Genomic DNA, 72089 nt, shown 5'->3' on the forward strand with positions numbered 1-72089 from the left:
ATTCGTATATCCAGCGATGCTATGAAGCTTGAATGTATGTATGTGACTCAAATATTTAATTTTACTATTTTTGATAAAGACTCTTCAGAAGCTGCTTAGCGTTCTATGCAGCGAACTCACGGTAACTTCGGGTAACACGGGAACACGGTAAAATTCGGTTAATTACATACAAGTGAAGCTGCTTAGCAAACTATATGTCTATAGACATAAAGCGTGTTAACCGTCCTTAGACACCATTATCCGAACTCTTGGTTGAACTCTCAAGCTGCATGTTGAACTTTCAAGTTGCCAGAAATATTAAAGATACTTTATTAAGACGGTCGAACAATCTGAGCCCCCGTACAAAGTGCACACTGTACAAAACGCTAATTAGACCGGTTGTCCTCTACGGGCACGAAACGTGGACATTGCTAGAAGAGGACCTACGAGCACTCGGAGTTTTCGAACGGCGGGTGCTAAGAACCATCTTTGACGGAGTGCAAGAGAACGGTGTATGCAGGCGAAGAATGAACCACGAGCTCGCGCGTCTCTACGGCGAACCAAGTATTCAGAAAGTGGTTAAAGCTGGACGGATACGTTGGGCAGGACATGTTGCTAGAATGCCGGACAACTATCCTGCAAAAATGGTTTTCGCATCAAATCCGGTAGAAACAAGACGAAAAGGGGCACAGCGAGCGAGGTGGCAAGACCAGGTGGAGTGAGATCTGGCGAGCACTGGGTGCCCGCGGAACTGAAGATCAGTTGCCATGGACCGAAACAGATGGAGAAATTATACTGCGCAGGCCTTGTCATAAGACGTTAGGCCAATTAAGTAAGTAAGTAAGTACTTTATTAAGAATGAAGTTCGGCTTAAAAATATAGTATTTTGTTGTTCAGCAAGAAAGATCTACGGAACTCAATTTGAACCAAATATGAACTTCCAAGTTCGTTCCTTAAATAAAAATTGAACTTTTGGTTGCTTGGGCAGAGATCCCAAATATACGAACTCAGCAACCACTTTGAGTTTCTCGTCATCAATAGCTAGTCACTGTCCGTTGCTTTCTCATGAGCCTCTGCCTTTCATATATTTGGATTTTAGGTGCATTGATTTTTAACCCAATTTCCCTATCATTTGCTTTTAGCCCTGACTTAAATCGCATCTGCCGTCTCAGTTTTCTATTAAAAAAAGCAAACCCTTTAGTATAAACATCTTTAACTAGACCCTTCTTTATCGACAGACTTCGCCACCTGATTTACGAAGACTCGAATATACGACGACCAACTTGTTAAACCAGCATCGTACTTCGAAGCTAATTGGGCAGACTAAGTTTCTGATAATAAAAACTAAGTCGTCTACGAAGTGAATTTTTTACCTACTGGGGATAGACGACGTTACAAAATTTGGGAACGCACTTTGTAGGCGGCGTAGACCAGCGCAACGCTACGGTAAGAACAGCAGTCAAAGCGATTGTTCGTTTTATGCATGAGTCAAACCACTTCGTCTTCTTCTTCTACTGCTTTTTCTTCTTCTTCTTCTATCAGCTTATAGTCAGGGTGACTCGTGCTACATCAAGAACTTCTCTGCTCTGCACTCGGTCAATTTGTTGACCATCTGGATACACGCAAAATGGCTTCAAGCTGATCGAGCCATCTATCATGTTGAACCCCTCTATTTCTGGAACCGGTTGGATTACTGAACAGTACAGAGTTCACTGCACAGTCGTCCGGCTTCCTTGCGACGAAGGTCGGCCCTCCATAACCTCCCAAGCCAAGTGTATGGTGGTAGTTTCTCCAAGTAGTGCCAGCGGCTTGTGATTCATACGCCTCCACCACTCTCCGCTTTCCATTTATACTCCACCAAAACACCTCCGCAACACGTTTCGTTTAAATACGTCAAGTGCACTAATATCTTCCGTAAACAAGGTAACAGTTTCGTGCCCATAATGGGCTACAGACTGGTCTGATCAGCGTTTTGTACATCGTCACCTTTGTGCCGCAGCGTATGCTCCTTGATCACAACGTCTTTCGGAGGAAAAGTAGACCCGACTTCTAGCTTGAATACGACGATTTAACGACTGGTATCGGCGGTGAGCAGAGAACCCAAATATGTGAACTCATCAAGAAACTGGAGGAGTCCAGTTCATCGCTATCAATAGTCACTGTCTATCATTTTCTTTGGAACATCACCCTATCTTTACCTCAGGTTTTAGTCTGGCATACATTTTCTTCGCCCGCCGTCGCAAGATTCCTAGTAATGATGTCAAAGTCGTCTGGCTGCTTTTGCTCTAGATCGTTTGTCTTGTTTCAATGCCGGCTCGCCGGATTACACCGATGTTGTATACAGGACAATGTTGTGATACAGGACAGCCACGTCAGTTTGTTTGAAAAACCAACCACTCCTTTCACTAATTCTCCCGGTAGTTTCTTCGGTAGTTTGAAGTCTGTCGATAAAGAAGGGTCAAGTCTTACTTACTTAATCAGCTCCAGGTCGTAGTTTCCTATGCTGTACGAAGAATCTTAAGTCGTCTCTTCGGTCCATGGCCGCAATTCGCCAGCCACGTAGTCTGCGTAGGGTCCGCAGGTCGCCTTCCACTTGATCGATTCAGCTTGCTCGCTGCGCGCCCCGCCGTCTCGTCATAGTCGGGTTATTATTTAGAACTTTTTTGACCGGGCTGTCGTCCGATATCCTCACGACGTGCCCAGCCCATCGCAGGTGACCGATTTTTGCGGTGTAAGCAATGGGTGGTTCCCTAAGCAGCTGATGCAATTCATGGTTCGTTCGCCTCCTCCACGTTCCGTCTTCCATCTGCGCTCCGCCGTAGATGGTGCGCAACACCTTCCGTTCGAAAACACTAAGGGTGCGTTGGTCCTCCACGAGCATAGTCCATGTCTCATCGCCGTATAGGACTACCGGAACCGGTCTAATCAGCGTCTTGTGGATTGTTAACTTCGTACGGTGGCGAATTTTGTTCGATCGCAGCGTCCTACGGAGTCCAAAGTAGGCACGATTTCTTGCCATAAAGCGTCTTTGTATTTCTCTGCTGGTGTCGTTGTCTGCGGTAACCAGTGAGCCCAGATACACCAACTCTTCTACCACCTCGATTTCATCACTGTCTAAATGAATCCAGGGAGGAAGGTCAGCATTCACTTCTCTAGAACCTCTTCGTTTCATTTGTTTTCGATACATTAATGACAAGTCCAATCCGTTTGGCTTCAGCTCAGGGTCAAGTCTTAGAAAGACGTTTAAGTCCAAGGCTAAGGCTAAGTCCGATTTGTTGCTGGTTCTCCTCGAGGTCGGCAGCCGGAATGCTGCAATCGTCCGTGGGCACTCTCAAGTTAAGTTCCGTTCCACCTCCTTTTTTTATAACGCCATTGAAATGCTCATCGAATAATTGCTTCCACCAGCCTACTACCTCGCGCTAGTTTGTGATCAAATTTCTCTACCCGTGCCCTCACATATCTGGTTTCGGTGATTACGAGATTGGTTCACATCTGCATGTAACTAACTCGTGTCATTAGCGGGGAATGATTGTTCTAATTCTTCACGATCTCTGTCCTCCTTCTTACAATATTTCCTCTTCAGGTTGATGATCAGCTTGTTCCACGTTTGTTGATATTTGGTCAAGTTTTCCTACGTAGCAATGCCTAAATATATTTTACAAAATCTTTTATTCCTCTTCATACTGTTGACAATTCCAGTGAAACCAGTCATTTCGTGAAATCGGGTTATCTTCACCTAGCGTCAACATTACGGCTTCTCTTACGACCGAGTGTACCCCAAGTGTACATTTTCTGTTGTATAATAGCTTATTAAACTATCGTACAGCTAATTCCCGTGGAACAAGTGCTTGATAAGCTATTATACAACCAAAATGTTACCTGGGATCCTGCCTCACCCGTTATCGAGGATCGAAGTATGGTGAGGTTTGAGAAAAACTGGCCATCGAGAACGTGGCCAATTAGCATTGTGGCATTGTGGATTTCTTTGCCGGAAAGAAAGTTTTTCTGACTCTCAGACCTCGGAAAACTGCGAAGCTGATGACCAATGCCAGTTATCATTTGTATCGGTGTGTAGGCGGTGTCGAGCATTTATATAACGCTTTACTACCGACCTCGATGACGACCATGATGTCTCTTAGCGTTCCTGCAATTGGACATACAACTCTTTCTTCTTATTGTGTCAACCTTCATGTGGGCAGCGTCCGTTGACGATTGAAGAAACGGTTCAATTCTATCAAGCGAATCAGCATTTTGCACAGCACAAAGAAGCCTGCTCCCAGCTCGTTGGAGGTTCCAGCGCTCTGGTAACATTGGGTCTTACTGTTACGCATCTTTCACAGCTTCTTGTCTTTGCGAAAAATCTCAAGCAGTGCCGAACTTTCGGAGTTTCAGGAATACCCTTTCACCACCCGAGAAATTCACCGATCTGTCGTTATAGGAACCAGACATCCACTCCATGTCCTGATTTTGTTGCCTAGGTCCATGTCGAACGTTCAGCGATAAATTTTATTTGGTTTTTCATAACCGTCTTATTTAGGTAGGTTACTTAATTAGGGCAACGCTGCCTAGTGTCTTGATGAAACTGCCATCTAGACTAGCATTTGACACAACACCCCGAATGAACCAAAGAGATTCGAACATAATCGCTGGGGCTCCGCGCATGGGAATCGTGTGGAGGAATCCTGCGTTAGATTCATACAGAATGCCTTGCATATGATATAGAACTAGGATTCTTCCAACGGGAGACGTTTCTTCTCTACCGAGAAGTAATCTGCACAGTAAAAGGAAAGTAAAAAGTGAAGTGCCTATCAGACGTTGGATTCGTATAGGTTGACCTCAAATAACTAACGCATATTCTAATTATTTATTTTCCAAAGCATTTTCGTCACAAAATGGCATATAAATATTGTCCACCTAGGGGATTTATTTTCGCAGTTGCAATGAACCAACAAAAGATTTCTAAAGTGGTGCAACCCTTCTACGGCGCATAACAATTGCAGTGAATCAATCTATTCCGCAATGTTATTTCATATGCTCAATCACAAAATACGCTACCTTTATTCTTTATCTCCAGCATTTTGCCCTACGACGAGCATATGCAACAGTTAGCATAAAGTGCATATGGAAATGACTGGCTTTGACTGACCACTGAACAGTTTGCGTTTCATCCAGCATAAATCCTCCATCATTCGGCCTGCTAACAGCTTTACATCCGTAGAAACAAAAGAAAAATCATATCCAATAATAGATATAATAAAATTTTATGACCATTGTCATCTCGTCATCCCTTGCTCGATAACTGCGAAGATCCAGGAGAAAGATTAGCGCCTACCGACCCACGCCACATAAAATTTCAAGTTCGTCCACTCTTAATGTGCGGTACATTTAGGCACCCCCTCGGGACAGTTCAGTCAGTTGCATCGAGCGCAGCATCCTGAACGGACTTATTGATTTTGAAAAAAAGTTTTACGACTGTTCGATAGGCTGGACATTTGATCGTTGCAAGGCAGTCGGGTTCGCAAGCAATAAAATTAATTTTACTGTTTGTACCCGGAATTCTGTCCTCCTTTGTTTGTAATGTATGCAGAAGGTACCAACATTCCGTATTGAACTGGAGAACGAACCAGAATGCATTAGGATTTTGCTGATTTACGATAAAATTATACGGGGCAACCAGGACTAGTAATTCACTCGACTTTGGCTTTTGACAGCTCTTTGAATGGGAACACCACGTGCTCCCTTCCAGTTGGACTAGGCATTGTTTGTGAACGGATTTTGGGCTCAGCTTCAGAATCGGCAGGCAGGTGATGGCTAAATAAAAGTTTTCATTCATTCCCTTTCGCAGCATCAGCATCAGCACCAGACTTACTGCGGGGTGACGTAGTGAACCAAATTGTCCTTGCCCTCGTTTTTTTTTCTTGTTCTGTCGGGCGAGATTCTCATCAAGGTTGCATAGGGGTGAAATTCCAGTTTGTGCAGAAGTCATACATCAAGCAGTATTTAAATGCTTGTTAGAGACGAAAAAAGTGCTTCTAAGCTCCCAATTCCTATTGCACCGTTGCAGCATCAATGATTTATGGTACAGACGTTCTAAAACCGGTGCCTTACCGAAAGTAGAGTTCGTTTTACGAATAAAATATATCTCTGACGTTTACCAACAGAATCTCAAATAACACACAAGCTAGTGGCAAGCACTTTTTTCAAAAAAGAGACGACAATTTAGTGATAAGTAAGAAGTAACATATAACCACAGACAAACAGACATAACTCTTGGAAGAAAAATCAACAAAAATTATCGTACCTCACATTTAGCCTGAGCACTAGCACCATCTATGATCGACATTCCCAAATATCAAATAGCAGTATGGGTATCCCTCGAAGTAGCAAGTATTTTTTATGGAGAATTCCCCTTCTTTCGTCAAAAAGCGCCACTTTGACCAAAACGGAGACATTCCCAACTAAGCCCAAATTTGAAATGACGGTTTAATCGGTACGATGAATGGAAAACGAGTGTTATGTCTGTTTGTCTGTGATATAACTGTGGTTCCCAGTTTCTATATTCTTCTCCTTAATCATCAAGGTTTTTGGCATGATCTCGGCTCAAAAATTTTGATTTTAAATTTATTAACGGGATAACGGAATTAGGTTCTAACTAAGGCTCAATTTCTCCTATTATATCTGAAAAACAAAAATATCCTAATAAACCAAAGGTGTACAGTTAAGAAAGATACCTGTATTCAGATATTTAAAACCGTGGCTAAAAGAAATACAACTTATCATATTACAATTTCCATCAAAACGGAGGTTGTGAACACGTTTAGGAAAAGGAAATCTTTTTCTATAACCGACTGCGAATGAAACAATTTACTTCCTGCACAATAGAAACAGTATTTCTTCGAAAACCCACAAACGATTCAACTATCGTCTCATCGCCCAACTGTGCTAATTGAACATCGACTGAAGCGTGCCTTGATCCTTTCATCCGAAACGTTATCGAAATCTGTTCATCTTAACAAATGCAAACCGTTACCACTATAGGCACAACTATCGGATTACGAGCACATCAGGTAGCTTCCCTGTGCCTGGGCTTGCCACTGCCAGTCGGAAACTAATCAAAATCAGATGTGCAGAAAAAAAAAGAAAGAAACGGTCGGCCCTTCGCATCCTACATTCTCGTGCTCACCCATAATTTTTCCTAGCTGTTAGTCTCTGCCAGCGTTTGGAACGGGACCGAGAGGTTGTAATTTCAAGTATCACTTGAATTCGCATGTTCAATTAAACTTTCAATTCGGTAGAACTATTACTATACAAAAAGCACTGAGGTTACTTGAGCTCCGAATGTTTATCGTAGGGAAGCGCATCTTGTTTATAAACAAAATGCTATTCATATTTACTTCACAAATGTTTCGATTTCGGTGCAGAAAGTACATTAGGTTATCCTAGTGGTGTATTGTGGATATTTATTATCGTTATAAATGCAATAAGAATCGCATAAAATCCCGACTGCTGTTGAAAATTTCTTACAAGCAAACAGGTGCAACTTTGAAGAGCAGTCTTAGTCAGTCAAAATAACAAGTATCGTTCATTACTAAGAAGCGCTATAACCCCCGACAACGAAAGACCTACCTAGTAGAGATGGTCGGGTTTCATATTTTCCAAGCCCGAACCCGACCCGGGCCCGAAAATTTTTTTGCTGTCAAACCCGGACCCGACCCGAACCCGAATTTTTATTTTCTGTTAAACCCGAGCCCGACCCGAACCCGAAATTTTATTTTCAGCCAAACCCGAACCCGACCCGAACCCGGATTTATTTTTTTCGCTAAGCCCGAACCCGACCCGAACCCGATTTTTTTTTCAGCCAAACCAAAACCCGATCCGAACCCGAATTTTTATTTTATGTTACATTTGATCCCGCCCTGATCTCAAATTTTATATTAATTTTCATAAAACTCACACCTGGATTTAAATCTCGGCAGTTTTCTTTTCGTATTCTCTATAGCGTTCGAGCTCTAAAATTCATTTGAAATTTTAGGTTTTTTTCACCCTTCTATTTCTTTTGGAACTGAATTGAAAATTCAAAAAAAATTAAAGTATACACTAGAATCGTTTCTTTTACTTTTCGCGGGAATATCTCTTAAGTTTTCTATGAAACATGTAAAAAGCGAAAAGAAAAATTTAGATGAGAAATTATTTTGAAATGCTTGGATCTTGTTTCATTGTGTTATACCGGTATCTAATAACCGAAAGCTAGTTCTTAGTCTAAAGGACCAGCACCTTAGTTTAAAGGTAGCAAACACAAAAGGGATTGATTTTAACACTAAACATACCGACTTCACTCTACGAATATTTTTCGCGACAAGACCGGAAATCCCGCGATTATCAATAGATTAGCGTTAATATTTTTCTCGATAAAAACAGAAATAGTAGAGGACCAAACTTTGTATTATGTTTTAAATATATTTTCTAATAAAAGGAGAATTGTGTTATAATGTCGTGAAAATGAACTAAAAAAGCAATGGGTGAAACGACCCCTTCTCGGCAGAGCTGCCATAAATACAGATATTTGTGCATGCATAAATTTGGGACCCTACCATTTTCTCCGGATTATTTTATTTTCTCGATCTAATCTTTTTAATAACATAAATAGTTTATGAAGTACTTTAAAATTCAGGAACATTAGTAGAGCCAGAAATCACAGCAAGTGAAATAATCGATGGGTCCCAAATTTATGCATGCACAAATATCTGTATTTGTGGCAGCTCTGCTTCACGGTATATTTAGTGTTAAAGACAGCTAAACTTACAACTATTCCGAGGTACGAAACTTTTTGGAAATCGGAATAGAAACCAATAATTTATGATAGCAGACAATTCTAGTCTTCTGTCAGTCCACCCAATCACTATTTGGGCGCAGTTATGACATGATCCAACTAACGAATTCTGCAATATATAACTTTTGCTCTAAACTCGATCTAAATCTGAAAACACTAAAGCGTCTAAAAAGCAACCAGTCCAGTGTAGCTGATATCTAAGCCATACTAAATATCATTAAAGTACTGCTTAATTTATTATGTTAAAATAATACTTTTACAAGAACTGAATGTGGAGATGGTTCGATTTCTCATTACCCAAACCCGAAACCCGGACTTATTTTTTTCGCTGAGCCCGAACCCGACCCGAACCCGAATATTTTTTTTTGCCCAAACCCGAACCCGACCCGAACCCGACACCTGGTAAAAGTGTTAAGCCCGAACCCGACCCGAACCCGACGGGTTCGGGTTTTTTTCGGGTTTCGGGTCTGAAAACCCGAGACCCGACCATCTCTAACTACCTAGGGAGGATTTAGCCAAACCTGATGGAGCCACGACAGGGTCATTTAACGGGAAACTAGCAGTTATTAACTTTTCGTCGGAGAGACCAATTTCGGAAGCAGTTTTTGGGCCCAAAAGCGGATTCTGTTCATGAAAATCTAAATACTGCATTCTTCTTGCCAATCTGAATATATTTTTATGGACAGAATTTTTGTTTCAAACAAAAAAAACTGCTTTTGGAATCAGCAGAATCGAATCGAAGCTTAAAACGAAGCGGAACTGTTTAGTAGAGCAAACTTCGAACGAGGGGTTAATCACACACAAGCACGGATAAAAAAATAATAAGCATACCGACTACTCAATAGTGAACGTAGCAATAACAAATACAAGTGTAGTGCATAATACAACAAGCACCCCGACAATACTACAATAAATCTAAGTACTGGTCGCTGTGATAAGCCCATATCTACTGGAAAAAAGTATATGGAAATTCGCAAATTTGCGTACGAAAGTCTACTATATCGGATCCTATCGTGTAAAAATATCTGTATGAGACTCACTAACTTATTTACTTACTTATGTGTCCGTCCATTTTTACCGGTCCGGCAGAACAAAAAGATGAAATCAGAGATCTCCACTGCCGACGGACGGTTACCCGCCATGTTACGTTATGTGTCCATGTCCACCGGCCCGGCAGAACAAAGGGATGAAATCAGAGATCTCCACTGCTGACGGTTACCCGCCATGGCTTTTACCTGTCGCCAGGACAGGTTCTCGTCTACAGCCCGGATGTCGTTGGCTAAGCTCCGTCGCCATGAGCCTCTGGGTCTGCCTCTTCTACGCTGTCCTTGTGGATTCCAGTCGAGTGCTTCTCTGCAGACCTCGTTCGCTCCTTTCCTCAAGGTGTGTCCGATCCACTTCCACCTACGTTCACGAATTTCTGTGGCTATCGGCCGTTGATGACACCGACGATGGAGTTCCTCATTGGATATACAGTTATCAGGTCACCAGGCACGAATGATGTATCGCAGGCACCGGTTAATGAATACCTGCAGTTTTTGCGTTGTCTCCGCTGAGACGCAACACGTTTCGCAGGCATACAGCAGTACGGATTTCACGTTTGAATTAAAGATTCGGGTTTTCGTACGTAGAGTGATCTGGTTTGAGCGCCAAATGTTTTGCAGACCTGCAAAGGCACCCCTGGCCTTCCTGATCCGTGTGGCTATATCTGGCGTTGTTTGGTTACCAAGATATTGAAAGGCGTCTACCTGCTCAACTTGTTGTCCCACTACTGTGAAGTTGGTGGAATTGTCAGTGTTCACTACCATTGACTTAGTTTTCGCTACATTGACTGTGAGACTGCTGCTTGGGAGCTCTTGGAGAGGTCGTCTAACTTGCTCTGCATATCGTTTCGGCGTTGTGCGAGTAAGACAATGTCGTCGGCTAGGTCGAGGTCATTTAGCTGCTCCATCGTTAGAGGATTCCAAGGCAATCCTCGATTTGGTCTACTGTCAATTGCTCCAACTAATATCTCATCCATAACGATGATAAACAGATGCGGTGATAAAATGCAGCCCTGTCTCACGCCAGCAGTAACCCTTATGGGGTCGGACAAGACGCCGTCGTGCAAAACCTTGCACGAAAACGCCTCGTACTGAGCCTCGATGAGATGGACTAACTTATCTGGAACTCCTCTACGCCTAAGTGCGCCCCAGATGTTTTCGTGATTGAGTCGGTCGAACGCCTTTTCGAAGCCAACGAACACCAGCAGAAGAGAGTCCTGGAATTCGTTGATCTGCTCCAATATAATGCGGAGCGTTGTGATATGGTCTACACATGATCAGCCAGCACGGAATCCAGCTTGCTGCCGCCGGAGAGTAGCGCCGATCTTCTCCTGGATCCGATTAAGGATTACCTTACAGAGTACTTTGAGAGTAATACAGAGCAACGTGATGCCACGCCAGTTACCGCATTCAGTTAGGTCTCCTTTCTTAGGGACTTTGACCAATATGCCCTGCATCCAGTCCACCGGAAAAGTTGCGGTTTCCCAAATATTACTGAAAAGCTGATGCATCATCTGGGCTGACAAAGATGGGTCAGCTTTGAGCATTTCGGCTGAAATACGATCTATCCCTGGCGCTCTATTGGATTTCATACTCTTGATGGCTGCTACAGTTACCCGCCATGGCTTTTGCCAATTGAATCCGCAACGACAGCGTAGAAGAGCCAGATCTAGAGGGTAGAGGCTCATGGCGACGCAGCTTAGCCAACGATATCCGGACTGTAGACGAGAACCTGTCCAAGCGACGGACAGGTCGTCTGTCTACGTCTGTCCTTGCGGATTCCAGTCGAGTGCTTCTTTACAAATCTCTTTCGCTCCTTTCCTCAAGGTGTGTCCGCCACACTCCACCTACGTTCACAAATTTTTGTTGCTATCGGCCGTTGATGACATCGACGATGGAGTTCCTCATTGGATATCCAGTTGTCAGACCACCAGACATGAATGATGCGGCGATATCAGTCTTGGTACCACCATCGGGCGTTTTCTGGCTACCAAGATATTGAAAGGCGTCCGCCTGCTGAACTTGTTGTCCCGTTGCTGTGAATTTGGTGGGATTGTCAGAGTTCACTACCATAGACTTAATTTTGGCTACACTGACTGTGAGCAGGGTTGCCACATGCACAGATTATTCTGTGTTTAACAGATATTTGAAAGAAATCGCCTGTACAGAATCTGTATGCATAGCTGTTGGTTTGGTTGGTCTCTGACATTTGCAACTCGGAAGAGTTGTTCAAAACGTTCAGTCCATCGGTTAAGCTGTTCTGTACGATTAGTCAGAGGCTGACCAGCTCTGTCGATGCCGCTAAAGGCATTCCTGGCATCACCAAGGCGGCAAGAAATATCATACTACAAACGGATATCACCATTGACAGCGGCGTTTTCTCCTTGTTTAGCTAGGGAGCTAGTCCCGCCTACAAGCGGGCTTAGTCGATCTGGTTCGCGCTCGCTCAATACCGGCTTTCGCCTCTCTCCGTTCGCCGATTTTCCTTCAAGTTTCATCCGAAATCCAATCCCTTCACCCGCTGCGCACTTTGCCGAGGGTTTCGTCACTGGTCGTGATGCAGGCGTTCTTGATGCCGGTCTATTGCTCTTTAACGGTTCCACCAGGCGGCAACACCGAGGTTCGGGATTCAAGTTGTTCGGCCCTTTTTACCTCATGATTGGCGGACGCCGTAATGACACCCAACCTTCTCTTCCCGTCGCAGAACACGTGCAACGCGCAAGCATATCTAGGTCATGACAAGGAGACGGTCGGATGCAATATCAGCATTGCGTGTGATGCGTACATCAAGAAGGCTCCTTCGGCACTTTCAGCTAATTCAGACGTGGTCGATTTGGTTTTGTCTTTGGTCGTCACGAGAAACCCATGTGACCTTTTGTCCTGATCTATGGGGAAAGAGCGATCCACCAATGACCATGCTGTTATTCCCACATAATTGTGTAAGCAGCTCCCCATTTTCGCTCATCTCTCCAATGCAATGGCGCCCCATGACGCGTTCAAGATTTGAGCCAATCATCGTGTTGAAGTTGCCCAAGTGAATTTGGGCCCGTTAAGAATTTTTTCAACCACGCTGTTCAGCTGACTGTAGAAACTCTCTTTCTCCTGCAGGACGACAGCATCTGTTGGCGCATAGCAGTAGATTGCTGTAAGGTTTCTAACCCGTGTTCTGAATCTGGCAACGATTTATCCTTTCGTTTATCGGTTCGCACTTAATCAGGGCCGCATGTGCCCCTGGGCTCAGTAGGAATCCAATTTCTTTTTCTCGAGTAGCATTTTCACCTCATATGCCAGAGTTGGGCAAGACTTGTCCGGATGATGTCTTGTATTTGCCAGTACCCGCCCAACGAGCCTCGGTCAGTCCCAGAATTGTAAGCTTGAGGCGGCCAGATTGCCTTGCGAGTTGAGCCTGCTTGCCCTGCTGGGCAAGGGTAAGCATACTCTATGTTCCGGTTAGTGTCCGTGTTTTCATGCTAAAGGTCGTTGCCAAAATCTTCTTTCATTTTCAGAAACTTTTTTATTTTCGGATACAGAAGATTGTTAGCCTTTAAGATCCCTATCCCAAAACTTGCGTGAAAACCAAAGCAAAAATACTTTCTTCTCTTTTTTCTCACTCAAAAACCAAACAAATATCAAGGGCTAAAAAGAATGCTACGTCAACGCGTCCGTCAGCGTTATTCTGACAGCTTTCCCAAGGGTTTACTGTCAAATTGACACTGACGGATGCGTTGACGCAACATTTTGTTTGGGCCTTCAGCAATTTCGTAGTCGCGAGTTACGTAGTGTCATTTAAGATAAGTGACAGCTGGCTTTGGTACTTTGCACACCCTGTTGCAACTACCTACGCGAAAAATGTTTGATAATTTCTCGGGAAGAGCGTATTTATCCAACGCAGTAAAAAAAATAAAATCCCATCCCTATCAACGCGTGCGTGAAAACAAAAGCAAAAATATTTTACTCCCTCTTTTTCGTCTACAAAAACCAGCAAAATATCATCAGCTTCGTCATAGCGATTAGACGCTCAATGAAAATTGAAAACTTCTGTGATTTAGGAGGATGTACATTCATCACTACTCTGCTTGTAGGTCCTCTAGCTAGTCCACAGTTGATTCGAATGCACTCTCTTTGAAGGCTGTCACTAACACTATCAGCTGTTCATTTGTAAATATCGTAGATAATAATCAGAAATGATTGAATTCTGTCTGCGAAGAATGCACTTTTCGAGGGCGGCAGTGTGTTTAATTTTATTTCCACTTGGATCGCAACAATGTTGTAAATGAGCGTAGTTTTATTCTCGTACTAAATGGATGCGAATCTGTCTAAGCGTAAGGAGGAGAGCTGTTTCTGTCGCAAGCTGCTGTAGTTCGTGACGGTACTTTTACATTGTTGCTAATTAATGGTCCACGATGATTATTTGCAGCTCATCACAACACTAGTTTTGTTATCAAAAGTTGGAAAAGTTTCACGACAGTGTTGTCTTATCTTATCACAAACCAGTGAATCGTTTCAACTATAGTAATCTCATCTCTTGTTGTAGGTAGGTACATATAACGTGATAGCTTTGGCTGTAAATTTTCAGTGGTAAAATAAATCTAGGGAGAAGCGCACCGGAAAAACGATAGCTCACGTTAAAAATGACATCCGTTATGAATCGGGTTCTTTCGATACAAAGCCATGTAGTGCACGGATACGTGGGAAATAAGAGCGCAGTCTTCCCGCTACAGGTTAGTGGTAAATTTAATCATAGACCAGTATTATAGGTATGAAATATTTAACCAGATTAAAAAGCGAACGCATGGAAGGCTAAACAAGAAAATATCAACTATACAATTATTGCGAAATTAAATGAGATGCATACTTTTTTCTTGTAAATTCTAGTGTTGAAATAATCGACAAAATAATTTAGCTCATGTTTCATTTATTGTGGTAAGCTTTACGAAAAGTTGCCAAATAGTAATAATTTTGTTCATCTCAACTATCGTGATGATTAATACTAAAAAATTTTCTTATTATGAAAATCTAATCAAAAGTGTTTTAACCCATGTTCATCCGTCAAGATGTTCAGTTGAAATAATGCACAAACTTGATCATTCCATCTTTGTTTACAGTTTGACTCACTTCCATTTACATGCTTGTCGTTCCACGTTTGTTATAAACTTTTCATCTGTCGGTTTTTTGTGCAATAGTGAAGTTTTTCCTTCAAATTAAAATCCTTGTACCAATTGCAATTTCTTGGGAAAAATTTACGTTTCGGTTTTGCGATAGAGTGCTCTTCCACAAAGAAAAAAATGTTTACAGATTAAGCTATGTGCTGGTCAATGATTCGGTCATTTGTTGATGAACGGTGAAAAATTCATCATTACAAGTCGGATACTTAGTTCAATAATACAGAAGCATTTTTAAATGAGGCTTGTTGTACAAAATAGTATTTGATTGCTTGAGTATTCTTTTTCATTGCAAATTTACATTACAGGTTCTTGGTTTCGAAGTCGACAATATCAACTCAGTGCAATTTTCCAACCATACCGGTTATAAACAAGGATTCAAAGGTCAAATATTGAACGAAACCGAGCTTGGGGATGTGTTTTCTGGATTAGTTGCGAATGACTTGCACTCTTTGTACACCCACCTTCTGACAGGATACGTCGGAAATCCTACTTTTCTGCGAGAAATTGCAAACATTTTAAAAAAGTTGCGCTCCGTAAATCCATCTCTGATTTATGGTATGTTCTAGAATATATAGCAGTTATCGCCTAATTGTTGAATTATCTCTGAAACAATTCAATTTCAGTTTGCGATCCGGTAATGGGAGACGACGGAATCATGTATGTTCCCAAAGAACTTCTGCCAATTTACCGAGATGAAATTATACCGCTTGCGGATATTGTAACACCTAACCAGTTCGAAGTGGAATTACTCACAGGAGTTTCCGTCAAAACTGAACAGGATGCATGGACCGCAGTGGAATGGTTTCATAGCAAGGGTATTAAAACAGTCGCCATTTCCTCATCAGAGCTCGGTGGCTCCAATTCGCTTCTGGCACTCGTGAGCCACAAAAATGGTTTGGGCCAATAATCAGGGGAAATAAATGGAAAATAATAACAAAATTCTGCTTTATAGGTAACAACAGTCAACGTTATCGGATGGTTATTCCCAAGCAAGGCAATGGGATTCGATTCACTGGAACGGGTGATTTATTTGCCTCACTCTTTCTAGCACACTCCACTCTTACGGGATTCGATATGGGTGCGACATTGGAACGCACCATCGCTACTTTACAAGCCGTAATTAGTAAAACGCTTTTATATCTACCGGATGAAGTGAAATCCGGAAAAACGAATGTTACATCAGCACAACGTGAACTAAAACTGATACAAAGCAAGAAAGAAATTGAAGAGCCAAATGTTACATTGCATTGTACCAAAGTTTAAAAACGAACATATTTTAATAGTTCTGGGAATAAAGTTAATATTACCAATATATGTTTTTCAAAACCCCATATCAAACAAAGAGTTTGTTTTTTAATTTATTTTCACGATATACCGTGGAGGAATTGCTCTGCTTTTCTAGGCAAGCTTGTCGTGTTACTGTCATCTTTGTCTCGCCTAACAATCATATAGAAGATTTGTGCCTCATATCTCGTTACTAACACTTGTTACACTATACCTGATCAGTGAATCAGTGAAGGTTATCGAGCCAAAGCTTGCCAAAAAGCTCAAGTGAAAAATTATCAAAAAATAAATGCATAACTCGTTACAAAACTTGAAACATTTGAACTATATTCATCCTGTTCATGAATTAAAAACTTGACGAAAAACTAACCACCTTGTAACAATTAATCGCGGAGCTTGTGTGCATAACGTAAAACGATATGCAAACCTCATTCGAAAATCATCATGCCAAATTTCATCATGTAAAATATAAATAATAATCAAAATTGCAATTTTAGACCTTCGGAGATTTACTACCAATAACAATCGCAATGACTTAAATTTTGTCGTATTTCCCGTATTTCCTTCATACCTTTTATGCCCTTTATTGTACTTCAATTTTGTCGTCACTCTATATTTATGCAGGCTCTTTACATTCGTCAGTACCTCCTTCAGCCTTTTGGCAGTGATCTAGTACTACTTTCCAAACCCTGAACTTGCGACTTTTTTTCATTTTTTTAAGCAAATCATTGCGTCAGATTCAGAAATGCCAGATGTGAAAACACTTTTATTCTGAAAACTTATAATTCGCTATTTTTGGGAAACATCTCATATATTATTAACACATCTCCGAAAATCGACCTACTTTGTTGGCTCTAAAGTTTTCAAATAAATTAACAGTTTTTGGCACAGAATTTCATGCAAATTGCTCAGCATATTTCGTTAAAACCATTTCGAAAAACATCTGGCATCATTGTTCAGATGCTCGCTAAACCAGCAGATCAGAAAAAGCGACAAAACAGTTAACAGCCGTCGCACGCACAGCAGCATCGGAACGACGAATAAAAAGTGTTTGTACGCGTTTACTTTTCAGAAGGAAATCATTGTTTTGTCTGTCGAATAAATAGAAAATGAGCTCGTCGGTGATGCTTTTCGCATGTTCGAAGTGTTTTTCACGGCATCCGTTCGAAGAATTGTCTCCCGGCCAGCAGCTTTGCAAGGTAATTATCGCAGAGTGCAAATAATGGCGAAAAAGTGCCAAGTTATAGTGAAATGACGCAGCTCTTGCATTGTCGGGGATTTGAAAAAGAAATCGATTTCTAACAGTGACACAAAAAAGGCATTCAACAAATCGGTGTTAATTTAACTATCTTCGATTGAATAACGATATGAATCTGCCGGAAAAAAGGCATTTCCAATTAGATTTTTGCGAAGTTAGTGTAATGACTGTATAACCTAAATAATGACGTGTATTGCAGTGACAAGTCAACCAGTATTACGTGACATAAATAGTGATACTAATATAAAAATGTGGTTATGGATTGAATTTTGATACGAAAATCTCTGAGTTTGCTAGTTTCAGTGCTTTAAATACCGCGTAAATTGTGAATATTTGGATCAATGACGTTCTGATGCCGTTTTAATTTTCCGCTTCGGATGGTACAGGGTTCCCAGAAGCCATCACAAACGTGAACAACAGGACCGTAATAAGGTTTATTTGCTGCAAGCTGAAAACCCTACGAATGCAATCAATTTAATACGAATAACGAATAACAAACTGTAATAAATCATATTATGTGACTGTGACGAGTATATATTTTTTAAAAACTAATTGGATTTCCTAAATACGTTGGGCTGTAAGATTATAAAAGACAGTTTATTTTTATGATTTTTTAATTAGCTTTATTACAATTTTTTAATTAATGCGGTTTATTTTTACATTTCCGGCTTTAGTTTTCAGAAGGTCGCAAAATCAACCCTTTTACATGTATTATACGACCTTTTGAAAACTCCCTCCCATGGGTAGGTGGTTTGACGCGTACTTCGGCCAAACGACCTAAAAATTCTTAGTTCCGCATGTAGAATGTTTATAGTTTAAGTTGGATATATGTGTAGTATGTAGTATTGCATAATTTAGCTTTATGTGTAGCATGTGTCTCGTAAAGCGGAATGGAGCGAAATCGAACGGATTTGATTTTAAATTCAATCCGTTTGGGCCGAAGCACCGGGAGGGCTTACTCGGTTCCCTAGATGAATTGCTGGTATGCACAGAAATTTCTCTAGAAAACTGAAACCAAATCCTACCCACCATTCATGAGATTTTGACTTACTCATGAAAATTAAAATGTATCGCTAGTTAGAACGAACGAGTGTTCAAAAATGATGTGATGTCTTTATTTGCGTAATCGAGACATTTTCTATGAGATTGCCATAGAATTTGTGGCTGTTATGCGATTATGGACAGCACAGCACTGAAAAATATACACACACGTACATGTATACATGTGTATGCATGTATGAGTGTGCATGGATGTATAGGTACGAATGAATATATGTTTGAGTGTTCTATGATGAGTCGGAAATTCTTCTTATACCTATGCTGCCACATTACAATTATTAATGGGCAGGAAGTTATAGTCAGTAGATGTGTTTCCTGTATCAGTTTCCTATGCTATTACTATTATTACTAATATTGCTATCGTTGCTGTTACTGTCACCTCTATTGTATTGTTTTGGATGTAATTATAATTTTTTTTTTTTTTTTTTTTTTCTTATTTCCCTCCTTTATTAGAATGATTTGCATGTCTTGTGACTAACCGCGTTAACGGTATTCAACTAACAACATAAAATGATCATGTATGACGCTGTTTGTCTCCCAAGGGCCTTCCTAATGCTGATGAGCCTCTGTCGGAGAGTCCATCAAGTCGAACGGTGGCAACTCACCGGCGGCCTGCTCCTCTCCATTCTTGCGGCTGTCGTCGCGGTCGGACTTAGTGGATCACTCGAAAAGATTTATAGCCTCGATATATATCTTGTTCTGTGCATTGCCCAATGCTGGCAGACTTCAACTGAAATTCCATTTCTAACTAAATCTTTTTAGAGTCAAAACCTCTTCAAGTAAAAACAGGTATTCGATTCTCTGGCTGATTCAAGCGATAGCGAAGGGCTGTCCTCAATCATTTCCACTTCCTAAAATGGGGTCATAGTACATAATATATGGCCGTGGTATGAGGATTTATTTTTCGATTCAATACCATCCTCACAGAATTATCAACGTTGTTAACATCTTATTAAGTCTTGCTTTAGTGACAGCTTGCACTTAAGACCTAACACGGCATATATACATATCTCCAAGTGAAGTTCTTTTTGATCCACCTCATCCCTTCTTAGTTACAGAATCATTTCAATTGACCACGGTCTGAAGAGCATACCGACAAATCGGTTGACTACCGCTACAAATATGCAATTAATGCCACCGGGAATAATACGAGCGAGTACTAGTCCCCATTACATCGCATCTGCTCTATTTTTCGGAAGTTCAAGTAGTTTTTCGATAGTTCTGAGCGATAATATTGCTCTTGAATAATATTCCGCACAAAATATTCGAAAATTTACGCCATCAGCTACAATACTGCAAAGATGGTAGATAAAGAGGCGGCTGTGGCTTTTAATGAGCATAGGTTGTTGAACAGCGCTGGGTCAATCGTGATGACATGGGTATTTGGGAGATGAGTAGCGTCCAGCCTAGCGAGTAGTTAGTCGGTAGTAGCATAGGTGATGGACAGACATAGAATTCTCGTGTTATTACTAACCCGAAAATTGCAATCAACATGTTGACTAAAAATTTCCTCTTTTCTTATCTTTTCTTTTCTGCCTGATCTCTATCGCTTCTTCTCACGGCAACAATAATGTTGCCGTGAGGGGAGGCAAGAGACCAGCCACAGATGACCACACTGGTGACAACGATGGAGAGGACGGCCGGCGTGGAGCCTGCTTCAGGTTTAAGATTGACTACGAACAAGATGAGGAAACAAACAAAGGAAGGAGAAAACAAGATAAGTACAAGCCATCTTATGCTATATTAACCAAGCACACAATTATATCAAGCCAAGTTCTGTCACTCTTCTTCCGCCCATTAATCCATAATCACCAATACATTATGGAGCTAGCGTAATCCGCACGGATTCTTTTAACATTATCACAACCACCTTATCTCAGCCCTGGACAGACTTGGCTCTAACTGCCCCACCTTGTGCTGCAAACAGAAACAGAAACAGAAACATTATACGACCTTTTGAAAACTAAAGCCAGATTTTTTTATTGCACCTGGCAGCAATTTTACGAGTCGTACGCAATTTCATTTTTTAATAAAAATTATCCTGTTCTTACTAAATACATTGAAAATAAGCTTGTCAAGCAAGGAGGGGTGCAGCGGAGAGGCAATAATGAAAAACTGATGGCTCAAATTGCCAAATTGCAAACGTGTTCGGTAAACTCAGAAAATAACCACGCTAATAATTTTCGCGTGAGACTAAATAGGTGGAAACTCCGAAATTGACCTGTTCGACAGAAACTTATGCGCTGACGGTGGTGGTCTTTGGAACTAGCCGAACGGTGAGAAAGTTGACAGTTTGCTTGAAGAATCGGAAAAAAGTTCACTTTTTTAATTTTCTTAATGTAGTGAAACAATGTACAAGTAAAATTTTTATTGCAAAATGTAAGAAAATTGAGTACTTTATTTTTGGTATATACTTTGTTAGTGGTTTATTTACAGTATATACGAGAAAATAATGTTTTGCCTTTCTACTATATAAATATATAGTATAAAGGTATAGAAATCACTCGGAAAACCGGAAATGGAAAGAAGGTCCTGCGGGCCGAATGTCATATACCATTCGACTCAGTTTCGCAAACTGAGCATTTTCTGTGTGTGTGTATGTATGTGTGTGTGTGTGTGTGTGTGTGTGTGTGTGTGTGTGTGTGTGTATGTGACGCTTTTAATCTCACTCACTTTTCTCGGAGATGGCTGGACCGATTTTAATGTTCTTAGTGTCAAATGAAAGGTCTAGGTGTCCCATTGGTCGCTATTGAATTTCATATTGATCGGACTTTTAGTTCAAAAGTTATGTATTAAAATACGAAAAATATGGGACTTCATTATCCCATAGGTCCCTCAACCGATTTGAACAAAATTGATTGCATATGAAAGGGGAGCCTTGCAAACCCTTAACTTCCAAATTTCATGACGATTGGACTTGTAGTTTGAAAGTTACATAAAGAAATGTGCAAAAATAGTATTTAAAACATATTTTTGTAACATATAAGCATCAATTCAATGAAAAACATCACACATTTTATTATTATTTGAAAATTACTGCTGAGATCTATCAAACGAAACCGAGTTATTTAAAATCGGACGATTCATTCAAAAGTTATTTAAACTTAAGCACCGTAAGCACACTTAAGCACCGTATATTAAACCGTTAAACGTGTGAAATCAAAACAAATGTTGATTGTATGCAATGTGTGTGATGTATGTATGTATGTATGTATGTATGTATGTATGTATGTATGTATGTATGTATGTATGTATGTATGTATGTATGTATGTATGTATGTATGTATGTATGTATGTATGTATGTATGTATGTATGTATGTATGTATGTATGTATGTATGTATGTATGTATGTATGTATGTATGTATGTATGTATGTATGTATGTATGTATGTATGTATGTATGTATGTATGTATGTATGTATGTATGTATGTATGTATGTATGTATATAGGTGTGTGTTTACGTGTGTATGTGATGACAATTTGCAATTTTTAAATTTGCATTGAAATTAAAGAAAAGTGAGAATTATGTCAATTTTCTGAAGTTATTGAAGCCTCTTAGTGGAATACGAACTCTGAAATTAAGGAAAAGAAAAAACTTTTACCGACTAAATTCCACTATTTAATATTTATTCGCGACAGATACGTATACGCTTTGAAATAAGACACTGATGAAGTCGTAGGTGAACTACGTATCAGTTGCAAATAAATATTAAATAGTGGGATTCAATCTAAAAGTTTTTTCTTTTCTTTGATTTCAGAATTCAATTGTGATTTTCTTCACTTGCTGTTGCTCACAATTGTACAAGAAAAGCAAAAAGCGAAGAATAGCAGTTAATTTAAGCATGTAGGTATAGTGGTGATAGGATTAAAAATACTAGTGAGTTGATTTTTCCAAATAAATTTATACAAATTTCAAACAAATTTTCCGCATCAATAGATGCTCTTTTCAATCAATAGATTCTAGAGCTTAGAAATGTTATATGAAAAATAGGAAGTAAACTGCACGGTAGTAATTTTGTAAGATTTATTTTCGTTAATGACATTTTAAAGAACAGATGTCTTATGACATGAATCATGTTTTAACAAATAAATCAAAAATGACAAGCACTGGAAATCATATCAATCATATTTCCCATTCTCAAGCATGTTTATGACGCAGCTTTTGCATTATTTTTCGACCTCATCTTGTTTTCCTAGCCCTCTAACGGGATACATTGGAAAAACGATGCGATCAAGCTAATGACTATCTTTTCATGAAATTACATACATTAAAAAGAAGCTTAAGTTTTGATTTTCATGCAAAAATAATTATCTGAAGGAGCGCCAGCTAAGAAAAAGTTCAATTTCTCTTTTTCATATCTAATGCTTTATTCAATTATTTTTTCTAATTCAGATACCTATATTGCAAAATTCAAGCCAAGCAAACTAATAGCAAAATTTTAAGATTATTCATTTTGTTGTAGATTTCCTTTTTCTTCAAAAGCGAAGCATAACAATAATTTTTTGAACTCTTGTTTTTCAAAGATGCTAACTTTTGAACGCATGGGATTAATATCAAAATATCAAAATATCAAAGAATCTGCTATAAACACATATTTCATATTGTCAATTCAAAACAAGTTTCGTAGGTGGTTCTGAAGCCCGAAAGTTAAGGCCGTTTGTAGACCCGTTAGAGGGTTAATTTCTAATTTTCTATATATATTCATTGAAGTCTGCAAAAATTATCTTTTGTGTCTACATTATTTTTCCATAAATCACGTAAATATTATAAAACTAAATAAGGTGTTCATCAAGTAACATAAATGACGCTTACAAGTATTTACGCACCCAAGGAAAGAAAATATAATTGCACTACGCAATACGTTGTGAATTTTACTGGCAAATGAGGATTTTAAGGAATACGGAACGGATATTTAAAAATATAGTCAAGTTATTAATAGATGTACCTGATAAATTAAATAATGATTATTGCGGCAGTAGAAAGGCTAGGTCACGCCGCTAGGTGGATTAATACGGGTTTTTGTATATTTATGCGACAACAAACAGGTTACATATCACGCTAAATTATAAAAATCCACGTGCTTGAGTGGTAAAAAAGTTGTTTTTTTGTGAAATTAATATAAACCAGGCTATTGCAAGCAAGATACAGGATAACTAAAGAGAACATTCATATTTCCATGTAGTGCCGGAGCAACATGGTTCGATAAGACTGAAAGATATTAGAATCTCCAGAACTTTGACTTGAACCGATACAAAACAAGCATAAGGATCTTGTAAAGTAGAAAAACATTCCAATAATATGCAAAAACCGCTTTAGGATCACTTCTGTGTTCGATTAGTTAAGTCGCCACACTAACTTTTACAGTATTCTTCAAATTTATGCTCTTTCAATTCACTATTTTAAAAGTGTTTTTAAAGTAACTTGTAAAACAGCAAATTTCTTACAAAACCTGATAAAAATGTAGTAGTTTTCAATCGAAAACCAGTTAAAAATTTAATTTTTAACTTTTGAAAATTTTTTATGAAATATACCGCATCTGACATTTGTTTTCGTTTTTCTCACCATCGCAGCAGGTAGCGACACGCCGGCAGTTTTTACTCAAATTTGTCAATAATTAGCGCGGTTTTTTAAACGGTTTTCCTTTACGAGCCACGTATCCCCCGACTTGGGGGCTTGAGTTTGAGTGTATTAAAAATGGAGAAATCTGTACGGTTATGTCACTAACGAGAATGACATTAGCTGGAGCCCGTTTATGTTTAGAGAAAGGAAAGCGTGGGGCGTTGAAATTTTTTTTATTATTATTTTTACCGCAAACAGCTTTAGCGCGGGCCCCAGCTAGTGTCAAAATTTCTTGCGTAACTTTTCAAAAGTACCTACGTATTGCGGAGTTTCCACCTATTTAGAGTCCCATGCGAAAATTAGCGTGTTTTTTTTTCTGCGTTTACCACAGACGTTTGCAATTTAGCAATTTAAACCGCCAGTTTTTCATTATTGCCTGCCCACTGCACCCCTCCTTGCTTGACAAGTATAGTTTCAGTGTATTTAGTAAGTACAGTATAATTATTATTAAAAACCTATTTGCGTAGGACTCGTAAAATTACTGCAAGGTACAATAACAATGAGGGATTCTTTTTGTGCCTCTTCTCTTTCGCGTGCCACGACGGTATGCAACGGTGCACTTTAAAACATCAGGGGTGACATTGTCATTCTCGTTTCGATAGATTTTGGTTCGTTTCGGCCACGTTAAACGAATGGGCGAAACGAACCAAAATCACTCGAAACGAGATTCGCAATATCGCCCCAGCATTATTGCAAGAATCCGTTGCTTACGTCATTATGTAGTAAACGTTAAGATTTTGAGGAGCTTTCCAATCAAAAAATTGGAAAAAGGAACTTAAAAGTGTGTTATTCGTTATAGAGTATTGGTACCAAACAGCAAAATTAGTTAAATTTGCTACCCAAAATTTGTGTTTCTATACTTTAAGGGCTGAAAATTTTGTTTTCTAAAAAATTAGAAAATACCAAAATGGGCAAAGTGCTGAATATAGTAACGATATATCTCTTACTAATGGCGAGATATAATAATTTGGCATTTGGTAGTTGGTAGGTATAATAATAAAAATCAATTCTGCATCCTGGATGCAACTACTTTGCATCCGATTATCCTTCAGAAAAATGTGTTTTAAGAATATACTGAATAATTTTGGGGAAAAATTCAAAGCAATATGCAGTTATTGTGCAGATTTGATTTTTAAGTGTCCATTTTAAACAAATTATATCTCGCCACGAGTAAGAGATATATAGTTACTATATTTAGCAAAGTTTTCCATTTTGGTATTTTCATCGTTGAACAATTACGCATTTTTATACAATAACAAGTGAACGTATTTTTGCGGATCTAGGAGAGAATCAGACAAAATGGACCATTTGTGAATTCTTCACATTACGAAATCGATGACATTTAACTCTCGTGATATTTTTCAAATGAACTGATGCTATTCGAGTTTATACCCTGGCCTTTGAGTTAGTTTTAGTCGCTTAATTAGGTTATATATGTACTTAGAGGTGAATTGGAGAAAATGTACTATTCTTGCATTTCGAAGTTATTTGACTGCATTTGTTTGAAAAAAATTTACCTTTACTCCTCTGGGTAATAAGGCCATTGCAAATCATTTTAAAAGTTTTTATCAGCAAGCCCCCCCCCCCTTGGAAATTGGCTTGAAAAATCGAGTGCAAAATAATAATTTGTAGGATATAGGTTAATTTTTTTTTATAAAATCAATTGTCTGTGGGCTTTACAACCTGAAAAATTTGAAAAATAAGTGTACGGTTGAGTTAACGCTTCTAGCATGAACAACAAATGAAAATTCAAACAGCGGAATTTCCGAAAATCGGCCTAACAAATTTTCTTTCGTTTTTGTCTTTTTTTTGTAGATTTTTGCATGGAAATTAACAACGAATATGTTAAAAGCAAGAACGGATTTGGTTTTCATGTTTAAACTTAAAATAAAAATGCCTAAAATCCATTTTTTTTTTGCTCGATCAAAAAATTTCTGTTTTTTTTTGCCCCCAGTGGCCCAACACCGGACAGAGGGACAAAAACTTTTTAAAATATTTGTAATGGCCTAAATAAATAATAATGATTTTAGGTTGCCATTTTTATACTGTTTAAGGCCATTGCAAATTATTTTTAAAGTTTTTGTCACCCCTCCCCCATCGCAAATGGCTTGAAAAATCGGGGGGCAAAAAAATTAATTTGTGGAATATAAGTCAATTCGTCTGTGGTTTCAACACAAAACAGAAATGGAAATTCGAGCCATGGAATTCCTGAAAATCGGCAAAAAAATTCCTTCGATTTTGTGTCTTTTCGTAAATGTTTGCATGAAAAATAATAACGTACATATAAAAAGCAAAAATAGACTTGGCTTTCATCTTTAAACTTCAAGTAAAAATGCTTGGAATGCACAGTTTTTTGGTCGATTAAAAAAACTATAAGGTATACAGCCCTAAGGATTGTACGAAAGTGTGACGTAGATCATTAGATCGTAGATCAGATCATTAGATCAAGGACTAATGTAAACTGCATTTCTGGAATATGTATGTTTATGAGAATCTGTTAGTGCCATTGTTTAATTGAATTTTTGAAAGAGAAGAGCGAAATATTCTAATTAAATTCTTCATTGAATGCTGTTCGGGACTAAGCCCGCATTAGAGGAGGGCTAACTGTATCAGCCATCGATGACCATCGACGGCGCTTTCACGCGGTGGCGCAACAATGCGCTGAATACTTCTTAACACTCACGACAATGCTATATTGTACGGGAGAAATTATAAATAGCCCGTGCAGCATCGGGTTTAAATGAGTCGGCGTGGTAGCCGTAAACCGTCGTGTTCTTGATTGTAAAAATGTAACTGTAAATAGTGTATAAATGTTAAATATAAGGATTAAGTGTTTAGTGTGAATTTTCTGGACCTTTGATCAAAAATGGAAAGTGTGAAACCCTCCCCCCTCTGCCCAATGGAAGTCTGGTGATTCAAAAATCAAATCCATACAGTCCACCTCGCTCACCGCTTAGCTATCGAACAAATGCAATGGTTGCTTTGAAAATACGTGAACGAGGGTTCATAAGTACAAGGCCTGCTACCAATGAGACAGAGATTTCTTTTAAAAATCACTTATGTGCCTCAAAAAGGTTGAAATGGTAATGAATGACCAGCACACAGATTATTGTATTGCATATGATTATGCGTAGTTTGGCATGTTTCAATAATCTTACTTTAACTCGCTTGTGGCCTTTAAAAGGGTCATTGGTTACAAATAACATTAAAGTCAAAGCACATTCACTACAAATATGACGTGCCATTCGAATGTTCTTCGCTTTTGACATGAATGGCAACAGGCACGTAAATTAGCGGCGTCGATTCACTGTCTTTTGCTCCGAGAAGATTTTACTAGTTTACTTTCACAGCTTACCGCTTGTTAAATAGCAGAAAATATGGCTCACACGCAAAAATTTCTGTTTATTTGTATGAGAGCCGTTATCCTCAAATCATCATAAAATAAATTCATGCTTCCAATAACCCCCACATGCCAAATTTGGTTCCATTTGCTTGATTAGTTCTCGAGTTATGAGGAAATTTGTATATTATTTGTATGGGAGCCCCCCTCTTAGGAAGGGAAAGGGTCTCAGTACATCATAAAAAAAATCCTGCCTTCTGAAACCTCCACATGCCAAATTTGCTTGATTAATTCTCGAGTTATAAAGAAATTTGTGTTTCATTTGTATAAGAGCCCCCCCTCTTAGAAGACAAAGGGGTCTCAGCACACCATGGAAAAAAATCTTACCTCCAAAAACCCCCACATGCCAAATTTGGTATATTTGCTTAATTAGTTCTCGAGTTATGAGGAAATTTGCATATTATTTGTATAGGAGCCCCCCTCTTAAAGAGGGGAGGCGTCTTAATTCACCATAGAAAAAAATCCTGCCTTCTGAAACTTCCACATGCCAAATTTGGTTCCATTTGCTTGATTAGTTCTCGAGTTTTGAGAACTTTTGTTTTCATTTGTATGGGAGCCCCCCCTCTTACGGCCTCCTTAAAATTGGCCTCCATAAAATTGCATTTTATCTATCCAACGACATATAAATTGTTCAGTTTCGTTAAGTAGTTATTAGCATTTGAAATCTTTCATTCAAACGTTACACTTCTATTCTCGTTTTCACAAAGTGCTACCCAGTCCCAGTATAGTAAACAAAGACGTAGTCCTACGTCAAAATCTGATTGACGACTCCCATTTGTTTAAGAATCGAAGTATGGGTGAAAAAATGCAATTTCAGGGTAGAAGATAAGAACCATCACTGTTTAGATTACGTGAAAAATAAGTTTGCTCCTCTTGACATGGATAAGCATTTTAAATGCAAGTTGCAAAGACACGTCGCTGTTTTGTTATAAGCTACAGAACAGATGGAAGAAGTACCAACGAGATATTGATATGTAATTGATATGCCTAAATATGAGTCAGGCTCTTTCAACGAAGGGAATACAGCTTAGAGGTTCTTTGAAAATGTATTAATAACGACTTTCACAACGGTTTTGGACATCGGAATTGTCGAAAAATTTACTACCATGTTGTCGGTCATCTCATCGGGATATAACATTGACACAAAGAAATCTGCCATATCAGGAATTTGTCTGTCATATCAGGAAAATTTGTAAAAGAAAAACTAGACTGTTCAGTGAAACTGCATTGATGCTGTTAACCTAATCAGTGGACCCCATAATATGGAAGACAACTCGTTCAGATTAGGCGAGTTCATTTTTAATCTGAATATTTGGTAGGGTATGTTACTGATTCGTCGTAATTGCCTATTCTCGTCCTATCCAACACAAATTATTAAAAATATCAGCGTTTTTTATGACGCACAATGCAAAATTAGTTATTCGCTAATATTTTAGTTTGTTGACTTTCATACGCGATCGATCAAAGTGAGCTGAGATCTATTTAAATGCCTTTTGTCATTAAAAAATTCCTAGCAGACAAATTTCCTAAGTTTTTCGGTGCGACGAAGAAGAAAATATCGACTAATCGTTTCGATTTCCGTCATCCATAAAATGAAAATAACTCACGCAACACACTGTCGTTATTCTGCAGCCGCGAAAACTAGCATGATAAGCAGAAATTTTTGCAGAATAACATTTGTCATGCTGCCGAAATTTGCATTTTCTGAGCATTTTTTTGTGTATGTGTATGTGTGTGTAGGTGCGTATATGTGTATGTGTGTGTGTGTGGGCGGGCGGTTGGTTGATTGTGAGTGTATATATATATATATATATATATATATCTATACCTATAAAGAAGGATTTCTGTCTGTCTGTCTGTCCGTATGTTCCTTATAGAATCGAAAACTACTGAACCAATCGGCATGAAAATATGCATGCAGAGGTTTTTTGGGGCCAGGAAAGGTTTTAGTGATGGTTAGAAACCCCTCCCCCCACTAAGAGGGGGGGCTCCCATACAAATGAAACACAAATTTCTGCATAACTCGACAACTAATCAGGCAAATAGAACAAAATTTGGCATGTGGGTGTTTTCGGTGACAAGAATTTATTCTATGGTAAATTGAGACCCCTCCCCTCTTTATAAGGGGAATTATAACTCCTCTCCTCTTTAAAAGGGGGGGCTTCCATACAAATTTCCTCATAACTCGAGAACTAATCAAGCAAATGGAACCAAATTTGGCATGTGAAGATTTTCGAGGGCAAGAATATTTTCTATAGTAAATTAGGACCCCTCCCCACTTTAAGAGGGGGGGGCTCCTGTACCAAAGAAACACAATTTTCCTCATAACTCGAGAAGTAATTAAGCAAATGGAACCAAATTTGGCATGTGGGTGTTTTTGGAGACAAAAATTTTTTCTATGATGAATTGGGACCCCTCCCCGTTATGGGAGGGGGGGATCCTATACACATGAAATACAAATTTCCTCATAACTGAAGAACTAATCAAGCAAATGGAACAAAATTTGGCACCTGAAAGTTTTCGAGGGCAAGAATATTTTCTATGGTGAATAAGGACCCCTCCCCACTTTAAGAGGGGGGGCTCCTATACAAACGAAATACAAATTTCCTCATAACTCGAGAACTAATCAAGCAAATGGAACCAAATTTGGCACGTGGGTGTTTTTGGAGACAAAAATTTTTTCTATGATGAATTGGGACCCCTACCCACTTTAGGAGGGGGGGCTCCTATACAAATGAAATTCAAATTTCCTCATAACTCGAGAGCTAATCAAGCAAATAGAACCAAATTTGGCATGTGGAGGTTTCTGGAGGCAAAAATATTTTCTATGGTGAATTAGGACCCCTCTCAACTTTAAGAGGGGGTGCTTCTACACAAATGAAATACAAATTTCCTCATAATTCGAGAACTAATCAAGCAAATGGAACCATATTTGGCATGTGGGTGTTTTTGGAGGCAACCATTTTTTCTATGATGAATTAGGACCCCTTACCTTTTTAAGAGGGGGGGCTCTCATACAAATGAAATACAAATTTCCTCATAACTCTAGAATTAATCAAGCAAATGGAACCAAATTTATCATGTGGGTGTTTTTGTATATTTTGGTATATTTTCTATGGATTTCCCCACTTTAAGAGGGGGGGGGGCTCCTATACAAATGAAAAACAAATTTCCTCATAACTTGAGAACTAATCAAGCAAATGGAACCAAATTTGACATGTAAGTGGTTTTGGACGCAAGATTTTTTTCTATGGTGAATTGAGACCCCTCTCTTCTTTAGAAAGCGAGTTATGGCCCATCTCCCCTTTAAGAGGGTGGGCTTCCATACAAATGAAATGCAAATTTCCTCTTATCTCGAGAACTAATCAATCAAATGGAACCAAATTTGGCATGTGGGAGTTTTAGATGGCAGAAATTTTTTCTATGGTGAATTACGACCCCTTCCCCTTTTAAGAGGGGAGCTCCCATTCAAATGAAATTCAAATTTCCTTATAACTTGAGAACTAATCAAGCAAATGGAACCAAATTTGGCATGTGGGAGATTTTGGAGTCTTGAATTTATTTTACGATAGTTAGAGACCTCTCACCCCTGTGGTAGGGGGATATGGACTCTCATACAAATAAAACAGAAATTTTTGCGAAACTCAAAAACTAATCGAACTCGAGAAATTCGAGACTCTTCCATAAAACATTAGTCAATACAAGACCACAAAAACTATCTATAGTAACACTAGATCATTCAGGACGAGACGGTCGCGAGTGTTGCCGGGGACCCGCCGTCGGAAGCGCCGCCCACTGGGGGGCTTGCAAAACTCGAGATTGTGACAAAGATCATCCGAGATTCATGATTTATGTACAACACAGGTTAATTTGTGGCAATACGAAGTTTGTCGGGTCAGCTAGTATATATATATATATATGACACATTCCGCGGGCCGGTATACCAACCAGACATTTTATAAAAGTTGCTTTTAGCAGTATTGAATATTTTTTCATAATTGGGCAATGTTTGAACCTTTCAAAACTGCCATGACTGATATTCTAGCATTTTCGGAAGTTATATAAAACGTGTATCGAAAATAAATGAAATTTACAAGAAATAAATGATTTTTCGTGATATTTTTAAAAATACTGCTACAGTGCGCTAAAACATTTCATAATATCATTTGTTTTCGACCAACTTACAAAGGAATATATGCAGAATCTATTCCAAAAATAGTTTGGATGTAATTTTGCAGTTATTTTGTATTTCAAGTGGATGAAATAGGGCCATTTTTTTGCGTTGTAACGTCACGAAAAAGGTGTACTTTTTCGCTTTCGCAGAAAAGTACAAATTCGAACAATCTAATAATCCGTATTCTCTTTGTACTCAAAAATACCTTTAAAACGGTGCCTAAAGAATGATGATAAGTTACGTAGAACCTAAGTTACAACTGATTGAAGCTCGCGTTGTAACGTCACGGTGGCCAGCCGGACGGATTCAAAACAAGTGAGACATAAGTAATAGCATCAAAACCTTAAGACATAGCATTATAGTTGCTTCAAGAAAGTTTCTTCATTTAAAAAGCACTTTCTTGTGGTGAAAAAATATTCGGACATTAGGGTGTCCTCAAACAGATACAAAAAATATTTTCTCTATTTCAATTCAGAAATGATTGCTGTCTACAGAAAATTTGTAAAAAAAACTAATTTCAAGAAACTTCGTTGAATACTGAAGATTTATATTTCTTACATGAAAAAAGTTATAGAGCAAAACTCTTAGGGACACCCTTAAAAAAAATTTTTCGATCTAGTTCTTCAATACCGCTTCGTACGCCTTTTAGATGTTCTAAGAAATTGGTAATCGAATTAAATTGCACATTTTCGTCGAAGATAGTAGAGATCTATCTTTTTTCCTTAAGGAGCTATCCCTTGTTTCTATGTTTTTTAACCAAAAGTCGTATTTCTGGCGCGTTGTAACGTCACGCTACATATTTGCTTTCCAAAACAATCTGGGCAAAGCAAATGCTATTAATTTATCCACTTTTAATAGGAAATTTTATGCTCTTTCATATATATATATATATATATATATATATATATATATATACTAGCTGACCCGGCAAACTTCGTACTGCCACCAATTGAATTAAATGCCGTAAATAGTAAATTTTGGATGTACTCAAAGTGTAGGTTAAGTTTTGTGCGTTTTTGAGAAGTTTATCTATTGAGGGAATGGTTAATTGACTACCGGATTTTCATAGAACATCTGTTTCTTACAACTGTACTAAACCATTAGTTAGAAATGGCAATCAAAATCGTAAAATTTATTGCCAAATATACGCTAAAAACATGTAGAAAATGTTGATTTTTCAATTCTCAGTACCCTACAGTTGTGCTGAGTGTCAATTTATTTTTTGTAAAAGTAGACTCGATGTTATTATATAACGCCTAATTCCGTCTACTGCAGTTAACTGTCTAATGATATGCAATATACATTCAAAACTTTTTGAGAACAGAATCATTGCACCACCAACTATATTTTCATTGCCGCCGAAATCAATTATTGTTCTCTTCAACGCCCTCAAATGTTTTCTTTCGCCTTTGTGCATTACCCCATTATTGATTTGAAATTTTGCATGTTCTTTTTTACGCAAATTGTTGGTTTATTAAACATATAATTTGTTGACACTTTCGATTTCCTCTATCGAAATCAGTGCTTTGTTGTGATTGCCACCGTAATTTTTGAATTTGAATTTGATATTCATATGTTTGAAATGAGCATGTCAATTAGATTCATTAGATTTTTAATTTTACTTATCAATCGATTGGTAAGAATTTATCGAATGAATTATACTCTAGTGAAAGTCCTCAAACAATTACCTTTGTTAGTATATTATATCAATCCGATAGGTTTCATTATTCCTCAAAATATAATCAATGTTATTTGCTAATTTCATTTCTTGCTGGGCTCCTCAAACATACGAAAATGCAAATAAATGTACGCCTTGTCTTAAACCCTTTTTTGTCTTCTTTATTACTTTGCTATTTCAAAACAATTTGAAACAGAATTATAATTTTTTGAGCCTTTTTGCACTTTTAGAAGTCTAATCAGAAGATAATCGCCGCCATCGCAATGTTTCTTCAATTTAATCGACGTTTTTCGGCGAAATAAGTATGAAGATTTTTAAATACCAGTTAGTCCGGACGTTTCGAGCTACTACTGGTCTTCGCTCATCATTTGCGGACAACTTTTTCGTCCATTAGGTTCTACTTGGACTTGGAGAAAGATAAACCAAGTAGAACCTAAGTTGTTCGCAGATGATGAGCGAAGACCAGTAGTAGCTCGAAACGTCCAGACTAACTGGTATTTAAAAATCTTCATACTTATTTCGCCGAAAAACGTCGATTAAATCGAACAAACATTTCTAACTCAGTTTCTAAGTATTTCAGTATTCAGTATTTCTAACACAGTTGTAACGAACAGATGTTCTGTGAAAATCAGGCACTATTGACCATTCAATCAAAGTTACCCTCATCAACATGTTTGTTAGCCCAGCAACGACGCTTCATATTGAATGCGACGCCGGGTGATTTGCACCGATAAAAATCATAGTAGTCTAAAACATAGCGTATACGATAAATGGCGGGAAAAGTAAAATAACGGTTTTTTGCTTTTTTCCAACTTTTCGCTTAGAATTTCATTATTATTTGTACATATAAACCTGACGCAAACCAAAACACATCAACTGAAAAAAGAATCATGCAATTCCGTCCTGCCGTTCTTGAGTTTATCCCTTACAAACAAACGAACCAACTTGGTTTTATTATATAGATATATATATATATATATATATATATATATATATATATATATATATATATATATATATATATATATATATATATATATATATATATATATATATATATATATATATATATATATATATATGTGTGTGTGTGTGTGTGTGTGTGTGTGTATGTGTGTGTGTGTGTATGTGTGTGTGTGTGTATGTGTGTGTGTGTATGTGTGTGTGTGTATGTGTGTGTGTGTGTATGTGTGTGTGTATGTGTAACGCTTTCAATCTCACTCACTTTTCTCGGAGATGGCTGGACCGATTTTAATGTCCTTAGTGTCAAATGAAAGGTCTAGGTGTCCCATAGGTCGCAATTGAATTTCATACTGATCGGACTTTTAGTTCTAAAGTTATGTATAAAAATACGAAAAATATGGGACTTCATTATCTCATAGGAACCTTAACCGATTTGAACCAAATTGATTGCATATGAATGAGGAGCCTTACAAACCCTTAACTTCCAAATTTCATGACGATTGGGCTTGTAGTTTGAAAGTTACATAAAGAAATGTGAAAAAACAGTATTTAAGGGGAAACCGAAAATGGCTCAAAGATGGCAGGATAAATGGCTACCGTTCGATGCATGTATTGTTTTGTGCCTTAAAAATGCATATGTGTTGGCAGAGCACGTAATCAGCGCTCCCAGTGCTGTTAGAATTTCCTAAATCTTGTCATTCCATTCGGTATCCGGTATATGTCAACAAACGCTCAGCAAAACGTAATTACTAATGGAAAATAAATTCAACGGATCATATAGATCATTACGTGTTCAAAAAACGTATAATCTGGAATTGGTTAATACATATTTCGTTGCGCACATATTTCGCTGCACTAGCGCTTTCCGAAAAAACAGCACCACGGTCTCAAAGTTTCGGAAACAGCACCACATCAATGAGCTTTTAAAGAGCTTTCTACTTTTGCCGCATCGATAAGCTTAGAGAATGTAAACAAACTAACAGCTGATCAGCAATCAAAAACTCGCCTTCAATGCAAACGGATTAATTAGCCATCCTATTGAATGCATAGGATCAATAGGATTGCTGCTGCAAATCTTAGATGAATCAGAAATTCTTGATAAAGAAAATAAACCATATTTCGGGATGTTCGTAGTCGGTGCGGTTGGCTGCGGATAAACTGTGTTTATGTTTGCAAGCTCTGCCATTTGACATATATTACCAATACTAATGCAACATTCAAATAAACGTTTAGGTTTTTAACGAACACATGAGATGTACAGTACAGTGTGTGTCGCTCTAACACAATAACGTTAGCCACTTTCGGTGTCTCCTTAAATCGTATTAGATTATTGCTGATTCCTTGCGTCTAACCACAGACAAACAGACGATACACTCGCGTTAATTCCATCGTCCAATCGAAAACGACTTATTTTTCAAAAAAGCATGTTTCGCAACATGGCCACATCGCGGCGCGCGTGTGTTGCTTCGAGTTTTCACTATGAAACCATACAAATGTAAAAACCCTACAGCATAAAACCCTGCAAATGCAAGCTACTCCGCAACATGCATAACAGAGGGTGCTAGTGTGCATGAAAAATGTGTAGGACGATGATTTTTAGGCTGTGAACCATTTCGCGAAATTTTTAACTTTTTGGTTAAAATTTGACAGTTCGATGGTTTTTCGAAAATAACCCTGCTCGGGAGCATGGTTAGTTTTGACCAAGGTTTTGACAGTTCGATGGTTCGTTTCAGAGCCAATGAGATATGCACAGGTGAGGAATAGAGCTTCGACGTGTTTCACTGATTTTTCGTTGGAATTTTTTTGCATTGGTATGGATGCTTATCGCATAGAAAATTTGTTCAAACAACCCGGGTTGAAATGAGATGAATTTTATCTATCAAATAAAAGCAAATCAACATCAAAAATTCATCCAATTTTAACTCGAACAGAATAAACAATATTTTCATCCTCACCTTATAGGCTCTCATTGAACAAAAAAAAACTATCAATACGTCAAATATGAAATGGTTCGCATTCTGAACTGATTTTAACCACTCGAGGAGAAATAACCATCAAACTGTCAAATTTTAACTAAAAAGTTAAAAATTTCACGAAATGGTTCACAGCCTTAAAAGATTTTCTTCTATGTATCCTGTCAGTTCGTCAGTGGTCTAACCATGCCACACACTCTCGACGAAACCTACTTGCGGAACGAATATTTTTTATTTCGCTAGGTAACATGTTCCAGAAAACGATGCCTTTAACAAATAGAGTGCTCTGGTAGTGAGTTGTCCGAAAACGGAGTAATAGATAGTTTCTTGTAAGAGTACTTTGAGCCGGTTGCAGTTTTTCGCTAAGGTATTGTGGACTTCCTAAATTAATTATTTTAAAGAGCATCATGCAAGCACTTACTTTGAAAAAGTTACAAAATTTGCAACCAATTGGCTGCTGGTGCAGATGGGAGACCCTAGAAAAATTAAAAATAAAAACATTTCCTTCTTCTTAATCTTCTTCATCGTTTTCGTCTTTTTCACCTTCTTCTTCATTATCATCTTCCTCTTCTGCAGAATCACTCGTTTCACGTTTTTTTCTTCAGGTGTAATATAACACCCTCAGCATCAGGAAGATTTTTAAAGTTGTATTGTTCCGTTTATAAAAAACTATTGATAATCGGATCCGTAGAAATAGTTATAGAAATACATTCAATTATACTCCGATTTGTATTTTCACGCTGATTTTTACGTGTGAAATGTTCTCTTGCGCACTACTCTTATCACTTTATTGCTTTCCTCTTGTGCTTATTCTGTCATTCTTCCTATCGGTAATATAGTTGTTTGAATTATTGCACTACCATAAACTAAAATTCTGTGCATTACAGTTGGCTTATAGTACTAGGAATATAACCCGACGTAAAGTTTTGCGGCATCGAAACAAGTTTTGAATTTCACTGGATTAACGTGTTCTGAACAAGAAAATGCTATGAGAATATTACTCAATCTTTTAATTAATTAATAGGTATGGAATTCCCCTGAACCTAAACTGACAATATCGTTTGTTGCAAAAAATGACAATAGCGTCAATGCAAATTGAAAACGGACTATTGCTGGAAGCAGTTGCACTTGAATAATAACTGTGTATCGATAGAGCGTTAAAGTGCTTAAAGAAGTTGAATCTAGTCTAATAATGAATGGCGAACAATTTTATTCGAGTGAAATGAAAATTTGTAATATAATTCATGCAAAATGAGCGAGCAGTAAATTTGTTACCATTTGACAGTGTTTGAATCATATTTGAAAAATCTGCGTTAGTAACGTACAAGAAACATATTCTTTCTTTTCAAGAAAATGATGCTCTGCGCTACTCTGCGCTAAATCAGACTATATTCATTTGGAAGCATATATTTTAAGCTAACTTTTACCGATAGTGTCAATAGTGGCGAACCTTGGCTTCAAAACTTTCGAGCGTATTTTATGCAAAAATATCGCATTTTTTTAATTAAAATTAAAATTGTGCCATACTATAATAAAATTAGTACATAGCTAATATATTTGACTTATTCAGTACTATTTTTTGAACAACTTTTCCTTAGATACTGTTAAAATCCGAGCTACGGTTAGACCTCCAGATAATTTTGAAATTGCGTTATTTTTCAAAATAACGCTAAAACATGCTGACGCAGCATATTTTAGAAAGTCGTAGAAAATTCAAAATAGGTCGTATTGATCCAAAATTTTGGATTTGAGCACTTCAATAGTATAGAATTACAGGAAAAATATAGTGGAGAGTCAAAATGAATTTTCATTTTTTAGCTGATGGCCAGCGATTCCCCACTGTGCCCAGTGCTCGCCAGATCTTACTCTACCTGGTCTTGCCACCCCACTCGCTGTGCCCCGGCCCCTCTTCGTCTTGTTCCTTTCGGATTCGATGCGAAAACCATTTTTCGCAACCATGTTCTGCCCAACGTATCCGTCCAGCTTTAACCACTTTCTGAGATGGTTCTTAGCACCTGCCGTTCTACGAGTGTTCGTAGGTACGGGCACGAAACGTGGACATTGCTAGAATAGGTTCTAAGCAATGTCCACGTTTCGTGCCCGTAGAGGACAACCGGTCTAATTAGCGTTTTGTACAGTGCGCACTTTGTTCGGGGCTCAGATGGTTCGACCGCAAGTGTGTTTTTTTTTTATTTTTATCCAGGTACTAGCTGACCCGACAAACTTCATATTGCCACAAATTAAACTGTGTTGTACATAAATCGTGAATCTTGGATGACCTTTGTCACAATCTTGAGTTTTGCAAGTTTCTGGGGAGTTCATGGGTATTTTAATATACAAATTTTCCTCACAGTAAAGTAGAAAACAACTCCCCCCATTGCTTAACCTGATAAAATAAAGCGGATAGCATTTAAATATTCTTTATCTTTATCTTAATTATCTTTAATTGTTGCTGAGTAAGGTAAACCTTTTAAATTACCACAACTAGTTTTGAAATCAGTTCTGTACACTTCATACATAAAAACTAATTTTAATTTTGCTGATATTCTCTATTGAACCAGGCCATGCAATCTCGCCGAAATACAATTGAATGTGTAACTGTTTTTAACTTCGTTTGGAAGTAGGTTCCAATAAGCAATGCCCCTAACAGATATAGTATTCGCCATTTCATGGAAAATCTCTTACGTAGAAAGTACCATTTCGCAGGGGTGACTCAACTGAAGGAAAGTAATAGAGGTCAGTAGATCTAGGAAAATAAATAAACCTAGATAGAGGTGATCTCTACGGGGGGCCGCTCCCCGCAGTAGCCAGCGCTTCCGACGGCAAGTCGCCGGCACCACTCGCGGCCTGTGGCCGTCTCGCGCTGAATTATCTAATGTTACTATTATTGATAGTTTTAGGTGGTCTTGTTATTGATTAATGTTTTATGAAAGAGTCTAAAATTTCTCGAGTTCGATTAGTTTTTTAGTTACGCAAAAATTTCGGTTTTATTTGTATGAGAATCCTTATCCCCCTACCACAGGGGTGATGGGTCTCAAAACATCATTAAAAAAATTCCTGCCTCCAAACCCCCCACATGCCAAATTTGGTACCAATTGCTTGATTACTTCTCGAGTTATGAGGAAATTTGTATTTCATTTGTATAGGAGCCCCTCCCCCTAAAGTAGGGAGAAGTTTCAATTCACATCACATCACATCAGAATTCACATAGAAAAAATTCTTGTCTCCAAAAACACCCACATGTCAAATTTGGTTCCATTTGCTTGATTAGTTCTCGAGTTATGAGGAAATTTGTATTTCATTTGTATGGAAGTCCCTTCCTCTTAAAAAGGAGAGGGGTCATTATTCCCCTCCTAAAGAGGGGAGGATTCTCAATTCCCCATAGAAAAAAAATTGCCTTCTAAAACACCCACATGCTAAATTTAGTTCCATTTGCTTGATTAGTTCTGGAGTTATGAGGAAATTTGTATTACATTTGTATGGGAGCCCATCCCCCCTCCTAAAGTGGGGAGAGGTTTCAATTCACTATAGAAAAAATTCTTGTCTCCAAAAACAACCACATGTCAAATTTTGTTTCATTTGCTTGATTAGTTCTCGAGTTATGAGGAAATTTGTATTTATTTGCATGGAAGCCCCCCCCCCCTATACAAAATCTACTAAATTATCTTTATCTTTTTTTGACAGCTTGAGAAAAAAATTCCAAAGTTTTAGTTGTCACCCGTTAGAATCACGCAACAAGCAAAAAAAAGAAACTAGACCAAGACATAAAGAACCTTAAATCTAAAAACGTGAAAATGACGGAAATAAATTTAAACTGACTCGTCGCCAATTCGTTAAGCGTCTCGACACACGCAAATCGGTTTCAACCTGTTATCGAATTATCGAAAAATAATAAAATAAGGTATTAGTGGTACATATATTGTACTCCTTATTCAAGCTCAAAGCTTTTGAGCGTACATAGAAAAAGAATAAAAAAAAGGGTGAAAAAACAAAATTTGGCCCTCATTTTCTTTTTTCTCTAACGGTTATAAAAGTCTTTGCAAAGCTTTTACCAACAAAACAAAAAAAGTTTGTTTGAATACGTTGTGTAGTTTCTGAGAAAAAGGTACATAAAATTCCAAAATTGTGTTTTATAGGAGCGGCGTTTTATTCCAGGTTGTTCCACGCCGTACTGGAAACTATATGTATGTGTATGGAAACTATGTGTATGATCGCTTTTCGTCCACTTCCCGCGATCGAATCATTACATTACTAGTTTCAAAATAAGTGAAAAATACTGTAGAATCGAAATATGAAAATTTTTATTTTTATATCAAAATTTTTAGTCGTTCATGTCCCCCTAAATGTAGTCAAGCAGTAACAAAATAAAAATATACAGTTCGAAATCGATTATCAGGGTTGACGCTATTGGAGTACAGGACAATTACGGGGCTAGTGCAACGATCTTACTGACATTGCTGGCTAGCCAAGATTCGAACGTACGACAACTGGCTTGCTAGACCACCATCGTACTTGTATGCTAACTATATTTTAAATCATCGCCGAGCTTGGGAGCTAAATCCCAAAACGGCCATTGGCTTTATAAACCATGTGGTACCGAATTGGGGCACAGGATTACAACTATTCCGCTCAACTCCATCAATGGGTATGAGCGATCCGTAAACTGTGTACAGCAATCGGGACCTGCCACAAAAGACGATCATTAAGACTGTCGCAGTGGCCTTTTAACCCAATGCCCTTCTGGCATGCAAAAAAAAATGGTTTATAGCATTGACAGATATCTTGAATCAGTTTATACTGTGTTTACTTATTCCTAATATTCCTAATGCAAACGGAAACAAAATTTATAAGGTAACTAACTGGTCCGGCAAACTTCGTATTGCCACAAATTAACCTGTGTTGTACATCATCAATCATCATCAATCTCGGATGATCTTTGTCACAGTTTCGAGTTTTGAAGTTTCTGAGGCGCTCACCCTTAGATGATTCATTTTGGCAGTTACGCAACTATGAAAGCATGGGCAGTTTAATATACAAATTTGCAATTTTTCCTCTCAGTAAAGTAGAAAACAACTCCCCCATTGCTTAGCCAGAAAGCGGGTAATAAAGCGGATAGCAATATTCGCCGTGATTGTATAACATTTCGCCGAATACCATTTCGCGAAAAACCTTAAGCGGAATGTACCATTTCATGGACAACTTTTTCGTGGAAAGTACCATTTCGCAGGGATGATCCTCTCCTTACTCGCTGTCGCTCGTTTGGACCCAACTGAAGGAAAATAATAGAGGTCAGTAGACCTAGGAAAACAAATAAACCTGGACAGAAGTGATTTCTGCGGGGAGGCAATTTTTGTTTTATTTGTATGAGAGTCCTTATCCCACTACCACAGGGGTGAGGAGTCTCAAACCATCATAAAATAAATTCATGCATCCTTGGTTCCATTTGCTTGATTACTTTTCGAGTTATGAGGATATTTGTAATTTATTTGTATGGGAGCCCCCCTCCTAAACAGGGGAAGGGTCCTAATTCATCATAGAAAAAAAATTTGCCTCTAAAAACCCTCACATGCCAAGTTTGATTCCACTTTATTAGTTCTCGAGTTATGAGGAACTCGACTCCACACAAAGAAATTATTGATCTGTTATTCGTGACGTTGTATTTATTACCTTTTGTGAACACCGAAAGTCAGCAGGATATTTTCCAAGCAATAGAGAATCTTTATTGTTCATGTGATAAGTAGAATGAATGTGTTAAGGGGTTTTATACAGTTGAGCGGCCTAAAAATGTCAGTTTTGTTAGTATCTTTCTAGTGAAAATTTTTTAACTGCCTAAAACAAAAATTGGTATATTTGTTAGGATAACTATATTTCGACTGTATTTTATGCTATAGTTAAACTCCTGGAACACTTCTAAATTTTTTACATGAATACCATAACAGAACATGATGATATCTATGAACTGAATTAACGGAAATCAACAAATCAAAAAGAAGTTGGTAATATGATATATTATCTATAGATTAATCGAAAGAATTAAGGTAAGAATAATTTTTGACAAAACGGCGGCTTCTCAAACACAAAAAAAACTATTTTTCATAGTAATTTTCGTCTTGCATTGTCCATAATCTAAAAAAAATATGGATGTGAAGAAAACCTTCGAAGAAAATATTCTTCTCACTGACTTGGTAAAATGAATTTTGAGAAAAAGGTTAGTTTCACGTTCCTTCTTCAACTACTCTGAAACGCTCTTACAAATCTTCGTGTAACTTCGTAAATGTTTGAAGGATAGGCATCAAATTTTCTGTGTGCATACTTAAATATATGTAGACTACGATCGTGAAATAAAAATAAAATTCTGTTCGTATATGCTGTATATAATCTCTACGGGGGTGCTAAATTATCCGAATGCAATATCTGAAATGCATTTCATTAATTTTAATTCAATTCTAGCATTCTAGCATCAATTCTAGCATACTAATTGAAAAACCATTTCTTTGTTTCAGGATTGTCGCGGATCTTCAGCGATAGTAAAATGCACATATTGCCGCACTGAGTTTGAGCAAACCAGCAAAGGATCTACAGCAGCAGTGTGCAAAAAATGCGAACAGAACGTTAAACAATATGGTAAACCGTCCGCCTGCGAACTTTGCAACATTATCGCGGCATTCATCGGCTCCAAGTGCCAAAGGTTTGTTTATTTTCACTTTTCATGTCGATTGTAAAATTCCGGAATCCTCATAACTACCCCGAGACAAAAAAAACTGTTGTGTGAAATTATGGAATGTAACTAACCAGTACCTGCTATATATCAACGCAATGAAACAACCGATTTTTACTGAGCAGAATTATTTGTGTTAAATTGCATAATTTTTCAGACAGTTCTGTCCTTCCCCTTTCCTCGTTATATCCTTAATCCGCAAAAACCTATCAACAGTATCAGCAGAAAAGAATTACTGCTTCTAAGCCCAAAAAGTACGTTTGATTATGACGCAAACATATTTGTACCATTCCCCCGACTAGGTGTACAAACTCCGAGTTAAAGTACGGACCGGCGGTATCTTGCGATCAGTGCAAACAGCGATGTGCCTTTAATAGGCCTGACTATAAGGTTAGAACGTCACGCCAACTTGCAGTGATGACCACCTTCATCTGCCATTAACAAGCTCTCACGGCCCTTTGATAAGGCCGACCAAGCGGGGCCGCCTGACGGGGCCCAGTCTATGAGCACTGAGCACTATACTATGGTGGCAGTAAATGAAAGAAAGAGGAACGAGTTTGCTCAACCCAAATTGGTGTTATGTTCTTATCCGAAAACACTTCATATCAACATTCAGCTAGGCGAGATTGGAGGCAGATTTATAATTAAGAATAAAACCTAAAAATTATCGTGGAAAGAGTTTTAATATAATTGATAAGTGATGATTAAAAAAAGACGTGGTCTGGTAGCTAATAAAATATCACTAAAATGAATCTTCACGCGATATGAAGACAACCACAATGTAAAAAAAATTATGCTATGCAAATTGTAAAATTACTTTAAAAGCAGCACTAGTCACTAGTCATCAATTAACTATGTTAATTGATAGGTAGCACTTAAAGAAAAAATATATACATAGTAGTTAATATTACTACAATGGTTAAGAAAGGATATCAAAAATTCGAAGATTTTTGCTCCGTACCATAATTTTAATTACTCGATGGCTCGTAAAAGATGTGTTTAACCCATCCATTAAAAACAATACTCTTATGCCAAATTGCAAAACAATTAGAACAATTCTCTGGAATTTAAGAACATATTTAACATATCTTCAAAACCATGTGTGTGTTATATTTTGTGTTTCAAGCACACTTAGAATTAAGCGCTGTTTTAAAATAAATTAAACTTCAAAATCGGCTGCTCGAATCGAAAAATCTAACTAGAAAGTTTACCTAACAAGATATTCTTTGAAGAAAAACACTAAGATGAAAATTAGTTGCAACCAAACTATTAATTATTCTAAGCTAGCTCACATGGATGGTCATATAAACAAAATAGTATTGCGCGTTGTAGACCGGGAACCCTATTAAGATCGCAAACAACTGACAATTTATAGTAGACAAATTTTTGTTTTTCGTCTATTTGTCGCGTTTTGTTTTTGCATAAACACAACGATATACCGTGCTCCAGTGCTAGTCAAGCACTGTGTGCAATGGGATACCAAAATCATTGCAATCTTTTAATATACGAAGTAATGCGTGTTCTAAAGTATTTTCTATTTAATTGGCTTCATCTTCTAAAGCTTTTCTTACAATAGCAAGATTGAATGTCTTAAGTTTTACATTTGTTTCCCGATTTACTATTTCTCTAATTCAAAAAATAATTCTCTAATGGAACATCTAAAATCAACCACCCAATAAATTAAAAATATATTTGAGCCAAAAATTTTGATGGGCAGAGGTTTGAACCATCCTTCGGATAGGCGATTTGCCGCCGTATACCGGCATCAAAGTAAATTATTTGTTTTCAATCGGTTAAGGAGAAATGAGTCATCATTAATTCTGTGAATTCGAAACGCAGTTTTTTTTGTTTGAAATAAAAATTCTGATCATGAAAATATATTCTCAGATTGGCAAGATTCAGATTGGCAAGTAGAATGCAGTGAATAATGGGTGACAACTAAAATTTTGGAATTTACTTCTCAAGCTGTCAAAAAAGACGAAGTTATTCGAGTAAGATCTGATTTACTGAGATTAAAGAGACATTGTCCATTGTTGAAAAAAAAATTAGTGAACATTTGAAAACGGTCAGTAACCGGCAGTTCGGCGAAGCTTCCTTTTGTTGTCGGAACAGAAGCGTTGAACGGCTGTTCTGTCAACTGCGAATGCATCGTGACTCTCCAGTTATTTTTGTAGAACAAGGAGCTCAAAATCCCGAAGAAATCTTCGACTGAGGCAGATTTGTCGGGTTGTTGGTTTTGAGTACAAATGGAATCGAATGGATATTTAGGAACGATTGTGTTTTTTAGCGTAATGCGATGTTGATTTATCCGGCTTAAAAATGTATTGTCCATCTGCATGATGTTTTTGTAGAAATGCGATCAAAATTTTCTTCAAACATTCGCTCTGGTACCCATCTTGATTGATAGCAAACCGGAAGGCTTGAACCATGATTTAGAAATAACTCTCAGGGATATGGCAATGTACAGCATCACTTTCTATTCAAACTTATGCTTAATTTGTATTTTATGTTCGGAGATGCAGTAAAACTAGCCATGGAATAGTATCGATCATTTGCGGGAATGTGTAGTAACTTTCGTCGTCCAAAACGAAGCATTTTCCGGAATAATTGATTGTCAACCAGTAGCATTGTGATTTCAGTACTTTATTTCGACTCTATTTAATGTTTTGATGATGTACTGGTGGGAACAGTTGAAGTTTTTTGTGGCATCCTGTTGGCTTGTTGAAAGCACGAGATAGAGAACGAAGCGTTAAGTCAAGCGGGTTGCAATTCATCTTGACGAACCCCCTTTCGACGAAGTCGGACCATGGCTTTAAAATCGAGCTTTTCGACTAGTATGAATAAAAAGGCAACGATTTTGATGGAACGTATGTTTGACAAATAATAATGCTATTCGCAAATTACTATTTACTATTATTAGTGTGGTAGTGAGTCAGGTATTAACCCATTATGACCCAGCGTATGATATATCATACCTCATCTTCAAAACCTGTTTACTGCTGAATGTCAATAGTTAGCATTGTTAATATATCACTACAAGAGAGATAAGACATCAATCTGATGTGTGTGTGCTATAATTTGTCAGTTTTTGTCATTTCATCTGTATTTTCAACAGTGCAAAGTTGTAACAAATGGCGGAAAAAAAGTTGAAAAAATGGCGAAAAAATTTTTGTCTTCAAAATGCATGAAAAAGTCTACATTTAGTGACGAAACATTACCTGCCATGTAAATTAGTATTTATATGTAAAGTCTATCACAAAATTCGATAAGAAATCTGTAAAAAACTTTGTAATTTGTTTGTTTGAAACTGAGCCTATAAAATATTTAACCTGCGATATTTTGGCCTTGAAAGCATTCCAAATGACGATTTTGCGTTTCCCGACACATTCGAGCCATAATATAATAGATTACAGAGTTTCACTTCATTTGGTCCAAATTTAGGTATACCCGGGTCATAATGGGTTAAAAGAAATGTATTGTAACTTTTGGTCGCTAGTTTACAAGAATCGGAGCTGTAAAACAGATAAAGCAAAAAATGTATCCCTTCTGATCAGATTGTACTGATTTTCAAACACATAGGGTAAAATGCCAATGACTGCATACCTAATTCTTTTACCAATGATTGTACATCTAAGCCAGATTTCCTTTTTAAACCAAATTATTGTGCGATATTGTTACAGAAAATGATTTACTGTTGAACCAAAGGAATAATGCATACGCTTTAATTTCCTTTCAATCAATATAAAGCGTGAATTGATTCTGGAATCTACATTTTATTAGACATTATCCATTTATACGAAGCATCCAGTGATAGGCAAATTATCGTAGCAGGCAGATTGAATAGCCATCGAATGGAATAAAAACAGAATACCAATAGGAAATATTGTAAGGAAACAATCAACAGTATTGGAATTTGTCACATTAAGTACCTAATTATTTTGGAATAGCTTCTTTAATAAGCAAACATTGATGTCTTCGTAATTTCGAACTGTTCATAGCTTTAGACACTAGTTTGATTCAATCGCTTATTGAATTTTGCTTGCCCATTCAAGTATCGAATCGTTATTAGATAAAAAAAAGCACGTGTTATCAAGACAAAGGTCCAACTAATCTAGCAATTTAACTATCTAACCGAATTATAAACAAAAACAAAGATTATACAAAACACACTATAGTAGTCACCAACAGACACAACGACAGACAGATGAACTATTTGTTTAATTTTTTTTTTTCTTAATCAAATCTTAGTCTCATTTCTGGCTGTATACTTGTCCATTCTGTTTACTATTCGCTTGCTGCTTAGCCAGAAGATAATTTGATGATGTGTTTTGTTCCCAGAAATTTCCTTAAATGTCGTAAATTTGTCCACATCTTTAAAAGGAATAGCAAAGCTTCATTCAGCCAATACTGCAGATAATTACTAGTTTTACAAATGTCTCATTGGCAACTTTTTAAAATTCTTTTTGGCTGGACCGGTACAGTCACATGAATGGAAATTGAGTCAACGTGATCATGCCATGCCTGCTCATAACAATGAACCTTGTCGGTTCTTTTCATTTTTACTGTCCCTTGAAATGATGCTCACTTTACCCCGGTAAGACAACACTAATATCGCTTTTTTGCGCGAAGGATACGTTCCTCGTAAAAATAAACCGCGTAAATTCTGAATGCAAAGCAAAGTCTTGTGTTATAAACGTCTTTTTAAGCCTTCTTTCTAATCGACAGACTTTACAGCCGGTTATTAGAGTACAGGACAATTACGGGGCTAGTGCTACGATCCTAATGACTCTAGCAGCACTACTAAGCGAGATTCGAACATTCGATGACCGGTTTGTTAGGTCAGCATCGTACCTCCAAGCAGGGATGGTTCGATCACTTTGACTCAATTTTGATTCATTTGACACTACTGTCTCAGCCGAGCAAAATTTGACAAATTGATGTATGGAATATTTGTAGATAATAACTAGATCTACAATTTTGCTGAATAAAGTGTTGTTGTAACTTTTGTAGTTACGGCGCTACAATGCTAGTACCTCTTTAGTAACTAAATGAACGTTCATTTAGTTACTAATGAGGTACTAGCATTGTAGCACCGTAACTATAAAAGATACAGCAACACTTTATTTAGCAAAACTGTAGATCTAGTTATTATCTACAAATGTTCCATACATCAATTTGTCAAATTTTGCTCGGTTAGGACGCTACTGTCAAATGAATCAAAATTGAGTCAAAGTGATCGAACCATCCCTGCCTCCAAGCTACTGGGTGGGCGTAAATTCTTAAATTCATGTAAAAACCGCATAAGTTTCGAAATCCGCATAAAAATCCGCGTTGATTCCGCGTAAAAGTCGACTTCAATGTATTTTCAAAATGGTGAACCATTTGAACCAATCACTAGAAAATGTTTTGAAAAGACCTAACTAGCAAAGTACTTGTTGTCAAAGCTTAAAATAGGTTAATTCTATAAATAAAGCATTCATCATAACTTGAAGACCTTATTTTCTGGCGGCAGAATGTTAGAAGGTTAAGCACGTGCTGACTTTTGCCCATCTTGCCCCGGGTCCCCTAAATGCTTGCAACCAGCAAAACGCAAAAAGGAATTAAAACTATTTTAAATACTATAGTATAGTATAGTATCGTATATGATGGAACATCATTTGATTTAATCTTTGCATACGACCCATGGTAGCTGTGTTTTAAAATCTGCTGATTGGTTATTTAATGATATATGGGATCTCAAACTTATGATTTTAGTACTCGATCAACTAATGATTGTAGTCAGGGCCCGACAGCGTCATCTTCAATTGAATATCGTCACGCAACGGTGGAACTTTGGATTTAGCTGAGGTGGGTCCGATAGATTCCAAAATTGGCTTCCATAAGCGTCAGTGAAATCGATTTCAATTCATTATGAGGCTCGCTTTTGCTGTTCCATTTTAACTATTCCATCAAATGTTGAGTAGAAGCTCCGGACTAGTAAAGCTTGCGATTGGAAAAATGTCTTGAGCTCAAGCGTTTTTTAAAGATTTGACCCTTCTTTATCGACAGACTTCACAACCGGCTATTTGAGCACAAGATAATTACGGGGTTAATACAACAATTCTACTGACTCTATCTAGCAGCAGCCGAAATTCAAACATACGACGACTGTCATGTTAGACAAGCATCGTACTTCGAAACTGACTGGGAGGTCAAAAGTCACTTGTGAATGGAAATGATTTGAAATTTTATAACAATGTACATCTACAATGTAATGCTTATTCTAATTAATCAAATCAACATCAACAAATCGCATCTGGCTTTAAATTGTCATAGCCGTTGTTCAACAAATAAAAAAAAGTCCCGTTCTATTTAAAACCAATGGAAGAAAAACTCAGTTTTGTTGCATTCACAGCCATTGTTGATTTAGAATACAAATTAAACATTACCAAAAATGACATTTTACAATTTACATTTTAATTTGTTCGGTGCTAAGGCGAAGTCGCAAAAATTAAAAAAAGGTTGATGACAGCAAACGATCAAGAATTCCCTAAGCTACATTTTACCCTAATCTAATTACACAATAAGTTTAGTAAACAGCAAGAGATATGAGATGATGTTAAACGACTCAAAGGGTCAAAACTACAAACAACACAGAGCAGCAAAATTTGAATTCTTTTTTCTCGAAATCAGAAGTTTGCCACTTGGTCCAATTTGACTAAATCCTATGGTAGAAAAAATACAAGCTACATAAAACTGAAAACTGATAAAGCCGACATGGCATTATGTTTTTGTTAGCAACATAATGATTTATAAAAATAGCCCTTGACTGCCCAAGTCTGTTGTATTGTGAGGTGCTTAGCATAAAACTAGTATAACTAATCGTTTGCATTTCTTGTCAAATTGTTCTAGAAAACATATTTATTCACTTAGTTGTTGGTACTTTTTTATTTGGTGTGGGAAAAATAAACAAAACAAAATAGAGAATAGTGGACATGCTCTTCATGTAAATAAATTTTACTAATCAAACTAAGATTAGCAATCTAAGAATACACTATAAAATGGTAAATTTGCGATAAATAATTCAACCACCTTGAAATTTCCGAACTTGTAGTTGAGCAGTCACTTCGTTTGTGGTTGATCTGTATCGAGCTGAAGAAGATAAAGGGAAAATATATCAGTAAAAATACAAGTAACAAATATATAAACTAGCACAAAATATATAACAAGTAACTAGTAGACCAACCACGTGTTTTTTGGCTTGGTGATGAGGTCAGGCATATATAATTAATATTTTTTGGAACGGTAGTTCTTTTATAATTGACGAAGAAGAAAGTAATGACAATGTTTTCTAGTGAAGGAGAAAGAGTAAGGTAAATTAGTAAATTAACTAGTTAAACTAGTAAATAATTTTTTGTTAGAGATTATACTATATAAACATTTGATTATTACTACAAGAATAAAATCATTAAACATAGACAGAAAATCAAAAGTTCGCTCCACGTAAAGGTAGTGTTACTATACCTAATAAAAAAGGCATTCAACTTTTGACGTTGCTAACCCATTTTAACTAAATTTGATATAGCTGCTACAAGCATTGTATTGGATGGTAGCGTTTAAGTTTAATGCTACATCCTGCTTTGAGCATTCGGCCAACTGTATATGGTGTATAAGGCAGTCTCCTGATCTTCCTACAATCCCTTAGAGTTAAAATGTCGATGGGCATTTTCAAAAACAATATCATGTCTTAACGCCAATGAATTCACAATTATTAATTTAAAATTCATGAAACAATTTGCGTGAGTTTGATCAGGGATCAGATCATCAGATCTCCTCTATTCCAGCCGTTTATCGAAAAGACTCGCATTTGTAAAACTGATATCTTAGAATTAATAGCAATAATAGTAGTTAGTAACAATAACCAACACTGACACTAACGATTTAGAAGATTAACGAAATATAATTCTCAGAATAAAATAGCAGTTGTGTAGTTTTAGAAACCTTGTAAAATGGCAATGCTTATGTACTATCTACTGCGCATTAACGGGATTGACGACTTAATCCAAGCATAGTATACAAACACAAAAAATATCGAGGCTGAGAAGAAAATCCTTAGATAAGCTGGTATCTTACTACCAATAATATGATTAATTGAATATGTATAAACATATATTCTAATCCAGAGGATTGGCGTAGTCATAAGCAAATATTTCCAATACTCCCATATTACCCTATTGCTGGTTCCGAAAAATAATTGTCTGAATAGTTTGAACCAGCAATTGCCTGAAAGAAAGCCGATAGTGCTCTAAGCTAAAAAAAATGTGCTCTAAACTAAATGGAATAAACCCTATTCGATTCTGCGAACTTTTTTACACAAAGTAATTAGGTTCTTAGGTTTTATTTTCTGTTTTACTTTTTGTAGTCCAGTAAAGTGAAATATTGTTAAAAACACAAGGAAAATCATCAAAATGGGATATTTCCCGATGAGAAAGAAGAAAGGGCGGTTACCACGTGGTTGATTCACTGGAAAATTTTACGTAAGATCTTTTAAGTTTTATCAGCTAGCCGACCGTTTCTAAATTGCACCGGTTTTTTGGCTCGTTTTGCCCACAAGTCACGTGCCCCATCTACTCTAAAAGTTAACGAAAAACATTTTATTTCTTCATGGTGTAATCTCGAAGGCCAGAGTTTTATTATTATTATTGTTTACTAAGTTTACTATGAGTTAATTTATTTGCTTTTAAAAAGTCAGTACCCGGGACTTCTGCATACGGCTGGGAATACTAGTGTTTAGATTTATATAGTAATATTGGCCATAATTACATCAGTATGAGAGCTTTCTTTTGCACCGAGCAATATAGAAACATGGCATCTTTAAAGACAATGCTGAAGAATATATAAGTTTACATTCAAACGCCCCAAATGAGCACACTTACGCTTAGTATCTTTCAACATTGGTTTTCAAATGCAAACGTTTTTGAAACACGCAATTTAGTTTTTTTACTTAATAACACAAGTTCTACTAATGATAGTAAAATTAAAACATAGAAAAACATACTACGAAGCTTAAAAATACTTGGTATTTCACTTCATATTTTTTACGGCTTTTTTTTTTTCAAAAAATATGCGTTATACATATTTATAAAACTGATATTAAAATTCTTTTAATTTTCGATTATGTAGTTCTAAAAACAAGAATCTTTGAAAAAAAATATAATTGTATATTACCAACAAAATAATAACATGATATGAAAAATCATGCAGTATAACTATATGAATGTTAGCAGATTCTGGTAATTTATTTGTATGTTTGTTGTTTGTTGTCGCTCAAATGTCTTACAAATTTTTCCGAAACATAATGTTAAGCAAATTAGATATAAGGATTAATAATTAACCTATTTTAGTTATAATTCTGCCTCCAGCTGCGCCTAGAACACCAGATGCATCCTCTTTCTTTCAATACCAAGCCGATTCCGAACTTATCTCTGAACATTGAAAATGCAGCTATGAAGCTCGACACCATGCTGGAGAAATAGATGTCGACATTTAACATCCGGTTTTATCCCTCTACTTTCAGGTCGATGGCAAGCTGCTGTGCTGGTTATGTACGGCATCCTACAAGCGTGCGCTGACCAAAGCGCGCCAGGCTGAAAGCGATCGCCGGCGGGCGAAAAAACGCAGTGCCGATGGGCAACCATCATCGATGTCGGCACCGACCGCTGCCGCACCCGGTGGCACTGGCAGTGGCAGCAACACGCTACCGCTGGGTTCGAGCAGCAATTCTAGTAGAGATCGTGGAGGGGATCGCGGATCGTCGGATAAAAACAAGAGCAGCTCGTCAAATCGTGGGATGTCCACGCTACCCCCGTTAGGCGAGCTCAACGTGGGACTTGGACCATTGGAAATGCCTGACAATGGTCCTCCTGGAAGTGCAAGCGGCGGTGGCAGCGGAATGGACCGCCCCGACAGTGCACGGAAGGATAGCGGTCGTCACCACTCCAGCAAAAAGCCCCGCTCCGATCATCACATCAAATCGATGGGTCCGGAAATACCAGAGAAAGTTGCCAAGAGCGCTAACAGTGGATACGTGGATCCTCATAGCACCGATCATGTGATCGCAATGACGCAGCTGAAGGAAACGATAGCTACCTTACAAAGGAAATTGAAACAGAAGGACGCAATTATTCTAGATAAAGAAAAGGAGGTAAGTGTGAACGCTTTATTACCTATATTTTTAACAGACTTTTTCAACCTTTAAGTTTGTTCGCGTCCTTTTCCCCTTTAACCTGTTCTTTTTTAAGACGAATCAGTTATAACACAGTTATATGTTTTGTTGATCAGTGACTTAGCTAAAGTGGTTAACATAAAATGATTGAACCTTCGGTTCGTTCCGGAAGCAATCCGTAATTCTAATTTTATTCTAAAAATCCACAACATTCTAATCGACAGATAAGCGCTTGGAAGGGAAAGCATTTATACCTGGAACAGGATTTGATGAAAAAATACAAAGACATGGAGAAGAACTATGAGTTCAAGGTTGACGTACTAAACAAGAAGCTCAAATCACAGCTGCTGGAGATTGCCCAGCTCTCCAAGTCGGCAAAGGATGCCGCAGAGAAAAAGAAGAAACCGATCGGGTTCTTAGCGACCACCAAACTGCATAAACTGAAGTCCGAAGTCAAAGAAAAAGAACGAGAAAAAACCACCAGCCGCAATCGTGTCATTGAAGATGACGATGAGGATGATGATAAGGACGATAAGGAAAATGACAGTGATAAAACTTCGGAGAGAGGAGAATCCGGCAGAAATACACCGAAGGAAATTGGCAAAGACAGCCCTCGCGATGTTGACTCCGGAAAAGAAAGCCCTCGTGATTCGGATAAAGATGATGATAAAGAAGACGAAAAAACAAAAAAGGAGAAAAAGGAAAGTGACTCTGAAAAAGAGAAAGATGACGAGCAAAATAAAAGCAACGGATCAGCAAAAGTTGGAGAAGATTCTGATAAAGAAAATGACGACAAGAAGGAAGAAGATAAAAATGCCGATAAGAGCGAGGAAAAGGACCGAAGCTCTGAACGCGGTTCAGATAAGGGTTCACGGCGTAATTCAGAAACTTCCGACAAAGCATCAGACAACGAATCCGATAAAGACTCCGATCATGGTTCTGACAAGGACTCTGATCGTGGATCAGCGAAAGGCTCGAACCGTGGCTCGGAACGTGGATCAGAAAAAGGATCCGACCAAGGATCTGATCGTGGATCGAACAAAGGATCAGATCGCGGATCTGACAAAGGATCCGATCGAGGTTCCGATCATGGTTCAGACAAAGGATCAGATCATGGATCCGATAAAGGATCTGATCGGGGTTCAGACAAAGATAGCGACAACGAATCTGATGATCGATCAGCGAAGGGCAGCGATAAGGATAGCGGATCCGATAGTTCCGATCAAGACAGCGATCGCGATTCCGATTAAATCATCTATCACAAGTCAATGTTTTGTCATTATTATGGGTAAAATTAGGATTACTCTCGATCAGCAGTTCACTTTTAACGATTAGGAATAGGCTTTTTCATAATTCGTCGTTTTTTTTTCAGTTTGTTGCAAATATAGGAATGGTTTCTCTGCTTCAGCTTTTGTTCAATTATAGTTACATTTTCTACAATTAGGACCTCATTGAAAACGACACAAAACATATTTGTAAGGAAATAAATCATAAAATTAAAATAACTATAGAATTTTAAATATTATTATTAGCAATTAGTTCAAATCATCGGCTCATTGTTCACCGTTAAATGTTAATAGCAGTGTTGTTTCAGTGAACAGAAAATGTAATGTCATTGCATGATAACACACTTAATAGATTTTGATTTCTTCTTGCTATATGGTTTCAATATTATGAACTGCAGAGTTAAATACCTACTATTAGATAATATACATACTTGTATTGATTTGAAAATAAAAAGAAAACAAAATGTAATGATAAGTGCTATGTTGTCGATGATTTACAATTAGTGCCCATTCTTGGAGCTGTAAGAAGTAAACAAACTGTCTAAGCAAAACATGCATTGTAATGATGAGATACATATACTTAAATTCAGAAATAAATAAATAAATGCTGAAACATTTTTGTGAGTATCTAATTTTGTCAGGAAGAAAAGCGCCGCATTTCCATTCCACTTTTATGTTGAACATCATTATTAAGAATCGTCTCAAAAGTCGCAGGTTGTTTTTGACTTTGCCATCTTACACGTTAGGACCCTTTGTTCCTGATGCCTCTGGGTTTGTTTAAGCGAACCGTTTTCGTCGCACTGTCATCCGGCATCCTTACAACGTGTCCGGTCCACCGCAGCCTACCGACTTTCGCCAAGTGTTCGATAGGAATCTCTCCAAGCAGTGTCTGTCTGTCTGCCGATTGATGTTTTAATTACCGTCTATAATAAACTGCACTGCACTGAGAGGACGCTGCGTTTCAACATCCAGCGGTTAAGGGCAGACGGCGTAGCGGTGGAGTACGCCAGGAAGCTTAACCAGCGAATCGCAGAACAGCAGGTAGAAGGACAAGATATAAATGGGCTGTGGAGGATCATCCAAGGTTCCATCGAGATAGCTGCGAGAGAGGTGGTAGGCACGACGCGTGGAAGACAGCTGGTTTGATGCCGAATGCCAGAGAGTGACAGATGAAAAGGACCTGGTCAGGAGCCGCATGGTCACTGCGGCAACGCGTCAAAACAGAGAGAGGTACAGAGAGAGCTGCGAAAAAAAAATCCATCGTCTAACGAAACGCGAGTGCGAGGAGCACGTCCTCGCCGGCGCAGAGGAGCGATACGCCAGCAACGACACACGGATTTTCTAAAAAACGGTGAGATGCAGGAATTTTGCCATCCCTGTGATGTGCAATGATAGTGCTGGCAACCTGCTTACCGACAAAACGGCAGTAGCAGCCAGGTGGAAGGAGCACTTTCAGACGCTGTTGAATGGAGAGCTAAATGCGAAGATCAGCAGGGACAGGATAGGAATTGTAAGCGATGGTCAAACTGCGGAGCCACCAACACAAGAGGAGGTTAAAAAGGCAATCAGTGAGCTGAAAAACCGTAAGACTTCTGAGAAGGACAGTATCCCGGCTGAACTTCTAAAAGCGTGGAGCGAGCGGCTGTACGAAGCAATCCACTGGATCATTGTCAGGTTCTGAGAGAAAGAACAAATGCCGTTGGATGGCCTCATTTACCCAATTTTCAAAAAGGGACATCGACTGGAGTGTAAAAACTATCGAGGAATTACTTACTTTACTTTAGTGGCAACGGTCCGTTACCGATCCTGCGCCGAACGAATTATAGTCCTCCAGTACCGTCGGTCCTGGGCTGCCGTTCTCCAATCCCCACGAACACCAGCTGAACGTGCATCGTCTTCGACAGCACACACCTACCGGGTGCGGGGTCTGCCTCGGAGTCTACGGCCTCTTCCTGGTTCTCTGCTGAAAATAGTTTTGGCTACTCTTTCATCGGGCATTCTGGCCACGTGTCCAGCCCACCGCAGCCTGCCACATTGCACTACCGTCACTATATCAGCATATTTGTATACTTGGTACAGCTCGTGATTCATGCGTCTGCGCCACACTCCATTTTCCATTTTGCCACCAAGTATAGATCGCAGAATTTTACGCTCAAAAACCCCAAGCACTCGCCGATCAGCTTCCTTTAGCGTCCATGATTCGTGTCCGTAAAGGGCCACCGGGAGGATTAGTGTTCTGTAGAGCGCCAGTTTTGTGCGAATTTGCAAACTACGGGACTTCAGCTGGCTATGTAATCCGTAGAAAGCCCGATTCGCGACTGCAACTCGTCGTTTCACTTCGCGGCTTTTTTTTTTTCATGTGTGGACTCATTACTGCGACCAGTATTAGTTGATCTATTGTAATATCGCCCGGGTGTTTGCTGTATGACCTGCACTGCATTTCTTTTTGCTATAATCGCTATTGAGTGAGCGATATGCTTATTAAATTTTATGCGTGCTTGCGTGTATTGGGGTTTACCCTTCCTTCAAAGCTTAATCTACTTTACCCACTTATTCCTCGCTGCCAGCACTATCCCATATTATAGCCGTCCCTGGCGAGGACTCATTCGTACCTCTGACCAGTACACTTAACTATAGGAGGGACATTTGCACTGTTAAGAGGCTTCAGAGGGTAAATATAGAATTCAGCACGAAGGAAGGGTAAATGGAGGGGCCTGAGAATAAACCCATGCTAAAGTCACTTGACATCGAGAATGGCTTGATTCTACTAAGATTCGAACCCACGACCACTCGCTTGTCAAAGCAGACTCGGTAACCTTGCGGCTACGGAGCCCCCCTCACTTCGCGGCTTACATCGTTGTCACATGTCACGAGTGTACCAAGGTATATAAATTCCTCCACTACTTCATATCGTTCCCCATCTAACTCCACCTCGGCACCAACACCACTTGAGCTCCCACGTTCCCTACCAGCAACCATGTACTTCGTTTTGGCGGTATTAATGGTAAGTCCCAATCTCGCAGCTTCCCTTTTAAAGGGCCTAAAGGCCTCTTCTATTGCTCTACGGTTGATTCCGATGATATCGACGTCATCCGCAAAACCAAGAAGCATGTGAGATTTCGTGATGATAGTTCCATTCCTTTCCACGTTTGCTCTTCGTAATGCACCTTCCAAGGCAATGTTGAATAGCAGGTTAGAGAGTGCGTCCCCTTGCTTCAGTCCATCCAACGTCACGAAAGCAGCTGAGGTCTCACCCGCTATTCTAACGCATGATTTGGATCCATCCAGCGTCGCACGAATCAGCGTAACTAGTTTCGTCGGAAAACCATGTTCTAGCATTATCTGCCACAGATCATTTCGTTTAACTGAATCGTACGCCGCTTTAAAGTCCACAAACAGATGGTGTGTCTGCAAGTTGTACTCCCGGAACTTGTCTAGCAACTGACGCAGGGTAAACATCTGATCCGTCGTGGAGCGACCCTCACGAAAACCAGCTTGGTACTCGTCGACGAAGGACTCCGCTAATGGTCTCAGTCTGCAGAACAGGATACGGGAAAGCACCTTGTAGGCAGAATTGAGCAATGTAATTCCTCGATAGTTTTTACACTCCAGTCGATGTCCCTTTTTGAAAATTGGGTAAATGAGGCCATCCAACGGCATTTGTTCTTTCTCCCAGAACCTGACAATGATCCGGTGGATTGCTTCGTACAGTCGCTCGCTCCACGCTTTTAGAAGTTCAGCCGGGATACTGTCCTTCTCAGAAGTCTTACGGTTTTTCAGCTCACTGATTGCCTTTTTAACCTCCTCTTGTGTTGGTGGCTCCGCAGTTTGACCATCGCTTACAATTCCTATCCTGTCCCTGCTGATCTTCGCATTTACCTCTCCATTCAACAGCGTCTGAAAGTGCTCCTTCCACCTGGCTGCTACTGCCGTTTTGTCGGTAAGCAGGTTGCCAGCACTATCATTGCACATCACAGGCATGGCAAAATTCCTGCTTCTCACCGTTTTATAGAAACTCCGTGTGTCGTTGCTGGCGTTTCGCTCCTCTGCGCCGGCAAGCACGTGCTCCTCGTACTCGCGTTTCTTTAGACGATGGATTCTTTTTTCCGCAGCTCTAGTCTCTCTGTATCTCTCTCTGTTTTGACGCGTTGCCGCAGTGAGCATGCGACTCCTGGCCTGGTTCTTTTCGTCTGTCACTCTCTGGCATTCGGCATCAAACCAGCTGTTACGCTGTCTTCCACGCGTCGTACCTACCACCTCTCTCGCAGCTGTTTGGATGGTACCATGGATGTTCCTCCGCAGCCCATTTATATCTTCTTCTTCTACCTGCTGTTCTGCGATTCGTTGGTCAAGCTTCCTGGCGTACTCCACTGCTACGCCGTCTGCCGTTAACCGCTGGATGCTGAAACGCAGCGTCCTCTCAGTGCGAGCTTTCGCCATGTTCGACAGCCTTGCGCGAATCTTACTCACTACGAGATAGTGGTCAGAGTCGATATTTGGTCCACGAAAAGACCGTACATCGATAACATCCGAAAAGTGTCGACCGTCAATCAAGACATGATCGATCTGAGAGCTAGAATCTCCATTTGGATGCCTCCAGGTTTGTTTCCGAATATTCAAACGTGGAAAGTAGGTGCTACAGATCGCCATCCCTCTGGCAGCGGCAAAATTTATGAGCCTCAGACCGTTATCATTGGTCGACAGATGCAGGCTATGTCTTCCAATAACTGGACGGAAGAATTCCTCCCTCCCGATCTGCGCGTTTGCATCTCCGATGATGATTTTCACGTCGTGTTTTGGGCACTCTCCATAGGTCCTCTCAAGCTTGTCGTAAAACTCGTCTTTAGCATCATCGGACTTATCATTTGTCGGTGCGTATAAGTTGATTAGGCTATAGTTGAAGAATTTGCCCTTAATCCTCAACACGCATATACGGTCATCTACGGGCCTCCACCGGATAACTCGTTGCTTTTGTTTTCCCAACACTACGAAACCGACTCCATGTTCAGCTTTCTTACCGCCACTGTAGTAGATGTGGTACTTAAAAGAAGTGCCTGCAATAGGGTCTACTGCACGGAACTCCCTTTCTCCGGAATTTGGCCACCGAACTTCCTGAATAGCAGCGATCTCCACTCCGAGTTGATGCAGCTCTCGAGCAAGCAAGCCAGCCCGTGCCGGTTCATGGAGAGTTCGGACATTCCAGGTACCAAGTTTCCAATCGTTATCCCTTAATCGTTTCCTTGTCCCTTTGCCGTGTCCTATACCGATTGTTCCGTCCTGAATTTCTTTGTTCGTTGTTCGTGGTAATTGAGTTTTCGGTATACTACCTCACCGGGGTCGCGATACCTACATCCCGCTGATGGGTCTGCCATCTTAGGTATAGCTTGCGGGATACAGCATTTCATATTCAGCCGCCCGTTACGAGACAGACGCTGTGTGAGCCGCCCCTCACCTGGAGAACAGGCGCTCTAGTTCGCACCTCCTAGCTTAGCTGCTTCAGTAAGTACGTGAAGCATTTCCGGGTAAGGCCATCGACCGTCATCATTTGACTTAGATCTGCGTGGAGGCGCCAGGTGGGAGCTTGAGAGAGCCAGAGCTATGTTTGACGCTCCTTCCAGGTAACTCTCTCCATTTCATACCCATTTCATTTCGAGGAATTACATTGCTCAATTCTGCCTACAAGGTGCTTTCCCGTATCCTGTTCTGCAGACTGAGACCATTAGCGGAGTCCTTCGTCGACGAGTACCAAGCTGGTTTTCGTGAGGGTCGCTCCACGACGGATCAGATGTTTACCCTGCGTCAGTTGCTAGACAAGTTCCGGGAGTACAACTTGCAGACACACCATCTGTTTGTGGACTTTAAAGCGGCGTACGATTCAGTTAAACGAAATGAGCTGGTTTTCACATGGTTTTCCGACGAAACTAGTTACGCTGATTCGTGCGACGCTGGACGGACCAAATCATGCGTTAGAATAGCGGGTGAGACCTCAGCTGCTTTCGTGACGTTGCAACGGCCGCGGCGAGTACTTGGGGTTTGTGAGCGTAAAATTCTGCGATCTATACTTGGTGGCAAAATGGAAAATGGAGTGTGGCGCAGACGCATGATTCACGAGCTGTACCAAGTATACAAATATGCTGATATAGTGAAGGTAGTGCAATGTGTCAGGCTGCGGTGGGCTGGACACGTGGCCAGAATGCCCGATGAAAGGGTAGCCTATTTTCAGCAGTGAACCAGGAAGAGGCCGTAGACTCCGAGGCAGACCCCGCACCCGGTGGGTGTGTGCTGTCGGAAACGATGCACGTTCAGCTGGTGTTCGTGGGGATTGGAGAACGGCAGCCCAGGACCGATGGTACTGGAGGACCATAATTCGTTCGGCGCAGAATCGGTAACGGACCGTTGCCACTAAAGTAAGTAAGTAATAAACTGCAACTTCATACAATCATGGGTCAAAGTTATCGTGGCCAACTTTTCTTTGAGCATCAATGTGATTTAATTACCGCCTGAACACGTATTTATTTAAAATCGTAAGGCGGACGTAAAGAGTATCAAAGACATGTCGACTTAGATGGAATAATGTATTCAAAACTAGCATCAAACGACATAGCGATTTTAAACGAATGTGAGTGAAGTCTCATCGTATTGTAGTCGCGTCGTTTCATCTGGCGGTAGGCACTAGCAATAAGTGAGCAAAATACTGACTGAGAAATGGAGCAACCCGAAGTAAAAAACGGGCACTTTATTTTGGTAAGCGGCGCTCTCGCATGCTATTGCTTGTTGACAGCGTTTTATTTGTAAATAGTTCTGCTATGCTGCCACGACTACCCGCAACAAAAGCCCGGTCTCCAGTCAATCGGAAAGTCTAGGCTGATCAAAATATCTCCATTGGCGTAGCAAGAGGGGATGTCTAGGGGACCAGGCCCGCTCCAGAGTTCTGCAGGCCCCATTGGAATTTGAAAACCGGAAAAAATTCAGTGTTTATGTTCTCGAAAATAATTCCCTCCTAATAGCGATGTTGCAAAAGAAGGCGGAACGGAAATTAACCTGAGAGTGCCCATGGAAGATACTAATGTCCTAGCACCTTATCTCCAATTAAATCAAACGAGAAATCGGGATACTGAAGATCAATAAAGCCGCTGGTAAGGACCGTCTACCGGCAGAACTTAATGAATATGGCCGAGAAACACTAAGAACGGCTCTACACAGGGTTATTTTCAAGATTTAGGAGAATAAACTACCGAAAGGAGAGGCATAAAGCTGATAAAGTTGCCTACAAAGTTCTCTCGCATGTCTTGTTACACCTGCTGTTACTGATAGCATGGTTTCGTAGGTAATTACCAGACAGGCTTCATGGGGCTCATACAACTACGGACCATATTTTTGTCATCCGACAGATCTTGCCGAAATGTCGGGAGTACAACGTGCCCACGAACCACATCTTTATTGTTTTTAAAGCAGCATACGATACAGTCGATCGAGACCACCTGTATGGCAGATAATGCAAAAACACGATTTTCTGCATAAACTGACGGGACTGTTCAGAATTACATTGGATCGAGTTGGTGTTTCGTGCGCGTCTCGGATACACTATCTCGAGTCCCTTCGAGACGCAGCGAGTGTTGAGACAAGGCGACGGGTTATCCTGCATGCTATTCAACATCGCTGTTAAGGGAGTGATCCGACGAGCGAATATCGAAACGAGAGGTACAATTTTTACCAAGGGTAGCTAACTCCTAGCCAGCAACTTTGCGACGCAAAACGCTACGATGAAGAAGCTACGACCACGGCGGTGGTCGGTGAAGCTGACAATGTACAAAACCATTATAAGTTCGTTAGTTCTTTACGGAGTTGAAGCCGGGTCGCTGACCACTCCGGCTCTATGCTACTGGCGACAACGACGACGATGGCGCTTATATAGGTTTTATATTGCGGAGTTTTCACCTATTTAGAGTCCCACGCGAAAATTATTAGCGTGGTTATTTTCTGCGTTTACCACGCATGTTTGCAATTTAGCAATTTGAACTATCAGTTATTCGTTATTGCCTCCCCACTGCATCCCTCTTTGCTTGACAAGCATATTTTCAATGTATTTAGTAAGTACAGGATAATTATTATTAAAAAAATAATTTGCGTGGGACTCGTTAAATTGCTGCCAGGTGCAATACAAAGTGAATTTTTTTTGTGCGTTATTCTCGCCGATACGCTGAGTCTCATAGGCGTACAATAGAATTTCAAGTTTAAATTGAAAATTCGTGTTTTGAAGTGAAGTGATCTGATAATAATGTTTTGAAGTGAAGCGATCTGATCATCTGATTTAAGCGCCAAACACTTCCATATGTTTTTTCTTGATTCATGTGTTTATAGGGTGGAAAACTCGTCAACCGGTTATACAGCTATTGTAAAATGGGAGTGAATCTTATCGATTTTGAACAGACCTCATACCTCTAGGCAAGTAGTGGCGCTAGTGTGCCCATTGTATTCCTGGGAAATCATCTTCTGCAAGCAGCCAGCACTTTGGAGCTACAAGTGTCAAAAGTGTGTTTACTTTACCAAAAACTACTGTTCAGTCAGTGTGTTTGCGGAATAGTGAGTCTGAGTCGCTTTTAACAAAAACACGACCGTGTTTAAATATAATTTATATGTATTTCTAAATCGCTGAGGGTGTCGGGAGCAGCTGCCGGTGTTGGAATCAGTACAGTCTGTGTAGTTCGCAGAGTAACCGGCTATCACGCCGAAATAGGTCGCTAGAACAGCAAAGTTATTTTTATTTTGGATATTTTCGCGCAGTAGATTATACTACTGAAAAGTTGCCGAATATATGTCCCAGTCAGTGTATCGGGTTGCGGCTAAATAAAAATACGAGCTAGCGCTTAATTGTGGAAAGTTTCACCAATTTGCTTGTGATGAAAAAAAAACAGCGGCATGAAGTTGGAGGCAGCTAACATGAAAATGGGAAATATGAAATTATGTATCAGCTAAAACCGGTAAAAATGCTGCAAATAGTGGTACAGGTCGTTTTCGACTTAAGACAATCGAAAGCACACGCAATCTTGCAGATTGTTCGCATCGATTCAGAACTCAATCCGTTTCGAGCGGACTGGTGAAACGATACCACCGGACCAGCTTACCGTTCAGATATTCAACCGGTACGTCTGCGGCTGACTATCCAGTATTTCTGCACCATTTTTTGCAAGAAGAGTCTTCAACTGTGTTCAACCTACCAACGTTGTATGAACTGCACAAGTTTGTAGCATAGTACATACCAAAACAGAACATAACCTGTAAATAACCAGCGATGCCAGCGCCAATACTTGTCTAGGGACTATGAGGTCTGTTCGATTTTGCGACGTTGACTATGAGATCCGTTGGCTTAGAGCTATATGAGCGAGCATCAAACTTGCTCTGCATATCAGATCGTTGAGTTGAGTGAGCAAGCAAATGTGCTGCTCGAGCCAAAGATGCTGGTTGAGCAAGAGAATGTCTTCACCCAATTCGGGGTCATTTCATTGCTCCATTATCGCTTCAAGGGTTCCAGGGCCATCCTTGATTTGGTTTACTATCAATGGCTTAAGAATGTGCCCCAGATGTTTTCAAGGCTTTTTAAAATCAATCAAGAAAGCCCAGGAATATAACATGGAGCGTCGTGATATCCTTCACACATTATCAGACAGCACGGAATCCGTCTTGCTGCCGCCGGAGAGTAGCTGCAATTTTCCCAATCCGATTAGGACTTTACCGAGTATTTTGAGTGTGATACAGAGCAACTTGACGTGAAACGTGCCCATTCCCGTATTCAGATAGATTCTATTTCTTAGGGACTCTTTTCCAGTGGACTGGATGCAGAGCATATTGGTCAAAATCCTAAATAAAGGGGACCAAACTGAATGCGATAACTGGCGTGGCATCACGTTGCTCTGCGTGTCTCCGTGAAGTACCGTGAAAGCTCCAGTCGCCGCGCACTAGGTTCATCAATTTCACCAAATTGAGATCAAAACTCTTATTTCTATGCATACATTTCTGTTTTGCATACATGCATTCATTTGATTGTATTAATCTCTATTTGCAAATATCGATGAAAATATCACCTACTGTGTTACCTGACTCAACGAATATACGTTATATACGCGAGAGGGTCTCGTAACTCACAAACTTTGTGGTTTTTCGTTTAATTGATCATAAATTCGAATAGAGCATACAAATATCAACTATATAACATAAGAAATAACATGTTTACTCCAAAAATAAAAACATGAGAGATTTTAGAATTCCGGAAATAGGGGTTCGTTATGAGTCAGGTACGTGGCGACTCAAACTTGCGCGGCGACTGGTGCTTTCACGGTACTCTGTAAAGTAATCCTTAATCGGATCCAAGAGGAGATCGATGCTACTCTCCGGCGGCAGCAAGCTGGATTCCGTGCTGGCCGATCATGTGTAGACCACATCACAAGGTTCCACCACTGACGAACTGACATGACACATAGAAGAAAATCCTTTAAAAACCATCGTCCTACACATTTTGCTTGCACACTAGCACCCTATAGAGTTTTTTATATTTGTATGGTTTTATACTGAAAACTCGAAACAACACTCGCGCGCCGCGGTGTGGTCATGTTGCGAAACATGCTTTTTTGAAAAATGAGTGGTTTTTGATTGAACGATGGAATTAACGCGAGTGTCCCGTTTGTTAGTCTGTGGTTCCACATTATATTAGAGCAGATGAACGAATTTCAGGACTCTATTCTGCAGGTGTTCGTTGAGTTTGAAATAGCGTTTAAATGACTCAACCATGAAAACATCTGTGGCGCACTTAGACCTAGAGAAATTCCAGATAAGCTGGTTCATCTCATCGAAACTCAATACGAGGCGGTCTCGTGCAATGAGTTGCATAACGGCGTTTTGTCCGACCCTACAACGGTTACTGCTAACGTGAGAAAGGGAGGCATTTTATCACCACTGCTGTTTCTCGTCGTTATGAATGAGCTATTGGTTGGAGCGATTAACAGTAGACCAAATCGAAGATTACCTTGGAATCCTTCAACGATGGAACAGCTAAATAACCTCACTAACGACATTGTCGTTAATATTTTTTGAAACGATGGTTCTACAATTGATGAAGGGACGGTAGGGGAAAGAAATGAAAATTTTTTAGTGAAGGAGGGGAAGAGCGGAAAGGAAGGGGGGGGGGGTATTGGTAGCTACGCTTGACAAGTAGTCATTTTGACTCCTACCTTTTGTCCAATGCTGGAAGGAAGGTGCATGAGTCGAACCAAGCTGTAATCTGAGATTATAACCGGATTCGAACCCACAACACCCGCCAGGGCATGTGGTTCGCTGGTGTACCTTTGAACCATAGAGGCGCTGGACAAAAGGAGACTGCAAAATCCACTTATCAAGGAAGCGACGCGTTTGGTTGGGTTATCGACACATATTGTGCCGCTTCCCACATCAATTGCAGATTACCACCGAGCGAAAAGTTTTAATCTAACTACTTTTTACTTTCTGGACGACGACACTGCCGGTCCTTACGACTTGCAAGGTACTGCACGTGACGTTGTTCGTCTGTCTGTGTTTCTCGGCGCGGGTTTTCGAGGGAATGCCCCGTTCCTATGTAATAGACTAATCTCAAGTTTTTAGTCTTGACCTTGAAATGCGGTCATACATATATATGCTCGCACAGCGCCGAATTGATGTACAGAGCAAATTAAAAGCCAAATGTGTCTCATGGTCAATACATATAGCAAAAACTAAGTGATATGATAGTGAACACTGACAATCTGCTGAAAGCCATTGATATAGCCACACGGATCGAGAAGACCTGGGGTGCAGATCACTCTACATACGAAAGCCCGTTTTCCACTCAAACGTTAAATCCATATTGCTGTACGCTTGCAAAACGTGGTGCGTCTCATCGGAGATAACGCAAAAACTGCAGGAATTTATTAATCGCTGTCTGTAATATCATTTATTCACCAACTCGTGCCCTGTGGCCTGACAACTAGATATCCAACAAGAAACTTTATTGCCGATGGTAGTAAAGCTCGATAGCAACAGAAATCGTGTGGATTTCGTGTGGAAGTGCATCGGACACATCTTGAGAAGAGGAGTGAACAAGATCGGCAGAGAAACACTTGACTCAAAGCCGTAAGGATAATGAAGAGGCAGACCCAGAGAATCATGGCGACGCAGCTTAGCCAGCGACATCCGAGCTGTTGATGAGAGCCTGTCCTGGCGACAGGCGATAGCCGACGAAAATTAGAAATAAATCGAAGGCTCCAGAACTCAAGACTGGGCATAGAAGGAAGTTCGCATATACACAGCAAAGGACGATACTACTAACGCCATCTCTTACCCCAAGGGAGTTACTACTGCTTATAAGTGTTAGTGATCGCAACCATCTGAAGGAATGTATGCGTGTGATGTTGATGTACGATGTCATATCTACAATGATGTCAGTATAGTTGTGATGCTAGAGTGATGGCACATATACAACCTAAAATTTACCACCGTCATCCGTAGAGACTGACCTGGTTCGTCGAGATTTGACAGAGTGTCAGAGGGGTGAATAAATTGAACTTGAAATTAACCATAGGCGAAACCTAAGGGAGGGCTTGGGAAGCCACTCACACCCCTAGGTCAGTTCAAGAACTCTCTAGAAAAATCGATTCACTTTTTTAAACTTCAAAAAACTATAGTTAATAAACCATAGCTACTGCTACGATCCTTTTGACGCTAACAGCCTTTCCCACCCGAAATTTGAACATACGACGACTTGTAAAACCAGCGTCGTACCTCGAGGCCAACCGGGAGGCATTGTCTATAAGAAAACACTGAAAATGTTGTTATGAATAAAATGATTATTTTGAGCATAAAATTTGTATTTGAAATTCAAAAAGTCAGATAATGAAATGTGCAATAATTGTCGTCGCTTTCGAAAAAAAAGAATTCGCGAGAATTCTTGAAATCCAAAAAAGTAGCAAATTGTACATTTATACTAAAGTTGTTGTTTCGTCTTTTAGTTGATGAATGTGATATTGCTCCAAAACAAAACTCTTAAATTAGTGATTCTATTTGCAATCTGACCTATTATTCGCACACTACCACGCCCGCACCGGACTCTGTGTCGCATCCGTCAAAATCCACGTATTCCGGTCGTGTTTTTTCATCGCCATCTGTTTGTGTCGCGGATGCGTTTTACAAATCACATAAAGTCGCTGCTGGCGGACCACGAAGTAGCAATCCTTACACCGTCGCTTAAGTCGTCCCTTAACTTTGAACCCACTAACTAAATTAAGTAACGGAACGGTCAACGGTTGAAGAAACGTTCCTGTTCTACCGAACAAAGCGTGCTGCGAGCATTGATTTGCCAAAGGTGAGCCTTGGATTTTACTAGCTCCACTCAGCGAATGGAACAGATTTGTAGTGCTGCGCGAAGCATCGAACACAGATTTGAACAACGACGTGCTTCTGAGTGAACGGCTGAGAGAAATAATTGGCCACATCTGAAAGGTTAATCGATATATAGTATTCAAAACATGAGAAGCAAAAACTAGCTACCTCTGAATATTATTTGTAAATCGCAAACCAATTCAATTACATCACAACACCATACCGCCTTGTTTGACCAAAATCTCTCTGGACATCAAAACAAACCGCTGTGTCAGAGATGCCAGACATTTTTAAGCAACAGTTTCAAATCATGTAAATTAACCAAATCTGAAGTGACTTCAAAATGAGTTTAGAAATGACAAAATTTCGCATATATTTAGTGGTTTACTTGATACTGCAAAAAAACAATTACACCGAGATAAACAAATTTATCAAATAATTACAATATATGCAAACGGGTTTCAAATATATATGTAATATGTAATTACGGTAATTACTTTTTATTTCAATAACTCTGGTACTCCTGCACTGTACTAAAACTTTGCTTTTGACAGCCACGATCGATAAAACAGATTTGGTTTTCGAAATTACGTAACCAGGGGTAGCTCAATTGCCTTCCACGTATCATCTATATATGATTTGAGAAGAGCAGATTTTCAAAACTACCACACAAAATTAGCCGGAAGGTCTTAGAAAATCGTTAAGAAAAATTTTTAAATTAAAATTTTAGTACATTTTCTCATAGCGTTTTTGTTTTTGCTTAGATCCAACCTAGGTTCGCCCTATAGTTCTAATCGAACGGCTGTCAAAACGTTTGTTTTTTCACTCATGATTGAACTTAGTTTCGCTCTGGGTAAGCTGTAAGCAATACACAGACAAACCGAAAATGTTTGTTTATTCTCCCGAAAATGTTAGTTTATTTAGTGGTCAAGATGGAACTAACCCAGGTTAAAAACAAAAACGGTATCAGTAATCCAGGAATAATATATGATTCAAGACAAAATTTTGGAGTGTTATTTTCTATTCTTGTATAAGTTTATACGTGGTTATGACATTGGTCATAGAAAAGTTAGAAAAGCTATGTTCTTCACATCCCTTCTGTTAAGATTTATCATTTTAAGTGGCACAAATTACGTTGCAAAAGACACATGCTTAATTTTTTCCATCAGAGACATGCATTCGGGTTGTATTCGTGGTTGTACAGCCTGAATTCGTTAATTGGGCCACGACTGCACTCCAGCTGATTCGCTAATTGGGCCGACTGACAGTTGTTAGAAAATTCTAAACTCGAAAATTCCATACAATTTTGACATTCAAGTTGTCACATAGCCCAATTAGCGAACGCCCAATTAACGAACCGCCCAATTAACGAACCACCAATTAACGAAACTTTGCTGTATACCGGTTCGGTTCTTTATCAAATCGGTTGATGCATCATTACATTATTTTATGGCAACCCTGGTCGTAAGCGGTAGCGGCGACGGAGTTCTGGCTATAATGACAGCTGCCTTTTTGTTTATAAACCACTCAAAAGAATGCTAACTTTGCAGTATATTATATCTATTTGAATGAATATAAATAATTTTGGTAATTTTGTATTGTACGTGGACTTTCTCGCAGGAGCTGCAGTACATTTCTGTTTTGTTTTGTCAGCAGTTCAAGTGTAATAATTTTTGTGATGGAATATAGGTAGGCATTGGATTGTGTTTTTGTTTTGGATAGTGCAGTTGCAGTAATAAGATGACTTTTTTTGCAGAGAAACTACTCGATGGTACCTTAAGCGACTCTATCAGAATGAACACAAGATTATAAACATTGGTGCTACAACGGATATTAGCAGATCCTTAACCTCGGTTATCACTCTCAACAGGGTAACACTTTACTACCTATGCTTTGTTGTTACAAATAACAATCCTGTTTACAAATTTTATAATAGCAATCGTTTCAACATGTATCCAAGCGGCACTGCACCATATCTTGTGTTAATGGATTGGCCACCATAAAAGACGAAACGGTAAGTCTAGTAACTATTGTCTGCGTTGTGAAATTTTAGCTGTTTCCAGTGCAGAGGTAAAAGTTGAGTGCAGAGGTAAAATTTATCCACCAGAAAGTTGACCTTCGACTCCCAGTTGCCCTCGAGGTACGACGTTGTTCAAACAATCTTTTCTGGGAAACCTCAATTATCCTAAACACTAACAGGGGGCTTCGAAGTTATAGGGTAAAATACTTTAGTTTTTAATTCTGTGTTTGATTCAGTTTACTTGTAGGCTAGGTGCTGCATTCCGTTATCGAAACTTGACCTTATGTTTTCACACGACAGACTTCACAGCCAAATGTTAGAGTGCATGACAATTGCAGGGCCAGTTGCTACGATCCTATTGACTCTAACAGCCGCTCCCAGTCGAGATTCGAACATACGACGACTGGTTTATTAGACCAGCGTCATACCTCGAAGCCAACTGGGAGGTAGTTTACTTGTACTCAAGCTAAATTTTTTCGTTTAACGCCGGTTAGTGACATACCTCCGAAACGCTGTCCACCGAAAGGTCTTGATCTATTAAACCACTTTGTAGATCAAACTATTTTATTGTCAGACCGTCGAGGTATCCGAAATAAACTTTACTTTTAATATAAAATGCAATAGCATAAATACTCGAGGGTTAAGAGGCAGTCTTTAAAGCTGGCTCCAATCGAAATTGGTACCGGTTGTTCACATGACCGAGAATTTGCTGTGGTTCTTCCGTGTTAGCTTCACGGGAGAAATAAAGTAAACTTGTATGCAATAGTCTAATGTCACTTTTTTATGCTTTGTTCGTCTATCCACATCCACAGTCCACATGCGGCACCTTTGTTAATGATGTGAAGCTTTCCAAAGAGACGCCAGGGTCCGTCGTTTTGGCTGAAGGAGATCGGATTGGAGTCGGTTCACCATGCTTCCAAGATCCATCATTTTATGAAAAAAACGAGCATGTACTGCTTTACATCGTATGCAAGGACCGAAATCGTATAATTAGAGAAGGCGATGTGGACACCATTTTATCTAGCGATGACGAAGGTAACGTTACTCCAAATTTGCAAACAGTTCCACAAGAGAAAATGCCCGAAGTCCCCGAGAAAAATGATAAACAATATCGCATTCTTGGTAATATTGATCTTTCTTCCGACGTTGAGGAAGAAGACGTGATTTGCCTGAATTATGAAGATAATGTTACACGACTAGATCAAGCAATTATGGCACAAACCGAAAAGAAAGCCAGAGAACAACAGGAAATGGAATGGAGAATGCAACGGTTAAAACAAATTGAACAAAAGAATAACCTGAACCAGGCAATAAGTGAACTAAAATTAGAAGAAGACTCAACTGATTCACAAAAGACTGAACAAGCACGTAGGGAAGATGAGCAAGGAGAGCAGAAACGCAAAGAGAAAGAAGATCTTGAGCACGCATTAGCTAAGCAAACAGAAAAAAATCGGAAAATGGAAACTACTCGATTTGAACGATCGTCCGGAGAGGATAAAGTGCAAATGCTTAATCAGCAGCAAGAAAATAAACCAAAGGAAGTAGATCAACGAAATACAAATGAAATACGCAAAGAGATACACGTCCGAAATGAAAATGAAAAACAGCCGGAGGAAAAAAAGAAGCATTCCAACAAACACTACACTAAACACTCCAGTACAAGCCGCAAAGAGTCTGCTGATAATGGCTCAACAAAAAATAAAGAGAAGGACAAAAATAAATACAAGCACAATGAAAAAGAGCACAAGAAAAAATCCAGACACAAAAGCAAAGATAGACATACTAGTGAACACCGAAGGCATTCTTCAAAATCTAGTGACAATACAGGTCACCGGGAACAGAATAACCATCATGGGAACAGGTGTACGGATGAAAAACTCACTTCAAAAGAGCCGGAGTTGCCTTTTTGTGTAGATCAAATTGAAGAACTGTTTAAAGATTCGCTTGCACTTCCTTCAGACGCAATAGAAACAATTTCAGTGCATGACAGTGAATCTGACAGTGATAACGAATTCAGCGAGCAAAAATTCTCTCAGAGCTACTATCGTCA

The 72089-nt window shown here is 39.0% G+C and overlaps 3 protein-coding genes across 9 annotated transcripts in view; all 3 read left to right on the top strand.

The window, feature by feature from the left end:
- Positions 1–14036: 14036 nt before the first annotated feature.
- Positions 14037–16343, top strand: LOC128735040 (pyridoxal kinase). Of its 6 annotated transcripts, none has more exons than XM_053829502.1 (5): positions 14037–14386; positions 14446–14573; positions 15323–15572; positions 15641–15910; positions 15970–16343. In XM_053829502.1, exons 2-5 carry the CDS (start codon positions 14484–14486, stop codon positions 16278–16280), a joined length of 921 nt encoding a protein of 306 aa, XP_053685477.1. In that variant the 5' UTR covers positions 14037–14386; positions 14446–14483; the 3' UTR covers positions 16281–16343. The 6 variants fall into 6 exon arrangements, with proteins under 6 accessions (XP_053685477.1, XP_053685479.1, XP_053685476.1 ...); XM_053829504.1 differs by having other exon boundaries at positions 14037–14319; positions 14387–14573; XM_053829501.1 differs by having other exon boundaries at positions 14037–14221; positions 14387–14573.
- Positions 16344–17329: 986 nt separating this feature from the next.
- LOC128733539 (protein starmaker) lies at positions 17330–55220 on the top strand. Its single transcript, XM_053827191.1, has 5 exons — positions 17330–17500; positions 42932–43116; positions 43449–43536; positions 52703–53329; positions 53575–55220. The coding sequence occupies exons 1-5, from the start codon at positions 17411–17413 to the stop codon at positions 54598–54600; spliced, it is 2016 nt and encodes a 671-aa protein (XP_053683166.1). The 5' UTR covers positions 17330–17410; the 3' UTR covers positions 54601–55220.
- Positions 55221–69595: 14375 nt separating this feature from the next.
- LOC128734108 (uncharacterized) overlaps positions 69596–72089 on the top strand; it is a 9458-nt gene continuing 6964 nt past the window's right edge. For both annotated transcript variants that reach the window (XM_053828123.1, XM_053828124.1), the window contains exons 1-4: positions 69596–69708; positions 69776–69890; positions 69956–70033; positions 70852–72089. The exon at positions 70852–72089 is cut by the window's right edge and continues 803 nt beyond it. In XM_053828123.1, coding sequence (XP_053684098.1) covers positions 69698–69708; positions 69776–69890; positions 69956–70033; positions 70852–72089 — 1442 coding nt within the window. In that variant the 5' untranslated portion in view covers positions 69596–69697. The remainder of the gene's footprint in view (positions 69709–69775; positions 69891–69955; positions 70034–70851) is intronic.

Source organism: Sabethes cyaneus, chromosome 2 (genome assembly GCF_943734655.1).
Source record: "Sabethes cyaneus chromosome 2, idSabCyanKW18_F2, whole genome shotgun sequence".
Lineage (NCBI taxonomy): Eukaryota > Metazoa > Arthropoda > Insecta > Diptera > Culicidae > Sabethes > Sabethes cyaneus.

Bases quoted from the DNA above. Each gene is read 5' to 3' on its own strand.
- LOC128733539 (XM_053827191.1), top strand. From the start codon at position 17,411: ATGAGCTCGTCGGTGATGCTTTTCGCATGTTCGAAGTGTTTTTCACGG. The intron at 17,501-42,931 runs GTAATTATCGCA...TCTTTGTTTCAG, and splicing joins CCGGCCAGCAGCTTTGCAAG to GATTGTCGCGGATCTTCAGC. The intron at 53,330-53,574 runs GTAAGTGTGAAC...TCTAATCGACAG, and splicing joins TTCTAGATAAAGAAAAGGAG to ATAAGCGCTTGGAAGGGAAA.
- LOC128735040 (XM_053829503.1), top strand. From the start codon at position 14,484: ATGACATCCGTTATGAATCGGGTTCTTTCGATACAAAGCCATGTAGTG. The intron at 14,574-15,322 runs GTTAGTGGTAAA...TTTACATTACAG, and splicing joins GCGCAGTCTTCCCGCTACAG to GTTCTTGGTTTCGAAGTCGA. The intron at 15,573-15,640 runs GTATGTTCTAGA...ATTCAATTTCAG, and splicing joins AAATCCATCTCTGATTTATG to TTTGCGATCCGGTAATGGGA.